Raw genomic sequence first — 72,089 nt, 5'->3', positions numbered from 1 at the left:
CGAACTAGGGGTGTCGAATTTTCTCTCTCTTGTGCTAGGGTGGATTTCGAAAATCTCAGTAGGGGATTAGCATGTAGATGTCGAAAATCTCAAGGGGGAGGGGTATTTATAATCTCTTGTATCTAATCCCTAGTTAGATAGAATTAGGTTACTGAATAGGAATTCAATTCGGAATAGAATTCCTAATTATTATCTCACTATATATCTAATATATTAAGGATAATAATAATAACCTTATTGGATAATAATAGGAGTATTATAATCTAATTAAAACTCCTAACTTATTTATCTCTTAATTAATTTAATTCATGATCCTAATCTAATTAGGATTAACAAAATCAAATTAATTATTCATGTATTTAACTACATGAATTTCGACCCCCCCTTGGTCCATGGGCCTTATTGGGCTCAATTGGGCTTCCATCAATTAATTAACATCTATCTCTCTTTTAGGTTCCAAGTCTTCTGTGTGACCCATTAGGTTCTTATTGCTTCTAGCCGTATGCAACGTTATTAAATTAATTTTCAAAGAATTATATTTAATCTTTGCATAACGGAATGATGTACAGAGTACGTGATTAGAAAGTCTGTAATCATTCCCCCAGAGCCATAAGAAGACATGTTGATTCTGTCGTTAACCTTTCCGTATTAGTTACAGTATAATTCGATCCTTTATCAACTACATCCTTGAACTGAATCTTATGACTATGGATGATGTCAAGTCACATATAGCGAGACGTTCGTTTTACTTGTACAGGCCGAGTCAACTCAAATAGATAGGTTAAGTGAAATCTGTATTTCAAGTCTTAAGCTATCACCTTGCAAGGATTTAGAGTCGAGTCTTCCACAAGCGATCCTTGGATGTATCTCCCACTCATCGGGAGTGATAAATGCTCAATCCAATATATAATGATCCCGCAATCACTTCCTGTGATACCCAACGTCTACTGTTCACACCCTAGAGTCATCTCTGTTAAGGATCGTGTTACACCAGAGTCAAAGCGTCACATTCCGTAATCCAGAATACCAATTAATATTCCTTTGAGTCTGAGGATTAGTTATACCTATTAATACCAATGAGATGAACAGGTGACAAGAACGAATCTACCCATCCTGTTATCTCAAATCGGATCCCCAATCCTAATGAACAACTTTTCATCGGATCTATGTAACTGTCCAGATATCTGTATATATGAAGCTTGTGAGATCAGCTTTCTGTCAGACAGAAGACATTGTTACATACAAGTCTCAACAGTGATATATCAATCCCAAACATATCACTTGACTTGGGGTGGTTTTAAGTTTATCAGTTTATTATAAAGTTTTGTCTCACTTCATGCTTGTATGAACACTTTATAATCACTTTAAACAAACTTACGGATTTCCTTTTATTAGACTTTATTTAGTGCTTAAAAGGGATTGCCTTTATATAGTTATAAAACATATATCTCATTAAAACAAATGATATAAAGAACAATTCATTTACATTAAGTTTGTATCCTAGAACAATTGTCTATAGGACACTAAACCCCAACACTTGATACACTGATACCCCCTTACCCAACAGATGATGCTCCCTACCAAGAATTTTATGCTTACCTGATGCATAAATCTGATGATGATCAAACGGGAGACATCATACTTGCATCCCTGACACCGGAAGTTAAAAGGCAACTACATTCAGATATGGATGCCTATTCCATGGCCAAGCACCTAAAAGAGTTATTTGTGATTGAAACTCGGTGCGAGCGCTTCGAAATAACAAAGGAGTTATATAAAAGTAAGATGCAGGTGGGCATATCTGTAATGGCACACTGTGCCAAGATGATCAGCCTTATCACCAAGTTTTCTAGTATTGGAGATGCGATGGACCATGAACTAAGTGAAAACTTACTTCTTCAGTCCCTCCCCGAGAGTTACTCACAGTTCATCATGAACTACCAAATGAGTGGCTTGCAAACCTCTCTTGTAGAGCTTGCACATATGCTCGAGTCAGTCGAGCCCATTATAAAAGAAAACGAGGAGATACTGGCCCTTGCTATTGAGGGATCAAAGAAGAGGAAAGGGAATTATCCCAATCCTAAATATCCCAAAAAAGGTAAGAAAGCCGTGCCCTACAAAGCTAAGGGAAAGGAAGTGAAGAAGCCCAAAGGAGAGTGCCACTTCTGTGGTAAAGACGGGCATTGGAAGAGGAACTGCAAGGAGTACCTAGCCTCCCTGAAGAAGGGAAATGGCGGTGCTTCAACATCTGGTATGTTTTATATTGAAATAAATACAGTTTCACAGTCTGAATTTTGGGTACTTGATACCGGATGTGGATCTCATATTTGTACAAATATGCAAGAGCTAAAACAGACTAAGGAACTAAAGAAAGGAAGCATAAACTTGCGAGTGGGAAATGGAGCAAGAGTTGCCGCCCTCGCAATTGGAGATTATGTTTTAAATTTGCCCTCTGGGCTTGTAATAGAATTAAGGAACTGTTTGTACGTTCCGCAAATGTCTCGTAACATTATTTCTATTAGCCGTCTTGTTGACGACGGTTTTCATATTTCAATAAAAGACAAGAGTTGCAATTTTTATAAAGATTCGATCTTTTATTTTCAGGAATATCACAAAATGGGATTTATGTGTTAGATGACAAAGTTCCTGTTTTTGCAATTGATACCAAAAGACATAAGCTAGATAATTCAACTTACTTGTGGCATTGTCGTTTAGGCCATATAAACAAGAGAATCAAGCTAAAGCTACATTCAGATGGGCTCATAGATCCAATCGATCCCGAATCATTGGAAACATGCGAATCATGTTTAAAAGGTAAAATGACAAAGACACCCTTTAGCAATAAAGGTGAGCGTGTATCAGACACTCTAGGACTCATTCATTCGGATGTATGCGGTCCTATGTCAGTCCAAGCAAGAGGAGGATTCAGATTCTTCATAAGCTTCATAGATGACCATACCCGATATGGTTACATCTACTTGATGAAGCACAAATCAGAAGCTTTTGAGAAATTCAAATGCTTCAAGAATGAAGTAGAAAATCAATTAGGAAAGAAAATAAAGACGCTTCGATCTGATCGAGGTGGCGAATATCTTTCAGATGATTTTCTGAATTATCTAACTGAATGTGGGATATGCTCACAATGGACACCTCCCTATACACCACAACACAATGGTGTATCCGAGAGGAGAAACCGTACCCTACTAGATATGGTACGATCCATGATGAGCATGGCCTTACTTCCAAAGACGTTATGGGGCTATGCCTTAGAAACTGCCCTCTTCACCCTAAACCGAGTACCAACTAAATCCGCTAGTTCCACACCATATGAATTGTTCGTTGGTAGGAAACCCGTGTTCTCATTCATTAGAGTATGGGGTTGTTCAGCATTTGTCAAACGCTTTGCGTCCGACAAACTAGATTCGAAATCTGATAAATGTTTCTTCATTGGATACCCTAAGGAAACTATGGGATATTACTTCTATCATCAAGATGATCAGAAAGTAATAGTATCCAAGCACGCAACCTTCTTAGAGAAAGAGTTTCTCGAAGAAACACAAAAGGGAAGCATGATTGAACTTGACGAAGTTCAAGAAGAAGAAACACCGACTGAAACAATAGAGGTGGTTGAGGTACCCGAAGAAGTCCCATTAGATGAGACTCCAGTGCCACCTATTCGTAGATCATAAAGAGTTCGTGAACTCCCAGTTAGATATGGTTTTCTAGTGGGAGATGATAATGAGGTTCCTGTGTTAGACGACGAACCCGAAAACTATGAAGAGGCTCTTACTAGTCCAGATTCTAAAGCATGGCTTGAGGCCATGGATTCTGAAATGGATTCCATGTATACTAACCAAGTGTGGACTTTTGTTGATCCACCCGAAGGGATAATACCCATTGGGTGCAGATGGATCTTCAAAAAGAAGACAAACATGGATGGAAAGGTTAGCACCTACAAGGCTAGGTTAGTAGCGAAAGATATCGTTAGAAGCAAGGAATTGATTATGACAAAACTTTCTCTCCTGTGGCTATGTCCAAATCAATCAGAATCATGCTTGCAATTGCCGCTCATTTTGATTATGAGATTTGGAAAATGGATGTGACAACAGCTTTCCTAAATGGAAACCTACTTGAGGATGTATATATGATGCAGCCTGAAGGTTTCATATCGAAGGATGCAAATAAAGTTTGCAAACTTCAGAGATCCATTTATGGACTCAAGCAAGCATCAAGAAGCTGGAATAAGCGTTTTGACGAAACCATAAAACAATTTGGTTTCGAACAAAATTGTGAAGAAGCTTGCATTTACAAGAAAGTAAGTGGGAGCTCTATAGCATTTCTCATACTATATGTGGACGATATATTATTAATGGGAAATGACATTGCTCTACTACAGTAGGTAAAAGTATGGTTATCTGGTAACTTCTCAATGAAAGACCTTGGTGAAGCAGCTTATATACTTAGTATAAAGATCTACAGAGATAGATCGAGAAGACTGCTTGGTCTTTCACAGGCTACATACATTGAAAAGGTGCTAAATCGGTTTAGCATGCTTGAATCGAAATGAGGTAACTTACCCATGCTACATGGAGTAAAGTTAAACAATCATCAATGTCCTAAAACCGATGATGACAAAAGACGCATGGCTGTAGTCCCGTACGCCAGCACAATCGGTTCGATTATGTATGCTATGCTATGCACTAGACCTGACGTAGCATTCGCGTTATCTGTAACGATTCGTTACCAAGGGAATCCGGGAGACGAGCATTGGATTGCCGTTAAGAACATTCTTAAGTACTTGAGAAGAACTAAAGATATGTTCCTAGTGTACGGAGAAGGTGATCTGAAAATAGAAGGATTTTCAGACGCAAGTCATCTCACAGATGAGAATGATTTTAAATCCCAATCAGGATACCTGTTTATCTTGAATGGGGGCGCGGTCAGTTGGAAGAGTTCCAAGCAAGGAAGCATAGCTTTCTCTACGACCGAGTCAGAGTATATCGCAGCTGCGGAAGCAGTTTGGATTAGAAAGTTAATTACGGAACTTGGTGTGGTGCCTGACATTGTAAATCCCATTACACTGTATTGTGATAACAATGGAGCCATTGCGCAAGCAAAGGATCCACGGTCTCATAATGCGTCCAAGCATTACCTTAAGCGATACCACATCATAAGAGAGATTGTGGCTAGAGGAGATGTGAGAATAGAAAGAGTACCTACAGAGGACAATGTTGCAGATCCGTTGAAAAAGCCTTTAACCCAGAGAGTACATGATCGTCATTTAACTTCTACTCGGATAAGTTTTAGAAACAATTGGCTTTAGTCCAAGTGGGAGTATGTTGGGGTTTAGTGTCCTATAGACAATTGTTCTAGGATACAAACTTAATGTAAATGAATTGTTCTTTATATCATTTGTTTAATGAGATATATGTTTTATAACTATATAAAGGCAATCCCTTTTAAGCACTAAATATAGTCTAATAAAAGGAAATCCGTAAGTTTATTTAAAGTGATTATAAAGTGTTCATACAAGCATGAAGTGAGACAAAACTTTATAGTAAACTGATAAACTTAAAACCACCCCAAGTCAAGTGATATGTTTGGGATTGATATATCACTGTTGAGACTTGTATGTAACAATGTCTTCTGTCCGACAGAAAGCTGATCTCACAAGCTTCATATATATAGATATCTGGACAGTTACATAGATCCGATGAAAAGTTGTTCATTAGGATTGGGGATCCGATTTGAGATAACATGATGGGTAGATTCGTCCTTGTCACCTGGTCATCTCATTGGTATTAATAGGTATAACTAATCCTCAGACTCAAAGGAATATTAATTGGTATTCTGGATTACGGAATGTGACGCTTTGACTCTGGTGTAACACGATCCTTAACAAAGATGACTCTGGGGTGTGAACAGTAGACGTTGGGTATCACAGGAAGTGATTGCGGGATCGTTATATATTGGATTGAGCATTTATCACTCCCGATGAATGGGAGATACATCCAAGGATCGCTTGTGGAAGACTCGACTCTAAATCCTTGCAAGGTGATAGCTTAAGACTTGAAATACAGATTTCACTTAACCTATCTATTTGAGTTGACTCGGCCTGTACAAGTAAAACGAACGTCTCGCTATATGTGACTTGACATCATCCATAGTCATAAGATTCAGTTCAAGGATGTAGTTGATAAAGGATCGAATTATACTGTAACTAATATGGAAAGGTTAACGACAGAATCAACCTGTCTTCTTATAGCTCTGGTGGAATGATTACGGACTTGCTAATCACATACTCTGTACATCATTCCGTTATGCAAAGATTAAATATAATTCTTTGAAAATTATTTAATAACGTTGCATACGGCTAGAAGCAATAAGAACCTAATGGGCCACACATAAAACTTGGAACCTAAAAGAGAGATAGATGTTAATTAATTGATGGAAGCCCAATTGAGCCCAATAAGACCCATGGACCATGGGGGGTCGAAATTCATGTAATAGAATACATGAATAATTATTTTGATTCTGTTAATTCTAATTGGATTAGGATTATGAATTAAATTAATTAAGAGATAAATAAGTTAGGAGTTTTAATTAGATTAAAATACTCCTATTATTATCCAATAAGGTTATTATTATTATCCTTAATATATTAGATATATAATGAGATAATAATTAGGAATTCTATTCCGAATTGAATTCCTATTCAGTAACCTAATTCTATCTAACTAGGGATTAGATACAAGAGATTATAAATACCCCTCCCCCTTGAGATTTTCGACATCTACATGCTAATCCCCTTTTGAGATTTTCGAAATACTCAGTGCAACCGGGAGAGAGAAAATTTCGACACCCCTAGTTCGAAGACGAGATTTTCTACGACTTCCTTCCGATCAATTGATTTCATCTATTTCTTTTATCCTTGATCTTGTGTTGATTAGTTAGAGGCAATCTACTTTGGTTGCTATTCAACGGTTGATTCTAAATTATTCTTCTCGTGTTTTATTTCGTGTTTGGGAACTCGGAGAAGAGTTGTGGGCACTTCATTAACAACGGTAGATTGATCATCAAAAGGTAATTCTTCTTATCCTTCTTTATATGAAATAACGATTAACGGATCCTAGGGTTAAATGGAAATAGGTTAAAAATTTTATATTTCCGCTGCTATACCTTAGCCTAATTTCCAACAGTCTTTACTAATTACATTTTCGTCCTCCGATTCCAAGTCCCATATGCGACCCATTAGGTTCTTGATTGCCACTAGCCGTATATATCCTTTGAAATTATTCATCACGATTAATTCCAACATGTATATAACGGAATACCGTCACGAGCTGTTACTAGCAGAACCTATGATATTCCCCCAGAGCAATTAAGAAGTTAGGTTGATAACTGACGTTAACCTTTCTGTATTAGGTACAGTATAATACGATCCTTCATCAACTATATCCTGTCGGTCAATTCCTTATAACCATGGAATGTGTCAAGGTTACATATAACGAAGAGTCCGGTTTTACTTGTACAGGTTGAATTTACTCTGAAAAGATAAGTTAAGTGAAATGTTCATTTCCACTCTTAACTGTATCACCTTGCAAGGATTTCAGTCAATTCACCACAAGCGGCCATTTGGATATATCTCCCACTTATCGGGAGTGACGAATGCTCAATCTGACATTAACCATTCTGTAATCACTTTGCGTGATACCCAACCCTGCTCTCACACACCCTAGGCTCTCACCTATTGGATCGTGCTCGCACAGAATCAAAGTACCAGACTCCATAATCCAGAATTACTAATTAACGAATGTTTGAGTCTGAGGATTAGTTATACCTACTAACACCAATGAGATGAACAATTGACACATTAGATAAATCAATCCATTCTGTTATCTCAAGTCGGGTCCCAATCCTAATGAACTCCTTCACCGGATCCATGTAACTGTCTAGATATCCGAATATCTAAAGCTTGTGAGATTAGCTTTCTGTCTCGACAGAAAACACTGTTACATGCAAGTCTCAACAGTAATATGCCAACCCTTATAACATATTACTTGACTTGGGTTTACTTTAAGTTTATTGGTCCATTATAAAGTACAGTCTCACTTCATGCTTGTATGAACACTTTATAACTACTTAAATGAACTTAGGGTTACTTTCTTTATGAAAGATTATTGCCGTTATATATAGTTACATTTTAATGCTATATATCTGATTAAAAAAATGATCAAATAAACAATTTATTCATTAATATTAATATCCCAAAACAATTGTCTTTAGGACACTAAACTCCAACAGGTACTCTTGCATACTCAGTTGCTATTATAAACGGTTTGTGCTCTACCTTTAAAGAGCTTAGTAGAGGATTCCAAAAGCTCGGAAGGATTTCCGGGGACTGGACGTAGACGGAGAGGCCGAACCAGGATAAGTCTGCTGAGTAACTTCTAACCCTTTATCTCTCTATACATATATTGCTTGCTAAATACTACTCAATAAAACAATAACTTGTATACGCTGAGTTGAGTAATCTGAGAGCTGAGTTGGAAATAGACACAAGTGTTGCGTCCTAACTCACGGTAGAAAAAGCTCTAGTCAGCAGTTGACTAAAGCCGTCTCAAATCCTACTCAGCCGTGCTGACCTAAAAGACTGAGTTGAAGCCTTAAACAATAATTAAGTCAGCATTAACATAAAACTTTATAATAGTTCCTAACCCCCCTTATTGGAACTAACACTGTCACGTTACACGGGACCAACACTTTCGTCAGTAGAGTATGCCTTTAGAACTATTGACTTTTGCTTCTTATCCTCTGACTTCTCCTTTGCTTCAAAGTTTTTCATGGAGATTTTGTGAGTTAACAGATCCAATGAGCTCATCATACTTATAGGTCGTCAAGTTCCGAGCCTCTCCAATAGCCGTTTTCTTGGCTTGCCAACTCTTCAGAAGGCTTCTGAGGATGTGTTGACTTGATCTTCTTCTGAGAAAGTTTTTCCCAACCTCTTAAGCTTGTTAATGATATTGGTGAATCTTGCATTCATGTTAGAGATGCCTTCACCGTCCTTTATTTCAAACATACAATCTCATATTCTAGTTGACTTTTGATTTTTTTTACGTTGTTGGTACCTTCATAGGTCACTTCCATCTTGTTCCATATTTCTTGGGCAGTCTCGCAACATGAGATCTTATTATATTCTGCAACATCTAGAGCGTAATGAAGCATGTTTATGACGGAAGCATTTATTTATAGCTTTTTGAGATCTTCGTCTTCCATTTATCCTCAATATTTAAGACTTTATGCCCACTTGCTGTTTCAATAGGTTCATTGGGGCCTTTGATTAACCAGGCACTCATGCTCTAAGTTTGGATAAAAAAATTCATTTTGTTCTTCCAAAATGTATAATTAGATCCAAACAACAGTGAGGGTCTAGTAATAGACAAACCTTCCAGGAGGATTTGGGTGGTCTTATTACCAGGGAGGAAACATGTGCTATTTGCAACCATTAAGGGATCTTTAGCTCAAGATAGTTTTATTTTAAAGATAAAGCTTAGGCTCTAATACCATTTGTTGGTCCCTTGTGAGGTTAGATTAGTTCTAGGGGGTGAATGGAACTATTGATTAATTCTAACCTTTAATTACTTTTTCTTTTATCATTCAATGGCAAGAATAAAGGCAAGCTTCGAAATTAGAGGCAAGTTCAGTCTACTGAGCTTGATTCTGCTTCTGACATATGCGCTCAAAGGACAACTCGTTTTGTAGAGCTTATGAATATTCTCAAGATAGATGATAGTTTAACATGCGCGTATAATCAGAGCTTTATGTGTGAGATAAATAAATCAGAGCAAGCAATATAATCAAAAGTAGTAAAGGTAGAGTTAAAAAATAAGTTACTCAATAGATGTATACTGGTTTGGCCTCTCGCCTACGTCCAGTCCGCATAATTTCTTCTTCCGAGCTTTAATCCACTAAAGTACTCTTTAACGGGTAGAGCACAAAGCTTTTACAATAGTCAGAGCTTCTGTAAAGTACATTCCTTTACAATCACACTCAACTATCTATCTCTCTAGTTATTCGCTTATAACCGAAGCAATAACGGAGCTTCTGATTTACAATAGAAATCATTTGAACTATTCTCTCTCTATTGAAATTACACAAATATGAAAAATGAATGTGTATAGGTATTTTGCTCTAGTTTTTCACTTGAAGATTTTATCTCTTTTTACGTAAAGATCGGTTGTGAAAATGAACTCTTGAGTTGGCTTTTATAATGGAGCATTTGGAGAACACCGTCTAAAATTCACAAGAGAAGTTGGAGGAAAAATCCTCTGCTAAATGCTTCTGAACACCGCGCCAATTTATCCATAAGGAGAAATTTTCCGTTGACAAAATCACGCTTCTGTCAATCATTGAACCGCGTGTCAGTGATCGTCTTCTAACTTCTAGCATTGTAGTTTTCATTCTAAATCTTTCCTTAACTGGTTGATAGAGAGAGATGTTTGTATGATATGGTCTTCTGTCGTTTTGCTTTTTTGGAACGATTTGAGGTGACTAGTTGTCAACACGCTTTTGGTTCCGGTTTTGGGTTCTGGGCCAAACTTTAAACTTTGGACCTTTAATTCTTTTAAGGCCTTTTAAGTTGTCTTCAATTTATTCTTAAGTTAAAATAAACACTTAACAAACACATTAGCATAAAATCAACTTAATTCAACTCTGAAATTAAATATTTTGAGGATATAAGATCTTGTGTATTTCGTGTGGTTTGTGTGTTAAAGCTCATTCAATTTTGTATTCTTACGAACCAGAGGAGATCGACCTTGTCCAGTGAAGACGAAGGTCGAACGTCTGTAGGCTAAGGTAGATCGATCTTTAGTTCGAGAAAAGATAATATTTGCCTGTTTTCTATTCTATCAAGTTTTGGTCCGTTTTAATCACACTCTGACATTTTTTACGATTTGTAACTATATATATATTCGAGAGTAGATCTATACACTTTGTGCATTTCAGGGTTAACAAGAAGATAAAATCAACTTTAGAAAGAGCAAGATTTTCCTATAAAAATATCCAGAAAGTGTTTTCCCAAAAATAAAAGGAATTTATTGATTCCAATGAATTAACAAATGATTTGATGAAATGAGGAGATTTAATTGGGTGTTGACCTATCCACTGTTTATTTTGGTGTATTTATCAAAATAAATGAAAGATAAAGATAATAAGCAACTAAATCCGATATTTTAATTATCATTTGATAAATCAAGGTAAAGATAAATTGATTATTAGGGATCAATTTTTTTGTAATAGATTTTGATAACACCTGCCATGAAATATGGAGGACTAAACCGAAGATATTCCCTCGCAAAGAGGGTTTAAAGGGAAAAAGGCCCGCCTCTAAGATGTATATGGCGTACAGATAGGAATACGGTGTCGTCTCATGGATTCCTTCTTATGATCCGCCACACAGCACATAACGAGAAATACAGTGTCGTCTCATAGAGTTCCACTCATGATCCGCCATGCAGCTCATAGTTGGAAATACGGTGTCGTGCCACGGGTTTTTACAAAGATCCACCTTGCAAGAGGAGGAAGGGATCCGCCTCATATGGTGATCTGCCTTTGGAAGAAACGAATGACTATACGGCGTAACTCACTAGCATTCAACTAGCATTAAAGATATCTCAAAACCTGCCAAAGCTTGGAGGTTAGAGGAGAGAGTTAGACCACATTAAAGGAGTATTACTCTTCATTAAAAGAGCATTAAGAGAAGGTTATTACAGTTATCATTCAAACCTGTATAAATACCCTTGTAACATGACAACAGAGGTACACTTACACACTCTTCTTAGCTTTACTTTGTCATTACAGTTTATTCTCTTAAGAAGTTTACTGACTTAGGCATCGGAGTGCTCCCGGCCGATCCCAATGACGCCTCATATGGACGCTTTACGGTGTTGCTAAATCTACACAATATCAGATTTTAATTGAGCGTTTCATGTATTTTATATTCAAAACGCATTGATTAACATTTATTATGAAATTTCGAAGATATTTCTAATAATCGGTAAATCGTTAAGCATTAATAATCACGTGATTAAAGATTAGTTTTCCATAGCAAATATTAATTGGTTATTTTGAATAATTTCTATTCAAAATAAGTTAATCCATATTTATTGTGGCATTTCGAAGATATTGCTAATAATCAATCGGTTATTGAATCAGAATTAATTATGTTTCATGGCATCCCCATAGCACTCCCCACTTCGTATATTCCATATCTGTCTTTCATAAGTCAATACTTGAGTTTTGTACATGTCGAGTCCGGTGTCCCAAAAGCACCAAAGACAGGCCTCAAAATCTGCAACTCTAACTGTTATTATTTTACAGGTTTAATATATATACATATATATATATATATTATTTGAAATCAATCAAGCATTAAAGTTTAACTAATTTAACATTAGAGATGAGTAAGTGAATGTCCCGAACCTATCTCTGAAGGGTGTATTAGTCAAGCGCTCTATCTACTATACCGTGTTTTTTGGTCTAGTAGATCAGGTGGCGACTCTGTACAATTTAGCTATAATGAGTTCCATGTCATGTTTTATCAAGCATCATTAATCATGTGTGTCTCGCTTGTGATACAATGCATTTCTTTTCGAGCGACTCAGGTGAGACTCTCTCCCGAAAGTATCATGCACTCACACCTCTAAGGCAAGGTTCATATGTCTTATATGATTCTAAATCAAATGACCCGAGTACTCCAAGTCTATGGATTTGTGGGATACATTTCTCATTCATATACTCCAAGTCTATGGACGATATTCTGATGCAAACATTTTTTATATATGACAACATTGAATTAAATGGAAGTGATAAGGCTACCAGTCATATCAAGCTCATTAGCAATAACGTTAGATTTGTGTAGAAATTTCACAATTGTTATGTATTTTTTCTCTAAGTTGTCAAGTTCAAGGATCAACTACATTTTCTTGTTTTTTAAAATTGTACCAAACGTTTGTTCAAGACCTGGCCAAATATGCCTCGTGGTTGGTTCATTGTAGGCAATAAGAAACACTTTAGGGGAAAGAGAAAGGTAAAGCCAAGATTTGACTGACTCATCACATTTCTCCCATGAATCAACTAAATATTTTTCATATGATCGAGCTTGTTGGTCATTAAAAAAATACATAGAATCCGTCGAATGAGGATATGGCTTAACCGAAGTTCCATTCACACGATTAAAACCATCTATGGATTTGAGCAAGAATGTAATATTGGTACGCCATGACAAGTATTTTGTCGGAGTGCGCTTGTTTGCAATTGTGAAATTAGAAGACATCGATAAAGGTGGCACATACCCTATACCCTATAGTCAATTAATTAGTGCTCAATTTTGGAAGGTATAAGGGTACATGATATGATATGAAGGTTTAGGAAAATGAGAATAAACAATATTAGTATGGTTAAATTTGATACAATCATTGTAATGCAAAAATTAGCTCTAATTCCATGTTGTTAACTAAATGTAATACAAAAATTAGTCTTGATAGTGAGACAAGAGGAAGATAAAATATATACTTTTTATTATGTGTTTTACAAAGATTACAAAGAACGTATCTAATACAAGGAGACATTTAAATTAATACACATAATTGCAAAAATATAAACAACAAAAGAATGCTAATTAATTGATTTATATAAGAAGAAAAACTAATTAACATTAATGCTAATCGACTAAGTTTGATAGTTAGCATCAATATTAATGTCAACAAGACTATAATAACTAACATTGAAAATTAAAATTTTTCTAAAGTGAAATTTTAATAAATCTAGTTACATATTAAATTGGTCATATAATCAAATTGGTCATATAATCAGCTCAATACCACCTTTTAGATTATCGTAAGTGTAGTTTATGAAGTTAAAATTTGTTATACATAAATATTTGTCATTTATCACTCAAATTTGCAAAGTTCAAATTAGATTATTGAAGTGAAGTCTCATATTAGACCGTCTCTAGTGGACATTACTTTGGTATTGCTTAGTAAATTTAGTTGTAACCAACCATTATGAGATTGTTACTAATTCTAGTTTGTTACTATATTTTGTAACAACTCTTTCTCTCTCCTTATGCATCTTAAAATGGGTTCACATGAGGTGTTGAAATAAAACAGGTAGGAGCGGTACCTTGAAAGCAAGTGGGAAGCTTGGGACAAGGTAGAAATGATGTGAAACAAAGTTTTAGTAAAATGTTGATTCAATCATTTTTTATTAATTAATATTTTTTTACTTCACAAAATTTTAAAATAACAACCAATTATAAGAAGATGTTATTGTAGTTTTTTCCTAATTTTACGTGTAGTTTGTTACAAACTTTACAAGTCAAATCAAAATTGTTGGCCGTTTTGTAATAGTGATTATTTGTAATTTCAAACAAATGTTTTCTTTTCCTAAAATAGAAAAATAAATCTTAATAAAATTATTTTAATCAGTAATTTGATTTTTAAAATTTCATTGATGTTAGAGCATCTTCAACAGCCTCTTACTTTTAAAATTCGAGTGAGAGTTAAAAATCATCTCCAACAGCCTCTTAGTGGCTCCTTAAATCACTAATAGTCTCTCCATCCTCTCTATTAATAGAGAGTTTCTTTTCACCTCTTAGTGTCTCCTATCTTCATTTTTATTAATAATTTATTATTGAGATGTCTATCTCCTTACACTATTGGTAAATATAACAACAAATAATAATCTTAATAATAAAATAATAAATAAGGAGTGAATATATGGAATATTATTGGAGATGATATATCTTAGTCACTCTTAAATCACTAAGAGTCAATTATTTATATTATTTTTAAAGAGTACATTAAAAGTTTTTTAGAGATGCGCTTAATAACTCAGCGGAGGAAATTCTTTAACAGGAAAATTGAGACATCCATCATCATAAAATAGGAATTTTAATGTCAAATCGAAGTAAAACTAAAATGAAAAAAATCCGAATTGATTAGTGTCTAAATATAGCTAAAAAGAAGAAAAGACAGAGCAATTTATGATGCTGAATATCTGCTATTAAAGGCATCCAGATCCTACTTGATTCCTGTTAATGTAAAAAGTACTAGACAACAAAAGCTACATCAAAAAGGGTATTATCGTCATCATGACACAAAATAAAATGCAGGGCAGGGGTAAATTAGTACTTTCATCATCAACATAACCTGTTTGTACAGTTGATCAAATCAAATACCTTAAGTGGAGCATGTGGGTGTCTTCTTGATTGCTTATGCAGAACCAAATGACCTTCCCTTGCCCCAATATTGACTAACTTACAACTTTAAATACAAGGGTATAAGCGTCTTTTGACATTACAAATGATGGGCAAATTTGTAAATTGTAACTCAAAGTCAACTTGGGAAGATTAGCGGACTAAACTAAGGCTAATGACATACTTAAGGACAAAACATGTTTATATTAAACAAATCCTAAATCAAAAGCTTAATACAATGGAGACAAGGTAGAGGAGGTGTAGGGATTGGAGGGTACTACTTTTGTGTCCACAATTATAAACAATTATTATAAAAAAGTAAAAAGATCACGAGGTCCTTACTTTTTTCGATTTTAAGAAATTTAACCCCTAATCTTTTGTTTTAATTATATCACATCTCTTATCATTTATTTTCAATCATATTGAGTGTCTACCTATCAAATCATAAATATTTAATTCAGTTAAAAGAACGTTACTGCATATTAAAATAAGATCATTAGATATTAAAATAAGATCATTAGAATTTGACCCTGTTTAGTAAAAGAGCTTTTGAGGTAAAATTAGAGATTTGGGCTATTTTAGAGGTTTTAACTAGTCAAACTTCTAGTAGTGGTGTTTGGTGAAGAGAGATTTGAAAGAGTTTATTGGATCCAAAAAGATAATTTTGGAAAAACTAGTATTATGAGTTTTTAAAATTAGCTTAGAGCATCTCCAACAGCCTCTTAAGTTAAAATTTGAAGAGGAAGAATGAAAAATCAGCTCCAACAGTCTTTTAGTGACTCCTCAAATCACTAAGAGCATATCTCCACCTCTTAGTGCTTTTTAATTCATTTTTTTATTAATAATTTATTATTGAGGAGTCTCTCTCCTCACACTATTGGTAAATATAATAACAATTAATAATTTTAATGATAAAATAATAAATAAGGAGTGAATATAAGGAGCGTTGTTGGAGATAAAATGTCTTAGTCACTCTTAAATCACTAAGAGTCAATTATTTATTTTATTTTTAGAGAGTGCATTAAGAGTCTCTTGGAGATGCTCTTATTTTCTATCTTTTGAAGGACATTTTTATCCATAATTACTACCATTTAAATCCAAATAAAGATTTTGCTATATCCTTATTTATCATTTATACAAACTAATTAGCTGGATTTAACTAAACAAATTTACATAATTAGCTAACCAATCAAACCAATTTTAATTAATACTTTATTAATTGAGTTTTATATTCAAAACTAATTTTTTTCTTACTTAAAACCTAATGTAACAAAAAAATATAATGTATTGAAATGAAATATTAGAAACTTAACCCACCAAAATGAAAATTTGGAGGATACTTTTTGCCTAAAAAAATTATTAGTTATGCAAAAGACGAAAAAGCCCTTAACTTTCCCTTTGGTTTATCTCAAGAGTCAAGTCCCATACTTGTATGACACACACAAAGCAACATATATTTATTAAGGGACACACATTTTAATTTTGTATAATATGAAATATAACAAAAAAAGAAAATGAAAATGGAAAAAGAAAAAGACCAGAAAGAGAGAGAGAAGACTGTGTGTAAGAGAGGAACAGAAAAGAGAGCCCAAAGCTAAGTCGTGTCGGCTTCGACCAAACATTGACGATACACAGCACACTTCCTATATATATACATCGAAACAAAGGTCACTGTTTGTCTCTATGCTTTCGATCCAATCGGTTTCATATCCTTTCAAGCCCTAATTTTGCTGCTGCTCTTCTCCTTGGATTGGATCCTACCGATTTCCAGACCTCAAGAACTGGTTAGTTGATTTACTTCTTCTTCTTCTGTTGATTTTGGGAAATTTTGATGTTTGTTTTTGGATTGTAAATGGAGAAAGTAGTTGTTGTGGTTTCATCAGATCCCTTACTTGGTTTCTACTTCTATTTCATTTCTTTCTTCTTGCTTTATTTTCTTGCCGTCCAAACAGAAAATTTTCCCCTTTTATGTTTTTTGAACTTCCCAATTAGTTATAAATGCATATGGTGGTAATTGGCATATGGATTTTCTGAATCTTGCTGTTTTAGTTTGTGATCATGGATGAGTTTATTTTCTTAATCTAGATGAGTTCTATTTATGTTGTGTGAATTTGTTTGATGCATACCTGTTTTGGTAAAGAAGAGAAAAAAGGGAAAGGATTGATTATATGCTGGAAAAAGAGTTAAGGGGCAATTTGAACCTCGTGAATAGTAAGTACATGCTTTATTTAGGAGTTAAAGGTTGGGAAAAAGAAAAGCTGACTTTTCCTTTTCCCATTATTTGGGGCAAAAAAGTGGAGACTGCTTAGCTTTGCCTCATTATTGAAATTGTGAGTCTATGGGAGTTCTAGTTAGCTAAAGCTTTTACATGACAGTAAATGCATATACCATTAATATACATAATTCATTAATGAATTTCCTTTGGTTTGGTGAAATTATTGATTGCAACTCTTAACTACTTGGAACTTTGTTTTTCTGTAGATCGGCTTTTCTTCTCTTTGAGGACGCTGTGTGGTTATGGCGTTCACGAACAATAATATGCCTGTTGCTGTTGCACACCCTCATACAGGTTTGAACTTACTGCAATTTTGTTTCTCATGTTTTCTGTTAAACTTGGGTTGATGTAGAAACCTGAAAGTCAGCTGAAATGTTTTCTAACACAGTGAGATTTTTTTTTTCTTTCGCTCGGTTTGTTCAAATATTTTAACATACAAGCTAAAGAACATGGGTATCTGTATGCAATTATCAGGTTGTAGTGTTCACTGATGCATTTCCTTTTGGAATTTGTGGAAAATATCCTTCCAGCTTCCTTGAGTGGAACAAATTTAGCTCCACAGCTTATTAGCAAATTAGAATGCTGAAATTAGTACATAGTACAAATGATAATGTTAAATGCGGGACTGATAAATGTTTCCCATGAAATTGACAATACTTTTGTTTGAATATTGGATGATCATATAAGAATATGGATTACATAAAGTGTGTGTGGTTCTTGAACACCATGATCGGGCGAGTTTTTCTGCTGGTTTTTGCTTTGCCTACTTCTTTTAGCTACGCCCTTTTATATTTTGGTATTGTTGTCAAATTTTCTACTTTTATTTCACTTTGGTCTTAATTCCCATATTGTTCTCTGAATAATACTGTGTTAAATTGGCAAGTTAGTTATAAGATTAGTTGTTGTGATGCTTTGCTATTTTTTGATACTGTGTTATAACTTTCTTTTCTGTTGTGTTAATAAAATACATCAGGGGGATGTAATGATGCTTTGTACAATGAGCTATGGCATGCCTGTGCTGGACCTCTTGTCAATCTTCCTCGTGAAGGGGAGCGAGTTTATTATTTTCCACAAGGTCACATGGAGCAGGTATTTGTATTTGGATTTAGAAAGTGCAAGAGCTAATTACTTGCTGCTTTTCTAGTAGTATGTCCTTCATAAGGCTTCATTGCTAGTATTTTCTATCAATCTTTTTGTGTGCTACCCTTTTCTATTGTCTTACAGATCTTTGTTATGTCCTTTATATAGCTTGAGGCTTCAATGCATCAAGGGTTAGAGCAGCACATGCCCTCATTCAATCTTCCATCTAAAATTCTTTGTAAAGTGGTTAATGTTCAGCGCCGGGTGAGTTTTCTTCACAAGTAACTTTTTCTTTTTTCAAACGGATTTTTTTTTCTTCCAAAGAAACCTAATAGTGTTTACTTGATAACAAGGCCTTATCTTTGCACTGTTCTCTTGATATAAGTCAATTTACCACTTCCATTTGGTTGCAGGCTGAACCTGAAACCGATGAAGTCTATGCACAAATTACACTGCTTCCTGATCCTGATGTAAGCTTGTCATATTTCTTTGGTTAGACAAAGATTTCAAATGCATTTAATTCTACTACCTTTTGTTACATTGATCTGATCATTAATTCTCTTCAAATCAGCAAAGCGAGGTTACTAGTCCTGATGCTCCACTCCCAGAACCTGAAAGATGCACAGTTCATTCATTTTGTAAGACACTTACTGCTTCTGACACAAGCACTCATGGTGGTTTCTCTGTTCTCCGAAGACATGCCGATGAATGTCTTCCTCCATTGGTTAGGACCTATAAAATAGATAATTCCTGTCATATAACAACAGTGCAATTTTTCTTAATGTTCACATATGCTTATCTTTTTTATATAGGATATGTCCCAACAACCGCCTTGGCAGGAATTGGTTGCCAGTGATCTGCATGGAAACGAATGGCATTTCCGTCACATTTTTCGAGGTCAGCATATGTTGATTTTTTTCCTTCCCCTCTTGTATGATTCTGATTTCTGTATTGCTGGATATGACGATTTGTTAACTGCTATTGCTGAAGAGTTTGAGGAATTGGAATTCTATTGAATCATTGAATGTGATTATATATTATATCAAATGATGGTGAAAACTGTATGTACCGCATTTTTCTTGTTAAGAGGTTTATAAGACATCATGATACAGTCTTTTATCACTTATTATGATAATGAATTATTATTATTTGGCTTAACTTTCATACGTGAAAGAAGCTTGCAAAGTAATATTGTCAGAAAACAATATGGGCACTTATCAAAACTTTAACTACAGGTCAGCCTAGGCGCCACTTACTCACCACTGGGTGGAGTGTTTTTGTCAGCTCAAAGAAGTTAGTGGCAGGCGATGCATTCATCTTCTTAAGGCAAGTTGATCATACACTATTAGTATCTTTCTTTTGCAGTGTCTCTTGCCGAACATCAATGTCTGAACGTTGATTATGTCCTTTGCAGGGGAGAAAATGGAGAACTTCGTGTCGGAGTGAGGAGGCTCATGCGTCAGCAAATGAATATGCCATCTTCTGTTATATCTAGCCAAAGCATGCATCTTGGAGTTCTTGCCACTGCTTCTCATGCCATTGCTACTGGAACTCTTTTCTCTGTCTTTTACAAGCCAAGGTATTATGTCCTGCAACTTATTTCATCTTCATGATGTTATTTGATTATTGTAGTTGTGTTTTACTCATTGTGTTCCTCAATTACTGCTTCCTTTATTCTGTTGTGAAATATGACAAATAAGCTTTTGTTCAGAACAAGTCGGTCTGAGTTCATTGTTAGCGTCAACAAGTATCTTGAAGCTCAGAACCACAAGCTCTCTGTTGGGATGAGGTTTAAGATGAGGTTCGAGGGCGAGGAGGTCCCTGAAAGAAGGTTTCTTCTTCTGCTATATAGAATTTTTTTGATAGGAAGTTGGCAACTATCATTTTTTCTTATACTTTTTTACATATTTGCAGGTTCAGTGGCACCATTGTTGGTGTTGGAGATAATGTATCATCTGGATGGGCTAATTCTGATTGGAGATCCTTAAAGGTTGACATCTTCTTTGATAATTGCAGTCATATAAGCATTATGGTTTCTGAATGACTGCTAACATGTTCAATTTTCTTTTTCTTATATTTGGAATTTTGATACTACGATGCAATTTCATCTAGTTTTTTGTTTGATTAAACATGGCAATCCTTCCTCTTTTCATGCAAAAGAAGTAATTCATAAATTCCTCTTTTGCCAGGTTCAATGGGATGAGCCGTCTTCAATAGTGCGTCCAGATAGAGTGTCAGCATGGGAATTGGAACCGCTTGTTGCAACTGCTCCGTCGAATTCACTACCAGTGCAAAGGAACAAACGGGCAAGGCCATCTGTTTTACCTCAAACACCTGACCTCTCGGCACTTGGTATGCCAATTTGCCCTGTACAGTAGTTGTGCCATTTGTTTTTGTTCATTTATGATGATGGTTTTCTGCTATATCTGTGGATTAGGGATATGGAAGCCCCAAGCAGAGTCTCCTGCTTTCTCATATGGGGACTCTCACCGTGGACGGGATATTTATCCACCGCACAATTTCTCTCCAGCTACAAAAGCTAGTTGTCTTGGATTTAGTGGCAATAATCCTCCACTTTCTGGCGTCGTTTCCCCCAACTCATTGTGTTGGCCTAACCGAGTGGAAAGTGTTACCGATTCTTTTGTCCCAATCATTAACAAAGATGCTGCGGAGAGGAGACAGGGAACTGGAACTGGAAATGGCTGCAGGCTTTTTGGAATTCAGCTTGTTGACAACTCTAATGCAGAAGAAACTTCACCCTTGGTTACTGGAGTGGTGGTGGATGATCATCGTCCAGTTGCGTATCTGGATGATGAATCTGGCCAGGGTTCGGATCCATCTAATGTTAATCGGTCTGAAATACCTTCAGTAAGTTGTGATCTCGACAAATCATGCTTGAGATCTCCTCAGGAGTTGCAAAGCAGGCAAATCCGAAGTTGCACAAAGGTAATTCTCCTTTGATTGGAATAATGTTTTTCAAATACTCTGCTTTCTCAATGCAAATGCAGCTAAGTGTTCTAGACATTTTTTACAAGCTAATATACTTCAAGATTAATGTTAACCATGCATTAGTTTGATTGCTTTGGAATCAATGACAGCTCTTATACATGTTGGTTTTCTTCCAACACTTGAGATTGCTTGATGGCCTATGAACTCTTTTTCCAGGTTCACATGCAAGGAATTGCTGTTGGTAGAGCAGTTGATTTGACTCGGTTCGACTGTTACGAGGACTTGCTTAGGAAGCTTGAGGAGATGTTTGATATCGAGAATGAGCTCAGTGGATCTTCAAAGAAATGGCAAGTAGTCTACACTGACGACGAAGATGATATGATGATGGTCGGGGATGATCCATGGCAGTAAGTCCTAACAATGTACCTCATTCATTGTTCTTCGAATATATAATCGCACTGCTTTGCCAATACCATTGTCTTGTGATTGCAGCGAGTTCTGCAACATGGTGAGGAAGATTTTCATATATACATCAGAGGAAGTGAAGAGGTTATCACCGAAGATTAAATTTCCTGTTGACGGACACATCATAGCAGCGAAAACGGATGTTGATGCCGATACTGATGCAGCAAATAACACAGAGGACAGATCGTCTGTTGTTGGACCCGGGTGCTAATAATCATGCCTCTAATGAGTAGGTGATAAAAGGGATTTATGAAACGATTGGCGTGCCGAGGAGGAGGAAGGTAGTGGTGAGGTGGGTTTGACATATGGAGAGAATGGGACACTATCATCTTAAAAAGAAGAGGTTTTGGTGTTATTTATTTTGAAGTATTTAGGGGAAGGGAATGGAGGATTCAAAGTTAGTCCATAAGAGGGTCCTAATCAGCAAATGAAGAATGGAATGGAATGGAAGAAGAAATGCAATCTTTCTTATCTTTGCTTTGTTTCTTTTGTTGAATGTTTTCACAATGGAAAATGTCGCCTTGTAAATAAGTATATAAATAGTTATATAAAAGCCTTCTTTTCACTTGATTTCAATTGCAAACCATTTTTAAGGGGATCAATAAGGCTCAATTCATGGGCCAACCACCTAGCATTTGCAAAGCTTTAGACTCAAAGAAACTCTTTATGTATTACTTCGGAAAGACTATCCTGCTTTATTGATCTATTGACTTTTTTTCAAGCTTTTTTTAATTTCTTTATAGTGATCTGTTGGTATTTCAATTTAAAACATGCTTATGCTTTGTTATTATCACATGAATTTAGAGAGTGTTAATAGGTCAATTTAAGTAAGTTTATGTTCATGGGGGTAAATAAAATAAAATATTTCAAAGTATAAAGAACATTTAATAAGGGCTAGGGATGTATTCTACATGAGTTTTCAGTTCATGACATGTAGGAGTATTAACGAGTCGAATTGAGACTGCATCTAAGTAGGCTCGATTCGGTTTGAGAATCGGTAAGTTCGGACTCAGCTCGAGCTCGAAGCTTGTGTTGAACTTAAAATTTTAGGATTGCCTCGAGCTCTTAGTTTGTTGAACATAAAATTTTAGGCTCGACTTAAGTTTGGGAGGATAAAAAATAGGATTGGCTCGAGAAAAGCTTGCAAACAGTTTGATTCAAATGTTTAAACATTTTGTTATTTAATTGTAAAACATCAAATTTAAACTTCATAAAGTAAATTTAGCATATATTACAACAATTAAATGATATAATTATAAAATTAAAAATTAATAAAATATATATAGTAATTAAAAATAGTTGAATTTGTTCGCGAGCTTTCAAGATGAACCTAAAAAAGTTCTAACTCAAGTTAGTTAATGCTAGAGCCGATCCCAAATTCGAACTTAACCGTATCGAGTCGAGTTCTGACCAAACTTTGATCGAATCGAGTTTGAATAGTTTGCGAACTATCCTAACGCGTTAACATCCCTAATGATAGTGTTAGGCATACCGGGTTCTTAAAATTTGAGTGGCTTGCTTGATCAGAAAACATTGTCGTTTTCTCACATTAGTCTTCGCATTTTCATTGATCTTTTAAGCTTTGCACTGTATAATGGTGTTCGTGTGCATGTAATGGTGTTCATGTGGTTAGTGACTGGCCAAATAAATTTAGTCAAAGTTAGATCTAAAGTTATTAGAATTTTAGGACGAAGATTAAAATCATATTAAGGTTTAGATTCAATATACATAGATCTAATGGTATTCGACCATGCGAACACCACTATTTTAGCATATACAATACGTTAACGCTGGCGCACAGATAACGTGGTGTGTTGGACCAATGATTTGATGTTACGTAACATGTATTAATAATTATTTTTTAGTTAATTATTTATATAAAAATCTAAAGTCTAAAAATTAAAATTTAGACCCTAAATTAAAAATCTTAGAACATCTCCAATAGCCTTTTAATTTAGCTCTTAAGTTAAAATTTAAGGAGGGAGAGTTAAAAATAAGCTCCAACAGCTCAAATCAATAAGAGCATCTCCATCCTGTCTATTAATAGAGCCAATCTCCACTCCTAATGTCTCCTTATTTTATTTTTTATTAATAATTTATTATTGATAAGTCTATTTTCTCTCACTATTGGTAAATAATTAACAATAATTAATAATTTTAATAATAAAATAATAAATAAAGGATGAATATGAGAAGTATTGTTGGAGATGATATGCATTAGTTACTTTTAAATCATAATTATTTATATGGAAATTTGTTTACACCCTAAAATATTCATCCACAATGGTTGGTAACAACCATTGTGACTTAGGTGGGATAAGTAACAAAGTGGAGTAACATGTCATTAGAAAGGATTTATTTTTCAAAATTTTCTAGGTCAAAAAAATATATTAATTGACAATAGATATCAAAATTGTAATTTTCCAGGATCAAAATCATAATTTTACAGAACCAACTTGTAAATTACCATTTTCTGTAAAGTAAAAAGGTGAAGGCTGGATGACGCCTAACACGCCATATCTGGCGCGTGTACTCCACACACCAAATCAGGCGCTTCAGCGCCATCGGTGCCTTCATTTTTGTTCTTTTTGGATTTTAGAGAGTTGGATATTGGGTGTTACTTAAATCTGTAACAAACTTATTTTTGTAATAAACAGCTAATGGTTTGTAACAACCATACCTAGGATTGTAACAACTAAAAGCTCCCCATTAGAATTGGTCTAACTACCACTCCCTCCGTTTCATACTACATGTTTTTTTAGAGAGTTGTATAGAAATTAAGGATATTGGAAAAAAGATGTTGTTGCTCCTTATTTATTGATTCCAATATTTATTTATTTTATAATAAGTCCATTATTCTAATTAATTTCCATAAATCCGCGTTTTATAGTAGACAAAAAGATGACTTAACGTGTACTGATCATATAAAATGACATGTAATATGAAACAAAAAAAAATCTTTAGAAAGACATGTAATATGAAACGGAGGTAGTATCAATTTTCTCTTTATTTGAGAAATTTAACTATACGCCAGCTGCACGTATAGTACAATTTATGGAATAGACACATTTGATATTTTTTATTTTATTTTTTCAAACGGCTTTTAATACCACAAAACCCTACATTCTTTAGGATTAGACTTCATATTCTTATGTCGTCGTCAGTCTAGACTTGATTTCATATAAAGAAAAATCATTCTCAATACAGCTAACGATAGATAAACATTAAAATCAGACATAAATTCGAAACAAAAAAGAAAAAAAAACTAAAGATCATTAAAAAAAACGTGGAAAACTAGTACAAATATAAATCCACATAAACAAAAAAAGGGAGTTAATGAGAAAAAACTAGATTATTAAAAAAAATTGCAAAAAAATAATAATAATAAAAGGTCATTTTAGGCAATTTATTCATAATTGTAGAAGCAACTATTGGCAAGAGTACAATGGAGAATGGGCTGATCTTGAGCCTAGAATTTATATATTTGTAGGATTTAAGACATAAAAATAAAAATAGCAGAAATCTCTCAAAAGTAGTACAGTAAAAGAATAGCAAAAAGAAAAATAAATTATTTATAAAGACAACATAATTTTATTTTTTATTTTTTAAAGAATACAAGCATGAGAGAATAATATTGGCTTCCTTTGAGATGCACCTTGTCTCTATCCCACTTCTTCTCCTCTTTCACAAACAAATCCACCACCTTCAAATCTTTTCTATGCTCGTTGGTTGGTAGAGTAACTCTAAAACAACTATCACAAGGGGGTCACTCCGGACCCATTACCTATTCGTGACTGTAAATCAATAACAAGAACATCTCTTGAGCTCCACACACTTTGCAAAACATAATTGGTATTAGTACCAAGTTCAGGGGAAAGGAAATTCGTCTAAGAAAAATATTTAGCTTTAAACATACTACTAACAAAAGTGTGAGGATGATATAAAAAATTACAACCTTTCTTACTCAAGAGCGAGAGATTAAAATTATGGAGATCTCTATAACTTAGACCTCTTTAGTCTTTCCTATAGTAGAGACTCTGCCAACTAGATAAGTGAATACTGCAATTTCCGTTACCTTTCAAACCCCATCAAAAAGAGTTCATCATCTTCCGTAGCTCATCACATAAGAATTTAGGTAACAAGAAGACACTCATACAGAAAGTAGGAAGTTCCTACGCCACACTTTGATCATAATATCCATGCCAACAATAGAAAGAAAACGGAGCTCCCAACTACTAAATATTTTGCACAAACTATCTTTTAAGAACCCAAAGATTGATTTTTTTTACCTCCCTATAAGAGAAGGTAAGACAAGATAGCGACTTGTATCCAGTTGAGAAGACAAATTTAACATATAATTGATAGCCCCTAACGCTTGAGTCAATATTGGTACTGAAGAAAATACTAGATTTGGTGAAAGTTTATCGCTTGACCTGGGGCCTCCTCAAATCAGAAAGAATGTCGGAATAACTTGACTCTCCTCCAGTGTAGTACTGAAGAATAAGAAGATATTGCCAACAACAAATGAGAGACAGAAGGAGCATCACGACTAATATAACACTTGTTCAATAAACCATTTGATTTAAGATCAAGGGCTAAGCCGAGAGAGGACTTTAATATATAGAATAAATAAATATGAAGATGAAGGATACCCACGTCGGAGACCTCTAATAGGAAGAATTGGGCCACAATATCCCTATTAACAGAAACATTACAGGACACAGTAGTAACGCAAAGCATAATCTGCGATATCCATTAAAAAGAAAATCCATCCCGAGTAAAACAATTTTCATAAACCCAATTATGTAACACCATGGTCCAATACCATGTAGATATTGTCCGCTCTGGCCTAAATCCAACACCTTGGGCCTCACGGCTTTAAAACGCGTCTGCAAATATTGGATTCACATTTTACTAATAAGCCTCAATCACTCCCTCTCCATTTTCGATGTAGGATTCAGTTCATTCCTGCCCCTATCGCCATCCCTTAGGGCCGCTCCTTGCTCGGGCCTTCTACCCGGCGCCACCCTCTCCGGACTGGGTCGCTACAGGCCCACCAGCTTCCGCCCGGTTCGTCCCCGAACCAGACATCGTACGTGGAGAGTCGGCTCTGATACCAATTGTAACATCCTGTCCCAATACCATGTAGATATTGTCCGCTCTGGCCCAATTCCAACACATTGGGCCTCACGGCTTTAAAACGCGTCTGCATGTATTGGATTCACATCTTACTAATAAACCCCCTCTCCATTTCCGATGTGGGATTCAGTTCATTCCTGCCCCCATCGCCATCCTTTAGGGCCGCTCCTTGCTCAGGCCTTCTTACCCCAGCGCTACCCACTCCGGACCGGGTCGTTACAAATTAACTCTATTCGTAAGCTTTATTGATATTAATTTTCAAAGTCACGTTACCCTAATCCTCTCTCTCTCTTTTTTTTTGTTTCATGTAATGATGGGATTCAAAAGCTACTATCACATTATCAATGATAGATCTCCTTGGGACAAAATTTTAGGAGATAAGGCTAGACAAAATTAAATTTAGTCAATTAGCTAGTAATTTGTACATAACATTACATAGAGAGAGATAGAATTCAAATCTTTCATATCCACGGGATCATTTAGGAATGAAGATGGCAGTATCATTATTATTCTCTAGAAATTCGTACCTTTGCAAACAATCAGAGCAAGCAGTAAAAATATCCATACAAATAAAATACCAAAAAATACTGATAGAAACTCATTATAAATTAATATGAATTGAGCGTTATAATATGAATTGAGCTTTTAACTAACGGTTTAAACTTTCAATAACAAATACATAAAAATGATAGTGAGCCTAATGTATACTTAAAATATTATACCCCATCCATTTTACAGTAGATGTCTTTTTAGAGATTTTTTTTTGTTACATGATACATGTCATTTTGATTCAATCAACGTGCATTACTTGATTTTTACCAAATATACATCTATTCAAATTGTCTTTTTATTTTAGAAATAGATAAAAATCAATTAATTGATACAATTAATATAAGGTAACCAAATCTTTTAGTTAAAATTAATTGTATTTTTTAATTCTTATGTCTTATTTAAGATATGCATTGTGGAACAGAGAGAATATTATTTTTTTTATCCTTTGCTCATGAATCATTGTTGCTCTTTTAATAGTTATTTCCTATTTTGCTTCTATTTATGGAAAATAACTTTATATTTTTTTTTTGTCTAGCTAGTAAAATAATTCATATAAGAATTTAACAAATTTAATAGGTTATATAAGTCCATGGACCCCAATTTTTCTATGAAATATCTCTATTTATATATAAAATAAAATAAAATAATTTAATTTATTTAATGAATCCCATAAATATAGTTGTTTTAGAGAATAAAGTTAAATCTAAAATAAAATATTAACGTGAACTCAAAAACGAATTTGTACTGTACCAAAAAAAAAAAAGATTGTATATGCATCCCATATCTAGAAATATCTAATACCTATTTTTCAACAAATAATTTTCCAATTTTTATTAAACAGTCCATTAATATTATGATATGGACAAAAAGTAGCAATAAAGCTTCAGGTTTTGAAATCTTGTGATTTTAAGAAAATACTTTTGTGCCAAAATATTTGTCAAGAGAACATTTAATGATGTAGATTACAATAAAATAAACAAAATGATTAGTAATTTCAAAATAACATTATAGTTAAGATATTTTAATAACTTTCTCAATCTATGCACCAAAACTTTGAATGACATAATTTTAAAAATGGAGGGAATATAATTGTGGCTAAAATAAGAACTGTATTGAGTATAGTAACAACTTCTCCTTAGAAATTCACAATCTAAGCAAACCAATATGTTCGTGTTAAAGCGAAAAGAAGTTAATCGATACATTTAGCTCCACACAAATATTTAATGGAATTTTCCAGCAATTAGTGAGTGTTGAAGCTCCCTCCCCATTGATGCTACCACAACTGTAACGACCCGGTCCGGAGTGGGTGGCGCCGGGGTAAGAAGGCCTGAGCAAGGAGCGGCCCTAAGGGATGGCGATGGGGGCAGGAATGAACTGAATCCCACATCGGAAATGGAGAGGGAGTGATTGAGGCTTATTAGTAAGATGTGAATCTAATACATGTAGACGCGTTTTAAAGCCGTGAGGCCCAATGTGTTGGAATTGGGCCAGAGCGGACAATATCTACATGGTATTGGATCAGGGTGTTACAATTGGTATCAGAGCCGACTCTCCACGTACGATGTGTGGTTCGGGGACGAACCAGGCGGAAGCTGGTGGGCCTGTAACGACCCGGTCCGGAGTGGGTGGCGCCGGGGTAAGAAGGCCTGAGCAACGACCCGGTCCGAAGTGGGTGGCGCCGGGGTAAGAAGGCCTGAGCAAGGAGCGGCCCTAAGGGATGGCGATGGGGGCAGGAATGAACTAAATCCCACATCGGAAATGGAGAGGGAGTGATTGAGGCTTATTAGTAAGATGTGAATCCAATATATGTAGACGCGTTTTAAAGCCGTGAGGCCCAATGTGTTGGAATTGGGCCAGAGCGGACAATATCTACATGGTATTGGATCAGGTTGTTACAACAACCGATCATATTCTTGAAGTATGAAAAAGAGGATGCATATATCACAGTCTAGACAAGGCGATTGATTAATATCTTCTTCACCATGCTGCAGAATTTACTGAAATCATATAGCAAAATGAAGCTTTTACTTTATCTTTATAAAAAATGAAGATCAGCATTTTAAGGCTTCTAAACTTCGCTGTTTTACGATCTGTTATTTTCACACGTTAAGCCTTTGATCATTTGTAAACCTATATATTGAAACCTTTGAAAGTCTTTGTAGGCTATAAATAATCAAGGGCTTGCAATGTGTCAAAAATATATGCTAAAACCAGCCAAGTTCAGATGCTTTAATCGACAATGACAAGGATCGAATTGCCTTACCCCCATGGATAATCCTCGACCGTTTTCGTTTCACCAGCAGCATCAGTGTAGACAACCAACCATTGCTTAGTGGATCCACTGAGTTCACCTTCAATCTCAAACATCATTTCAAGCTTCCTCAATAGATCTTCATGGCATGTAAAACTTGTCATATCAACAGATCTCCCAACAATAACACCTTGCATTCGAATCTAGAACAAATACTACACACATCATCAGGAAAATTGGATATATCAACAATATCAGTTTTATTTCTACATATTAGTGCTTGCTGATCCGTGTTTGGGTGCTTTCGAGTTTTGTGATTCTTATCACGATTTTGAAAAAGTGGACTTCTGTAACCAACCACTACTAAGTTCAACATTAGCATAATAATGTTGCTAGCCAGTCAAGCAGAAAGGCTGAAGAAACTTAACCTTTGTGTATGTTCTAATTTGATTGCTTTGCAAATCCTCTTCAAGCTCACAACAATTCGAGGGAATTGCAGACCGACTATTATTGGATCCATCAGAAATATTGTCAGAACCAGCGGCAGCATCTGAAGACTGAGTTGAGCATTCACCAACCATAGAATGAATAGACTCGGCATCACTTGCCAATTGGTCTAAGGAAACACTAGTTGGTGAACTCTCTTCACTAAAGCTACAAGAATTAGTGTTTGAAGTTGTAGGAGAACTGGATGGTGAGTTCAGGTGGTGACTGTAGGGGAACTTGGGAGCCTCGACTGGAAATATCCATGTGCCTAGTGCACGAAGATACGAAATTATGTCAACAGAACACATAAATGAGGAAATACTAGCGAGAATGATGGCATACCATGATCAGTTAAAGCAATAACTGGTTCCAATTCCCATGGTGATACTCTTTCTGGGGGCATAACTGAAAGTCCATCCCATCCATCCCAAGAAACCTGGAGGAAATGAGGAAAAAGAAGAGTTGAAAATCAAGTGCTTACGTGAGAAATAGAATGACACAATGTTCTAGGAAACCAAATACAGTATGAAGTAAAATTACAATTTGTAACAATCAAAATGTCTAAAAGAATGTCATCTGGAAGTTGTAACTAAAACAAGTACCAGAACATGTGAAGGTACTGATCAAAGAAAGTTGTCAACCTTTAAGCATCGCCATTTAGAATTAGACCACATCTGTGATATATCTCCACCACCAACAATTGTGCAGAGTGAACTAATAGATCAATAAAACAACTATCAAGCAAAAAAAATTGCAGCTTGTCAAAAATTCTAATCTTAAGAGAAGATCATTAAACCTCTTTTCATAAATTTGATCAGCCTCAAATCTCATTGAGAACCTCATACCATCTGAAAAGTTGTGGTGCTGAGCTTCCATGTACTTGTTAACTTTTACAATAAAGTCAGATTGGCTTTTTCTGAAAATGAAAGACTAAGCAAAACTATCAACAAGCACATTCATAATAAAGAATGAACGTACTGATAAAAAAAAAATCTGGAACAGAACAAAAGGGAAAATGATTTAATATTTCCATTATCGTGCATCAAAATGCTATTCAAACAAACCAATATTGATAGCACTTATAGTAATCATCGAACAAATTGCAATAAGATAAAGGCACATGATGACTCAGGCTGAGAAAGTGAAGAACACCCTCAATAAGATGATAAAAAGCTCTTTAAAAGGAAGTAATATCTCGAGAAAGCAATTGTAGAAGAAATAATAGAACATGAAGTATAAAAGATAAATCAACAACTAATAGAAGATCCAGTTACGGTTGGCACTAAAAGATGCAATACTGATCTTCTGTAGTTCATTTCTTGCCCTTTACTATATTCAAAGGGACTTCTGCTTGGTTGGTAACCTTAATCAGCTAATTGTATAGGCACTTGATTTATGTTATGTCATGCTAAAAGAATGGTAAATGACCCTAATTAAAAGTGCTGCTACTTATTAATCATTAATTCCAGTAACTATCTAAGCCCTAGAAAAAGACCTAGCATAACAGGAAATCTCTAAGTAAATTACCGTTGGCTTTTATGTGCTTATTCTATTAATAAATGCCAAACAGAGATTATACTTTTTGAATCATGCATGTCACTGTGACTAAAACATATAATGAAAGACAAACAAAATAAACACAAGATTAGCATTTTGATTAGTTTCCAAAATTTAGCAAAGTACACAAAACCTTGGGCTGTAGAGAACAGAGAACAAAGTTCCAGTAGAAAGGGCATGCGAAGCAGTAGCAAAAACCCCCATGCAAATGCTTGAAACTGGCATTATAGAAGACATCTTATTCTCTGTTGGTAGTTGTTTATGTGTCTTTACTCCAACACGAAGCCTTCCATTTTCTTCCCTATGATTAAAGAGTATTTGATAATAAATTTCACAATATCATTTAGCTAAGATAGTAATAATCACAAAGAATAAAAGGGAACAGGGTTTAGATAAACTGCCTTAAGAAGATGAGTGAATCACCAGCCAGTAACCTTTTTGAGCTTGCAAATTCACTCCACCCAGCCGAGAGTAAGTGACACATAGGGTCACCTGTGGATCATGTTTTGCTTTAGATCTTATAATTAAAGAAGATAAATTCTGAATGCTTCTTTGTAGTTGACAAGAGACATGAACGAAATACTTTTGAACAAAGAAGACCAGATGAGTCAGAATTCAGAAATGCCAAATTGAGCATAATTTAAAAGTTGGTCACTGCGTTTAGCCTGTCATAAAGTCGCCAACTTCCGTTATTCTTGATCTTTCTTTCTCTAGTTAGCATCCAATATTGCAAAATATCCATGCAGCAAGGGGCAAGATATTTAATAGCACAACCTTTTATCAAATATGAACATTATAATCTAGTATCAAGAATTGAAGTGAAACATAAATAAGCATAGAATCATATATAATTAAAATTATTTTCTAAAAAAATAATTATTAGTAAATTTAAATAACCAGTTGACAACTTTCCATTTTTAACATTGATTCTTCAGCATGACAGCATCATATCAAAAAATAGAAACTCTTTACCCGAAACAATGTGACGAAAATGCCACTCTTTGCCACTTATATCAGTTGCAACCAAGTCTTGCCAAGGTTCCAGCTGGGACATGTCCTGCACAATTAATAGAGGCATAGAATCTTGAAGGAAACAAGTAATGAAGAAACAGAGAGCAGTAAATGAAGGCAATAATACAATTAAAATTCATGTGCTAACCAATGGAGGAAAAAAAGTCTCGGCATGCACTGAGTCAATGCACAAACATTCAAGAGTCCTCAAGTCTGAAGTAGTGAGTGTTTTAAAAAAAGAATGAATTGTGTGTGCTTCATCCTCTGGACATTCAGGGTCGGAGCTGGTAACCTCTCTTTGCTGATACATAGAGGACAAAAGTCAATAAGAATTGATTTGGGGGTGGGATGGGAAAAAGAAGATTCTTCAAAAGCTCTATTTGCAGAATGAACCACATCATACATCTTGTTCAGGAAGCAGTGTTATTCGTGCAAAAAGTTCACCTGTTTTTGGTTCAACCTACAGAAGTAGAGAATGTTGTAGATGAACTACTATATTAGAAACTGCAGACTAGTCATCCAATCTCTTCTTTTGAGACAATAAATTATAGGAAGTAAGAAAAAGAAAGACAATAATCAATTAATAATGATGCAACTCACAGTAGAATGCACATGAATCACGCGACACAGAATTCGAGATGGAAGATTAAAATTGGGAATTCTTAGATCATCTAATGGAACTCCAAGCTGTATAAAAGAGAAAAAGGGAAGTCTTTGTGAGACAGAACATGATAAACAATATTACGCATTCTACTACTAGCACCTGTTCGATTTGGCCTTGTGGAAAATAGTACACTTGTCCCCCTGCTGTAGGGAGGGTATCAAGAAGTCCAGCACAAGAATGCCACAATTTTTCATATATATATCCATCATAACACATTTTCTTGTAGAATGCGTCATAGCGTATCCTCCCTAACAAAAAAGAGGAAAAGAACTAGATATGCTGCTGATTATGAGAGAAAAGTAACACACATTACAGAACCTTAAAACCTGAATATCTAGGAGTCCTAGACTAGGAGCAATAACTTGAAAATTTCATCAAGGTAAACGGTTTAGATGAGGAAATATAATGAAGCATAGTAGATCATACTTGATTTATATACACTAGAGATCAGTAGCTATTCTATGCATTCATGAAATTCACTCCACAGCTAATAGGAAATATAGCAATTATGAAGCAGTTCTTCACATATTCGCAAAGACTTTGTATGAATTTACAATGTCCACATAAATAGATTGCAGAGGTTAATTACACACAGATAGAGTCCTTCAAATATCGGAAATGGAACAGAATTGCCATAACAATTTTAACTCATAAAGAGAAACCCATCACCATTTAATTTTTGACGAACATGGGAGTAATTAACCCTAGATTGCAGTTATAGCATACGAATGTAATAAAACTCATTCATGTACATAAAAGAAATGAAAAAGGAAAAACTCAAACCTTCATCGTTGTTTCCTGCAGTGAAATTCTTGTTAGCTGCAGATTCCATGATTCGCACAAAGTTATCAGGGAGTGAGTGACAAAATCTAAATTGTGCAAACTCTAGATTGGAAAAAGAAAAAAGCCAGAAAAGCAAAGTCAAGTCTCAACTGACGCCTTAGTATATACATTTCCCGGGCTAAAAGGTTGTTATGCTCAAGTAGGCAGTGTATTTTGATCTAATAAAGTAACTAAAATAACTGTTTTAATAAAGTGATTCTGATGGGAGTCTCCTGATTAAATTCTCAGGATCAATAATACATCACGACAAATTGAGTTTTTTCTTATCTCTTTGGTAAGTTTTTTTTTTTTTTTTTTTTTGTCCTGAATCTTCGTTTTTATCTTACCTTCCCATCATCATAAGTATTATGGCTTGGAAGCGTCATGGGATGGGCAATTTACATTCAGTTCGGGTTGTCTTGAATCTTATCCGGATCAACAAATCAAGTATCATTTTTCTCTCGGATACTCTTTTAACTCGCTGTCGTTTAGATGCAACTAAAAGGAAGTTGGGCTATGCTGGTAGCTTGTGTGTCGGCTATGTTGGTAGAAGTGGGGGTCTGGCCCTTATTTGGCTTGAAGAGGGGATGGTGGATATTAGGGATTCCAGCTACAATTTTATTGATGTAGAGATACACCTTTGTGTGAATCAAACATTGAGATTTACAGGCTACTCTGGAAGATCAAAGCGGTGGCAGGATGCTCAATCAAAGGGGATGAATGTTTGTGCCAAGGTTATTCCAGGTGGGGTAGGGTCTGCTCGGGGTGCGAGTCATTGGTTACAGCCTCCTCCAGCTCGCTTTAAACTGAATGTGGATGCCTCTATTATCTCGGGGTTAGGTCTACTGGGTTTAGAGGCGGTGCTACAGGACTGCAACGACAAGTTTTGTGGAGCTTTTTCCAAACTTGTGCGGGGTGATTTCTTGCCTCGTGTAGGAGAAGTTATGGGCATTCGGGAAGCTCTAAGTTGGCTCAACAGAAAGGGTATGGACGGTTGTCTTATTGAAACCGATGTAGAGGTGGTGGTTTTAGATCTTAATCAACCTGCCTTCAAGTCTTATTACAACCTTGTTCTTGATGATTGTAATATGTTGATTCATTCATTTAATGATGTTAGTATCATTTTTGCTAGTCGTTCTGCGAATAGTGTTGCCCATTGCAATGACATCCTATTCTATGTCAGGACTGATGGAGTGACATACTGGTCCTCCAGATTTCATTGTTCAAGCCTTGTATTCCGATTCTATTCAATATATGACCTTTTCTTTAAAAAAAAATACAATAGCGAATTTAGAATGAGTGTTTTTTTTGGATGAGTTGTCACCCTAAGAGCAAAGACAATAAATGAGTTAATGAGTTTTAATTATCTCTTTCGGCAAGGGCTAACTTGTTTGAAACCGAAAGCCAAAAGACTTCAAGGTATCTTGAAGGGCTACGGTACAACATTCAAGACAGAATTGGGACACAGATGGTGATCCGGGTTCAAGACGCTCGGAACCTTGCCTTGAAAGTCGAGTCTCAATTGAACATAAGGGCACATGATGGGTATAGGAGAGCGGGAAGTAAGGATGTGTATGGTGGAAGAAGAGCTTCCAAGGGAGTCGATAAGGGGACGGGTGTTGCTAGGTCGAGTGACCCCAAGGTTCCTAGTGCGGGTAATGAACCTAGTGGGGATGTAAGGCCTTTTAGGGCGACACAATCCCCTAGGGGAAATAACCCCTACGCCAAGCCGGCTCCGTTCAAGTGCTTTAGGTGTAATGAGTCGGGTCATCGTTCCAATGAGTGCTCCAAGAGAAGAAGTGCCAACATGGTAGAGCGGTATGATGACGAAGATGACTATGAAGATAAGGGGGATGTTTGTTGTGACCCGATTGATGACGAGGAGGATGGAAAGTATGATGGGGGCCGAGCTATACATGTCATGAGGAGACTCTTAGTCTCAATTAAAGTGGAAGAGGATCAAAAGCACCAACTATTTCGGACTCGATGTCTTGTGCTAGGGATGAAGTGCAACGTCATCATTGATAGTGGTAGCCAAGAGAACATAATCAGTGACACCGCGGCCAAGAGGTTTGGGTTGGACATTGAGGCACATCCTAGTCCGTACAGTGTGGGATGGATAAAAAATGTAGGGGAGATGAAAGTCACCCAAAGATATAGGGTACCTCTTGAGATTGGGAAGTACCGGGATGAAGTTTATTGTGACGTTGTGGAGATGGACACTTGCCACCTACTCTTGGGCTACCCTTAGCAATTTGATAGAGATGCAACTCATGTCGGGCGGAGGAACACTTATCGGTTTTTGAAGGATGGGGTTCGGAATGTACTCACACCCCTTGTGGGGGAAATGAAGGCGAAGGGAAAGCGTACTTTGATTGTTTGTCCTACTCATAAGTCGTTTATCAACGAGTGTAAAGAAAGTCAAATAGTCTATGTAGTGATGGTAAAGGGTAGCATGCTGTTGGATGGGGTAGGAAGTGAAGAAGGAGAAGTTCTGGAGGATGTGGGAAGACTACTTAATGAATTCCGAGATGTCTTTTTGGAAGAGCTACCCCATGGATTATTGCCCCTACGAGACATTTCAACACCACATTGATCTTGTACCGAGAGCTAGCTTGCATAGTCTTCCTCATTACCGAATGAGCTCGAAAGAGAGTGAGGTTATGAAGGGGAAGGTGGAGGAGTTAGTGAAGATGGGTTATGTGAGAGAGTGCATGAGCCCGTGTGCGGTTTTGGCCTTGTTGACACCTAAGAAGGATGGGTCATGGAGGATGTGTGTGGATAGCCAAGCCATTAATAAGATCACTATCCGGTATAAGTTTCCCATTCCCCGACTTGACGATATATTGGACCAATTGAGTGGTGATAAGTGTCTATTTCAACGATAAAATACCCACTTGTTATGCTATTTGTTAGCCAGTTTGATTGTTATCACGGGTTTTATTGCTTGTTTTGTGTATTATGCCTCTACAGGGACTTATTATGAAGAAAGGAGCTGAATTGGGGCTATTTGGAGCTAATTTAGCTAAAGATAAAATCTGGAGCTGTTTTAAAGACCTGAAGTCGAAGCTGGGAGTTAGTCTTGCCCAAGACTAAGAAGCAGGCGGACAGAAATCTTTCCAAATATATCAAGTGCGAATCTGTTTCATTCCATCATGTTTTCAGATGTCTATTAAGGAGTTTTGAGCCTACAAATCAGGAAGGAAGAAGTCAATTAGTATTAGGAAGTTAGGATATTTATTTTTTATAATTAGTTAGGATTTATCCTAATTAGGGTTGGAGAACTCCTATAAATAGGAGAGGATCTATCTCTAATGGCAATTCCAATTTTTGATAATCAGACTTCAATTTTTATTTAGTTTTTTATTTAGTTTTAGGTTTAGCTTTTATTTTTATTTCGTTCTCTCTTTCCCAAGAGAGAAAGCGTTATTCTTCCATGGCTATTCATAGCTAAATTTCCAATTTCGGTTAAGGGTTAATTCAAGGGCAGGTTTTCTCAAGTATTGTGAGATCGTTTTACTTCTAAAATTCTTCTCTATTGATGTCATTTATTTATTCGCTGTGTTTAAGGATTTCATCCCAATTGTTAATTTACATTTGAGTAATAACGGCCGATTGTTCTTTGACTAAATTAACATACAACTATTTGATTAAGCTAGGGTATCGAAGAGTCATTGTTTAGTTGAATCAAAAAAGGTAGTGATTGATAACATAAAATCGAATCTTGGAATGTATTCGGAGATAAAATCAGACTGACAATCTGAAGTTCCTTTCTCCACGTGACATTAATACATCAAGATTCAATTTTATCACATCAAGTGAATAAATAATTAAGTTTCTGAATCGATTGGCTTAGATTAGGTTCTTCTATTTCATAATGCTATTAACAGGTTGAATCTTAGCCGCTGAGGAAAGGTTATTTGTTAATTAGGGATTGGTTATAGTCTTACTTAACCAATTCAATAATACGGAAGAATAATCCAAACTAATCTGATATTTGATTTAGAAGAATAATCTTTTCCGTCAATGATCAAGACTAACTGAAATCCTTGCCTGAGAATCCCTTGACTGAAATCTTATTTACTATTTACATTCAATCCCAATTCTATTTCGCTGTTTTTGTTAATTTAGTTAATCAATCTACTCAAAACCCCCCATTTTATTTTACTTATCTTTTTGGTTATTAATTTAGTTAAATCAGTATTAATCCTTTGGGTTCGACCTTTACTTACCCTTGTGCAAGCCTGTTACTAAGGGTTGTGAAGTATTAATTATTTTTGGTGGATTCGACACCCGTCAAATTTTGGCGCCGTTGCCGGGGATTAGTTTAACTTGCTTTAATTTTATTAATAATCAGGTTTGTATTTTTTTTTGTTATTGTTCTTTTGAGTGATTTTTCATAATTATGGATCATGTGCTTCAACTCATCAATGAGTACCACTGGAATTCTGATCCATATTATTCTCCATGTCCCAATTTCTTTTGGAACCAATCAAGTTCAGATAATTATCAATCATATTCTATTAATTCATCAACTTCTAGTATGTCCATTGATGAAATTGTTTTGAATTTAGCCACTCCAATTTTAGTTCATGACTATGCGTTAGAGGAAGATGAAATAATAGAAAACGATAAGGTGATTGATGATAAAATTTACATAGATGTCGATGAGTTAGATTATTCAAAGGTTTTTTATGTTTTGGATGCAAGTAATAATTCGGTCATATATTCAGAGAAAAATTTCCCGATTGACTCATCTAAAGCTAATGAAAATTTGGATATTCAAGAGGGTATAATTTTATATCCAATTGAATATCATTGTGTTTTTCAGGATAGCTTGATTGATTCCACTGTGCAGGTGTTAGACAAGGTGCCGAACGGCCTCGCCCGGGCGGACCGGGGGGTGGACACCTCATGGCGACGTAAGCGGTGATTGGCGCCGAAAGCAACCAATCGTGGAATCAAGCTGCTCGGCAGGACCGGAGCTCGGAGTATGGAAGAGTCGCCACCCACGAATGGGAAAATGAACACCGATCCCTTGCGGGAGATCGGTGAGGGTTCGGGAAACTTAGGTACGAGCAGGGAAGGCTAGCTCCTTTCCGGAGAAAGGCTACTAGGCACCCCGACATCGCCTGGTTATGAACCACCGGCCTCCTACTCAGCGTGTTAGGCGATAACGGACTAATCACATATTTCTTTAAGTTTAAAATTCGTTTGAAACCTTTTCTTTCTCGCTTTGAAAACCGTTTTGAGCATATCAATAAAAGCCACTTTAATAAAGAATCACCCATTTACATGAATTAAAAATACATAGGAGAGAGAAGGGGGAGAAGAAAGAATTGATTTGTTTACAACGTGATTTATGCTTTATATTATACACTAACTCTAAGCTAATCTCATTCCCCAAAACGAGTTTATTTACATGGTTCGTACCTTAATCGCCGTTGGAACGATTTAGGTACGTTTTAAAACCCCGTTAATTTACATGACATCGACTCGAATCACCGTTGGAACGACTCGAGTGTTTGAAAATGTGGAATAAAAACTTTAACTCCAAAAACGTGATTAGGCATACAAGTCCATTTATTTTGTACAAACCATTTAGTTAGAAAAACGATTCAAAACTCTATTATTTACAATAAAAACGATTTTAATTACAAGGTTCGCCTAATCCGTCGTTGAAACGGATTAAGGTTTCAACACGTGATATTTTGGAAATGGTTTAAAAAACGTCAAGAAAACGTTATTTACACTTTAGGAATATCTAGAAAAACTTTAATTTAAACAAACAAATTAAATTCTTTTTTTTGTCTTTTATTTTCCCCCTTTTCACTCAATTATCCTCCACTTGAACATAATTACACTCAATTTTCCCCTTTTTTGATTTTAATTGCCTTCATCTTCCTTTTTGTGTTGGTTCTTTTCTCCATTTCTTTTCCAGATGAAGACTTGCTTGGAGAATCATCTGCCCATTCACTAGTGCTGTCGTGTAATGCGATTCTACCGAAAGAATAAGTTTGGTTCGTGGATGATTCCACCGTCCAAAGTCCCTTCATAAGAACCAGATCTTCACTATCTCTGACCACCGTACTAAAATTAGGGAAGTTTCCTCATCCTTTTCATTTAAATTTTCGTTATTCTTCACCATATTACATTTTGCACCTCATTGAGGATAATACGAAAATTAAGTGTGAGGTATTTGGGGGTCTCTAATCCAATTAGTAGTGATGATTTGCTCTATTTTTTCTACGATTTTCATGCTGGTATATTTGGGATTGAATTTCTGAATGTACTGCTGAAATTTTTTGAGTTTATTGATGCAAATTTTCTGGTTTTGGGTGCTGATTTGCTGCTATAAATTGCTGATTTACTGCTATAAATTGATGAATTTGCTGCTGAAATTTGGATGGATTATGTGCAATTTGCTGTTGCAAAATTAGGCATAATTTTATGGGATATGTGTTGAAAATAGTGTGAGGTGTCCACCTCTTGCTTCGTCCCTAAAAATACCAATGCTAGCTCTCTATTCTGCACTTGATTGAAACTAGGTTGCTAACTTAGTACTGAAATCCTTAAGTCTTGTATTGAGTAAGGTCATTGATTTCAAAGGGTCAGGATTGCATAATTGCCTTAAAGATGCATATGAACTACTTGATTAATCTCCCTTTACATGAAAATATGTTTTGAATGAAGCAACACCACTTTTATCCCTATTTTTGGAAAGACTTTGAGCCTAAATGCAAGAACAAAATACATTACACTTTGTTCTATTTTTCTGAGTGTTGTCCAATTTTAGTTTGAAATTCTAGAACTTGCCATGTTATGCATTTCGAGATCACATCTGATGAATTTGAGCATTAAAAATGATAAGGGCAGTAGGTTTCTTTTCTTAGCCATTTCAAATAAATTCGAACCTTTAGTCTTGCTCAAGACTAACAAAAATAACAGTATCCAGCCCTTAGTTTAGCCACATTTGAGCCTTTTCCCCATTCTTGACACAGCCCTTGTTTGAGTCCTTTGGTCAGGGACAATTTAGCCATCAGAGTCTGTATATTCTTTTACTTTATTCAATGATTAATTGCTGCTTTGAGCAATTTCCATGTTCGAAAACCACAAGTTCATCAAAGTATAAGGATTCAATTGAATAGTCCTTTAGTTATAGTATATGTGGGTGTGCTTCAAAAAGTGTCTAAATAGACATTAGTCGGCAAAATAACAGCTTTTTTTGTTCTAGTTCAAAGGTTTTCTATATTAAAAAAAATCAGAAAAAAAGCCTCAGAAAAAAAGAAGAAAAAAAAAGTCAGAGGCATAAAAAAAAGAAGGAAAAAAAGAAGAAAAACAAAAAGAAAAAGAAACAAAGAAAAATTTCTTGTTAGTTTTTTCATTTCAGTCTGTTTATAGTTGTTTAAGTTCATTTTGGACATTCATTCTGAAGTTTGAGAATTGTCAGTCGTTTCTAAATAATTGAGCTTTGATTTCCATTTGGCCATTTTCAGAGTAGAATGTACATTTTTACTACTCTCGGTTTCCCTTTCTTCCTCCTTTCCTTTCCAAACCTTACCCCTAACCTATGTTACACCCTGTTTTAAGTCCCTTTGATTTAGTGTCTTGAATTCATACTAAGTGGTGGAGATTTGATATATTGACAAGCTTATGGTAATTTCATTCTAGATTGTGACTTGAGTGATTTCTTAAAACTAATTATAGCTTAAACACTTGAGTGCAATGAGTGACCTTTGTGAGGGTGCTGCTGATTTTAATTCATCTCTCATGTACAGGGTCAAAAGCTTATTTGGTGAGATTTTTCAAGTAGTTACATTGTGTATTTAAACATGAATAAATTCTTAACTTGGAGAGTTAATGGCTGATAATCTTTGCATTATGAGGGGGGTCGGGAAAGGTTAGTAAACACGAAATCATTAGAGCTAAGAACTGTTGACATGATCTGGTATGCTTGAGGACAAGCATTGGGTAAGTGTGAGGTGTTTGATAAGTGTCTATTTCAGCGATAAAATACCCACTTGTTATGCTATTTGTTAGCCAGTTTGATTGTTATCACGGGTTTTATTGCTTGTTTTGTGTATTATGCCTCTACAGGGACTTATTATGAAGAAAGGAGCTGAATTGGGGCTATTTGGAGCTAATTTAGCTAAAGATAAAATCTGGAGCTGTTTTAAAGACCTGAAGTCGAAGCTGGGAGTTAGTCTTGCCCAAGACTAAGAAGCAGGCGGACAGAAATCTTTCCAAATATATCAAGTGCGAATCTGTTTCATTCCATCACGTTTTCAGATGTCCATTAAGGAGTTTTGAGCCTACAAATCAGGAAGGAAGAAGTCAATTAGTATTAGGAAGTTAGGATATTTATTTTTTATAATTAGTTAGGATTTATCCTAATTAGGGTTGGAGAACTCCTATAAATAGGAGATGATCTATCTCTAATGGAAATTCCATTTTTTGATAATCAGAATTCAATTTTTATTTAGTTTTTTATTCAGTTTTAGGTTTAGCTTTTATTTTTATTTTGTTCTCTCTTTTCCAAGAGAGAAAGCGTTATTCTTCCATGGCTATTCATAGCTAAATTTCCAATTTCGGTTAAGGGTTAATTCAAGGGCAGGTTTTCTCAAGTATTGTGAGATCGTTTTACTTCTAAAATTCTTCTCTATTGATGTCATTTATGTTTAAGGATTTCATCCCAATTGTTAATTTACATTTGAGTAATAACGACCGATTGTTCTTTGACTAAATTAACATACAACTATTTGATTAAGTTAGGGTATCGAAGAGTCATTGTTTAGTTGAATCAAAAAAGGTAGTGATTGATAACATAAAATCGAATCTTGGAATGTATTCGGAGATAAAATCAGACTGACAATCTGAAATTCCTTTATCCACGTGACATTAATACATCAAGATTCAATTTTATCACATCAAGTGAATAAATAATTAAGTTTCTGAATCGATATCGGTGAGAATCGGTTGGCTTAGAATAGGTTCTTCTATTTCATAATGCTATTAACAGGTTGAATTTTAGCCGCTGAGGAAAGGTTATTTGTTAATTAGGGATTGGTTATAGTCTTACTTAACCAATTCAATAATACGGAATAATAATCCAAACTAATCTGATATTTGATTTAGAAGAATAATCTTTTCCGTCAATGATCAAGACTAACTGAAATCCTTGCCTGAGAATCCCTTGACTGAAATCTTCTTTACTATTTACATTCAATCCCAATTCTATTTCGATGTTTTTGTTAATTTAGTTAATCAATCTACTCAAAACCCCCATTTTCTTTTACTTATCTTTTTGGTTATTAATTTAGTTAAATCAGTACTAATCCTTTGGGTTCGACCTTTACTTACCCTTGTGCAAGCCTGTTACTAAGGGTTGTGAAGTATTAATTATTTTTGGTGGATTCAACACCCGTCAAGTGGTTCCAAGGTGTTTTCAAAGATTGATTTGAGGAGCGAGTACCATCAAATTTCAGATTAAGGCGGGGGATGAGTGGAAGACAGCGTTTAAGACGCGAGACGGGTTGTATGAGTGGTTAGTAATGCCGTTTGGGATGACCAATGCACCGAGCACTGAGGTTTATGAACCAAGTCCTTCAGCCGGTGATTGGAAAGTTCGTGGTGTTCTACTTTGATGACAAACTCATCCATAGTAAGACGTTAGAAGAACATATAGAGCACTTGAGAGCCGTGTTGACATTTACTTCGGAAGAAACAACTATTTGCTAACACGAAGAAGTGTGATTTTGTGATGGAGAGTCTTGTGTTCCTCGGGTATGTTATGAGCGGGGATGGAATCCGGGTTGATGAAGAGAAAGTGATGGCCATCCGTGAGTGGCCGACTCCGAAGACCGTGGGGGATATTAGAAGCTTCCATGGGTTAGCCACATTCTATAGGCGATTCATCCAGAATTTCAGCGCTATTGTAGCTCCCATGACCGAGTGTTTGAAGAAAGGGAGAGGATTCAAGTGGGAAGACGAACAAGAAGGCAGTTTTGCCTTGATCAATGAGAAGCTAAGTACGACTCTGGTGTTAGCATTTCCAGATTTTGACAAGCTTTTCGAAGTGGAGTGTGATGCAAGTGGAGTAGGAGTTGGGGGGTGTTGATGCAAGAAATGAGGCCAATTACTTATTTCAGTGAGAAATTATGTGAGTCACGGCAAACATGGGCTACCTACGACAAAGAGTTCTATGCGGTAGTGTAGGCTCTAAAGACATGGGATCATTACCTCATATGGAAGGAGTTTATGTTATACACCGATCACCAAGCCCTCAAGTACTTGGGAAGTCAAAAACAACTCCGGAGCGCCATTCATGCTAGGTGGTCCGCCTTTGTGGATAAGTTCCCCTATAGACTTCTCCATAAAGCGGGTCAACAAAACAAGGTGGCGGATGCCTTGAGTTGAAGAGTGGCACTCCTCAAAACATTGGCCTTGGAGTTAGTGGATTTTGAGCACATCAAAGGGAGTACCGTGACGATCTGGACTTTGGAAGTGTATGAGAGAAGTGTAGAAGTGAAGCCGAGGGTGGTGAGTATTAGTTGACTGATGAGTTTCTCATGCGGGGTAGCCAATTATGCCTTCCGGGCACTTCAATACGAGAGAGAGTGATCCAAGAGTTACATGGAGGAGTGTTGGGATGTCATTACGTTTGAGGCGATGAGTTCCCGCTACTATTGGCCTAAGTTGAGGAGAGATGTGGCTTATATTGTGGAGAGATGTGAAAGTTGTCAAAGTTCCAAGGGACACGCCACTAATGCCGGTTTGCGTATGCACCTACCGATTCCAGAAACTATTTGGAAATATCTTTCCATGGACTTCGTGTCGGGACTACCGAGGACTCAGCATGGTATGGACTCCATATTCGTGGTGGTGGACCAATTCTCAAAAATGGCACATTTTATACCGTGTCGTAAGACTAATGATGTCACCACGATCGCCAAGCTATTCTTTCGGGAAGTAGTGAGGTTGCATGGGGGTCCCGAAGAGTATAGTGTTGGATAGGGACACAAAGTTTATTAGTCATTTTTGGCGAGCTCTTTGGGCCATTCTTGGCGACACATTGAAGTTTAGCACCATGACTCACCCCAAATGGATGGGCAAACTAAAGCGGTCAATCGGACCTTGGGCAATCTGTCACACCCGACCCAAATCGGCATCGGATATGAACATAAAACAGGATAACGAGCTTCTAACAAGTCTAAAAGGCGAAATCAGTTTTCTACGAATAAAGTTTTATTTGGACTATCTAACCTTTTATTTATTTATTTGGCTTGTACTCGATAATTCTATCAAGCTTCCTACATATCCCGAACATCTTGTACTCTTTATATCGGGAATCAAAGCCACGTAGTTCTACCAAGTTTAGGTAATTCTCTTACATTTCGTAGTTCTCTTAATTAATTGATACGTTGATTGACACGCTAATCATTTAACTGTATATTTCACTTTCCTACTATATAATTATATATATATATATATATATATATATATATATATATATATATATATATATCATTTTATCAAAACGAATCAAATCAAATAACGTTTTATCAAAACTAGTTCATAAACAAATAACCGTTTTATCAAACCAACTCGTAATCAAATAAATCGCTTTAACAAACCAGCTCATAATCAAATAAACGTTTTATTTAAAATCTGTAACAAAATAAGCTTGCTATTAAATATATGTTTCAAATCTCACCTATTGCTAAAAACGTAATATCAAATTTGTGTGTGTCCATCATCGAATTCCACCCATGTAGCTTATCATAACATCAATCATATCAACAATCGAGATATCTCATTTATATCTCCTTCCTTGCCTAACGTTAGGACTACCAGCCGTGCACTCTAACCATACCGCCATTAGGTATGATCTTACAACTTACAACTCCTACCCTGAGCAATCCTAGATGGACAAAAACATTTTAATCTCTCATTCAAAATATCACAACATAAAAATCATATCGGATTTCAATCCAAATCTCTTAAAAACCATAACCGTAATAACTTTCTCAATCCAAAAATAATTAAAACCCATGTAATAAACCCCTCCATCATAAGTGAGTACAAATATATATATATATATATATATAAACTCTAACATAAAACGTTTTCTTTTGTAGTTCTTTTTGAAAAACTAAAACCCTTTCGTTTTTTTCCATTAAAACTAAAGACATCCTCCTTATTATACAAAGTATAATCTTTTATATGTACATAACTTAGGAATCCTAATTGACAAGTGTTATTTCCAATTCTTAACAACATGCCACGTTTTCAACAAGTGTCATTTATCTATTTTAAATTCTTAACATATGCCACTTTTGGTAATTATTATTATTATTATTGTTATTAATATATATGTAACTATATATATTTTTGTACAAAAACGTAATGATCCTTAAACGTATTTAATTATATATTATTATTTAAAATATCAAGTAAGGTACTTTAATTTATAATTCTTTTAATATATACTTTAAACTTTTGATCTACACCTAAACATATTAAATTAAAATCAATAGTATAATTAATACTTCAAAAATCTATATTGAATAATTTTGAGACACCGACGTGACACAATCTCTTGAGAAGCAAGTGTCGGGACAAGCCGAAGATATGAGATTATGTGATAGTGCATGCCGAGTTTGCTTACAATTCATCTGTGAGCTCCACTACCGGGAAGACCCTATTTGACGTATATACAAAGGCACCTAACTACCCACTCGATTTAGGAGATGTTCCAAAGGGGGAGAAGAAGAGTGTGGCAGCCCAACACTTGGCTAATGAATACAACCAAATGCATCAAGAAGTGAAGCATCGAATTAAGGAGAAAAATAGTAAGATCAAAGCCAAGGTTGATGAGCATCGGAAAGATGTTCAGTTTGAGGTTGGTGATGAGGTGATGGTGTATTTGGGGAAGGAGAGACTTATGCACGTCCTAAGTAGCAAGTTGAGGCCGATGAAGTATGAGCCATATAAAGTGGTCAAGAAGATTAACGTCAATCATACCTCATAGCCCTTCCTAATTAGCTTGGAAAGATTTCACCCTCTTTTAATGTGTAGGATCTAAGCTTGTGGAAGCCGGAGGGAACGTTGCCGACCATGTGAGGCGAGATGGAGCCCAACTCTTTCAAAGAAGGGGAGAATGATGAGGGCATCTCTAGCTTGAGGGATGAGGAACCAAATCACATGGAGCGTAGAGCTGGGCACGCGGGGCGTGGGTTCAACGTACGTGAAGGAAGGAGAGACTCAGCGAAAGAGAGCCAAGTCTAGGAGCCGATCCACGCGGAGCGTGGAGGAGAGGTCGACCAAGACGAGCCAAGTTCAGGAGATCACCCACGCTTAGGGAATACTTCCTCCCCAAGTTCTTCAGGACAAGTGCTGCTACCTTTTTATTATTGCTTTGCCATTATGTCTTAATCACCATGGTGATACATCTTATTTTTGTCCCTTAGTTACCCCTAGAGTTAACATTTTTAGTTGTAACCCTAGTATACCCTTTTGGGTCTTTTCTCCTAAATTAGAGGTAGGTATAAAAGCCTCTCTTTTTGTAGGGAAGAACAACTTTTGATGATTATAAAATTTTAGCCTCCACTGGAGTTTGGATTCCTATCCTTTGGGTCTACTCAACCTTCAAGTTTTGCTTGAGAAGATTGTAGTCTTTATCGGTTTACGATTAAAATCGTTCACTTCGACTTAATTTACATCATATAAAAGACATCTTTAGGTTATTTTTAACAAAATTTCAAAAATAAAAGTCGTTATGTTTTCTTGAGTTTTAGAGACATATAACAATGAGAAATTTCAAAACAGGAGTACATATTGTTTTAGTTATAAATTTTCATTATTATTATACCCAAAATAACTATAGCATGTATTTTTAAGGAGCACCAATATTCTAATTTTTTTTTTCCATATAAGAAGTTATCTATTATTAATTATTATTATTATTATCATTTCTTTATTTTAAATAATTTAAGGATGACTTGATTAAACGAAAATTTACATACTAGAAAGTTTATTTTTTAACATAATCTAATCCCATATGCTTCTTGAAAATATAAAGAATAAAAGAGTTGATGTTAGGATTTTTAGGGTATAATAAAAAAAACATTATCACTTTTTTGTAAGTACATAAATTCAAAAAAAAAAAAAACCTATACGAGACCGATCTAGCATTTCCAAGGACTTGAGTAGCAACTCCGTCTTTGACTAGTTGGTTTTCTTAAAAAATATGTACTATAATGAAAACAGGTGTGGAGAAAATAGAGTTCTACTCTTAGAAAGATTAATGACACATCCACCATGAATCTTTCTAGAGCGGATTGGTACAATCCTACATTGAGTTACATCAAAGCGTACTCGAATCCATCTCTGACTATACAAGTATTGTAGTGGTACATCCAACACCACTACAGAGATACTGGACGCATAGACCTTTAATTATATTCATTCCTATGAATAGAACAAGTCTCAGATAGGTTTATGATTATTAATCAATGGATACTCCATACCTATTTCATAGCATAAGATATAAACAATATCAATTAATGCCTTTATTCATATAACACATATACAATGTATTCAAACAATATACATAATTTTTAAGACATGGTCTATAACCAAAACCTAAGAATTGGAGCACGTCCAAGAGTCTCTCTTCTATTTCTCTCTATTAGAATCTCTCCCAAAAACAATCTGAACTCCCCGATGGTGGAGGTGGACCAATTGACAGAGAAGGTACTAGTGTGGGTTCCATTAGATGTTGTTGAAGAAACCAACTATTTCTTCATTCCAAAAATTCTCGAACAATTCTCCTAAGTCCCCACTCATGCCCTTGGTTGGATTTTGATTAAAATGTCAAAAATCCACTCAACATCTTATCTACGTCATTTTCTCTACAGAAAACTATTCATGCGATCTTAAACCTATGTTTCTACGATTTATAAATCAACATTACTCAATACCATTTTTTTTCATTTATGTTCTTCCCCCATAACCAAATACCTTCACTACTATTGCGCCCCTATTGAACTACAATGATGTAGTGAGTAACTCAAGTCGGCAGATCAAATGAGTCCTTGCCAGCAGCCATTAAGACATAAATCCCCAACCTTATCCAATAGTGAGCGGTTAGTTGTTACATTAACACCAAGACGATAAGCAAATATAGGATTAAACCATGTATCAAACTAGAAAGTAAGCATCAACGAGTCCTCAATCCACCATAAAGAGTGATCCATTAAGATGGAATTATTGTGCTTAATGGAATTCCAAATGGGAGAGATTAAAATCAGTTTGCTTTAATTTCATCGAAGAAAAGAGCTTAAGTTAGAGAAAAGTTTTCATCCTCCAAGACAGAGTGAGGGATTACTTGGCAATCGAATTAGGATCAGCTCAAACTGAACCATATGCGCAGAAAAGGGTAGAGAAGTCTCCAGCCTTGAGCTAGCAGACATGGCTTTTGTCCTGAATAGAAATAGAGAGTAAGAATGAAAGAGGTGAGAGGGAGAGAAAGAAACTAAGAGAGAGAAAATAGGAGAGAGACAGAAAAATTAAAAGAGAATGAGAAAATTTAGTCAAAACTTTAAGTATTAGGTTACGGACTAAACGTACTAGATTATCATTTTAGGGATAAGGTGATCTTCTTCCCCGTAATCGTGATTCACCAGATTCTTCTCCTTTAATTGCGATTTTGAATATGCTCTCTTTCATCTTCTTCCGTTCAGTCACGATTATGCTCTTCTTTTTCTTCCCTTCAATTGCGATTTTGATTTTGATTCTGCTCTCATCTCCTTCTCCTTCTTAGCTTCAATGGTGATTTTGCTCTTCTTAGCTTCAATGGTGATTTTGCTCTGCTTCTCCTTCTTTCTTCCCTTCAATCACGATCCTTCCTTTTCCTAAAGCTATCGTTTTTCGTTTTCCTAAAGCATTGCTTAATACCCATCCAGAAATTTTTTGTTTTCCTAAAGCATTGCTTAATACCCATCTGCTTAATACCCATCCAGAAAACAAAAAACGATAAGGATCGTGATTGAAGGGAAGAAAGAAGGAGAAGCAGAGCAAAATCACCATTGAAGCTAAGAAGGAGAAGGAGATGCGAGCAGAATCAAAATCGCAATTGAAGGGAAGAAGAAGAGCATAATCGTGACTGGACGGAAGAAGATGAAAGAGAGCATATTCAAAATCGCAATTAAGAAGGAGACGAATCCGGTGAATCGCGATTACAGGGAAGAAGATGGAAGGATGGGTGTAATTCCACGTGACAATCCCGAATATAAATTTGGCATACAATTTTTTAACAGCGTTAAGGTTTTCCATCCAACAGGCCTAAAATTGCACCTTTAGAAAAACTATAGACCTAAAATTTTGCTATTTCATACTTAAGGGGTAAATCTGATCCTCCTTAAAAACGTTAGGGGCAAATTTGCACCTTATCCCATCATATTTTATGATAACTTAAGGTAGATTTTTATGCATTTTTTATTTAATAAATTAAATATTTAATAATTATTATTTTCTTTATAAAATTTTATTTTTATGCATTTTTTATAAATTTTAGTTCAATTTAATTCGTTTCAGTTTTTTTTTATTTCAATGATTAAAGTAGTTTATCTAAATTGTTTATAAATACATGTGATTAATTTGTTAATCCAAAATATATAAATACAAAACGTTTTGTTAAAAAATTCAAAACTCAATTCTAGATGAGTACCAGGACGGATCCTCAAAACTATTTCCTGAGCAAGGGTTAAGTTTACTTCCTTACAACAGAAAGCAGCCGACAACATGACAATCCTTGTTTACCATTCCGTACTATTTATCTATATATATTATATACTCCAATAAATGGTAATCATGTCCACTAGCTTCAATCGATCAATTTTGTCTCAAAGAGTAAATTTATAACCACTAGATTTTATTACGTCCTGTACCAGGCACTAGATTTACAACCACTACCGGCTTTATAGTTGAGGAATTCAATTTTATGCTACTATAAATTTAGCAACCAAAACGGTAGCATTTCAGAACCTCCCTCCGCCAATTTAGATTTTTCTCAAAATCACATGGCCTTATCTGATTCCCCTGCCGCCGTAAGAGTAACGGAGCTCTGCAAAATCACACCTCCCGATTCACCCACCGACTCATCCCTTCCTCTCACCTTTTTCGATATTTACTGGCTCAAATTCCACCCTCTTGAACTCATCTTCTTCTATCAACTCACCACCGATTCCGATTCCTTCTCTTCCGATATCCTTCCTAAACTCAAGCAATCTCTCTCTCTTACTCTCCACCACTTCATCCCTTTCGCCGGAAATCTCATTTGGCCCTCACATTCTGATAAGCCTTTCCTCCTTTATTCTCCCGGGGACGGTGTTTCTCTCACTGTTGCTGAGTCTGATGCAGACTTTCACACTCTCGCCGGCGATTCAATTCGTGAAATTCCCGATTCACATAATTATGTACCGGAGTTAAATGTATCGGAGACAGAAGCTGCAACTATGTCGTTTCAGATAACTTTGTTTCCGAATCAAGGATATTGCATTGGAATATCTTCTCACCATGGAATCTTTGATGGAAAAAGTATAATTATGTTTATTAAAGCATGGGCTCATATTTGTAAAAATGATAACGGAAGCTCAGCTCTGCCGCCGGACCTAACTCCGGTTATTGATCGGACACTCATTCAAGACCATCAAGGATTAGAAAGCCTGTACTTGAACAGATGGACGAGCGTCGCTTCGCTTCCAGGTATTTCTTTTTTCTTTTCTGTTTTTTTTTAAATTTACGAAATTAGCTTTTCAACTTTCTAGTGTCACTCATGACCTCTAGTGAGTTCGGTTTTCTCGACCAGATTTAGAGGGCGGTTGGTTGCACCTTTTCATGCTCCTTTTTACATTTTTACTTTAAAAAGGAGAGTTTTAGGTGTTTAAAAAGGAGAGTTTTAGGTGTTTGGTTAGTGACCTCATGTTTACCTTTTACATCTGAAAAGCAGCATTAGGTGTTTTTTTTTTGAAGCAGAACTGTCTTTATTAATGAATATCAGCAGAAATAACATCGATTATTCAGCAGAAATAACATCGATCAGAAACGGAGGTGGTCTCGACCATTCTCCACGCACAGACTTTGAAATGACAGCTTTAGCAAGTGCATGAGCAGTCATGTTCGCTGAACGTTTTACAAAAGAAATAGAACAATCATCTAAATCTCTTAACAAAATAATACAATCCTCAATAAACTCAGAACGATATGTAAGATCCTGCACAGGCTGAATAATAGCATGAAGAGCAAGAAGACAATCGGATTGAACCTGTACCCCTAACAAAGCCTTATTCTTGAGCCAGCTAAGAGCCTCCCGTATGGACATAATCTCAGATGTGAGACCATCGAAACAGCCATCAAAAGCCCCATGAGCCGCAGCCAGACACGTCCCCTGATGCTCCCGTAATATAAAACCATAAGAACTATAACCCTCTGCTTTAAATACCCCAGCATCAACATTAAGAACAAAACGACCCTCATCAGGCGGTACCCATCTTGTGAGACAATCTTGCTGGTTTGGACTGCCAGTCGAACAACCTGGACTGGCAATCAACCAATCAGTCCAAGCGCATTTAGCCGAAGAAACAATCTGTGTAGGAGAAGGATACTTATTATTCCAAACACAATTATTTCTACTATTCCAAATACTCCAAATCAAGAACAAAGTCTCACAAATAATCTCCTTTGATGCAAGCCTCATTAAATCCAAAAGCCATGAACAAAAATCTACCACTGCCACCATTCTATTATCTCTATAAAATTCTGCCCATGCCATACAAGAAGGAGGACAAACAGTAAAAATATGAGATACTGTCTCAGTTGAGCAATTGCATACATGACAAATATCAGAAATTGGTAAATGGCGAGTAACCATGTTTCCTCAGGTAGGCAGACATGAATTCAAAATACGCCACAGAAAATTCTTAATCTTGGGAGGAACATTCAATGACCAAAGTGCCTTCCAAGAAAACTCACATTGGTTCAGATAGACAGGATGAAAATCACGCATAGCCAGATGATAACCCGACTTAACAGAATATATACCTCGTCTATTAAGGGGCCAAAACCAGGAATCTTCCATCAACAATCTACGCCGAGGGATAGACAGAATGAGATTGCAATCCCTCTCGTTAAAAATTGCATCAATAATCTGATAATTCCAAGCACCCTGATGATCCAATAAACTAGACACAGACGTATTTAGAAGAGAAATAGGACGAATGGAGGTCGGTTTCGGATTAGAACAATCAGGCAGCCAAGGATGAAGCCAAATATCAGTTGCTTCCCCATTACCCACCTTACGACTCAGACCCTTAATCAATAGATCCCGACCAGCCAAGATGCTTCGCCACACAAATGAAGGGTTATGACCAATAGTTGCTTGAAGAAAAGAGGAAGAAGGATAGTACCTGGCTTTGATGGCTTGTGCTGCCAAAGAATCTGAGTTAAGCAAAAGACGCCACCCTTGCTTTGCAAGTAGAGCCAAATTAAATTCTCTGATACTTCTAAATCCCATGCCACCAAAAACCTTAGGAATGCATAGTGCTTCCCACCGTTTCCAACAAATTCCAGTAGGTGCAATGCTATTTGATTTCCACCAGAACTTATTCAGCAATTTATTAATGTCCTCACAAAGCTGAAGAGGCAAGAGAAAAATGCTCATAATATAAGATGGGATAGATTGAAGTACAACTTTTATTAAAATCTCCTTACCAGCCCGTGAAAGAAAACGCTCCCTCCAGTCAGTCATTCTTGACCAAATTCGGTCCTTTAAGAAACCAAAAGTTTCAGTCTTTTTACGCCCAACCGCAATAGGAGCACCAAGATAGAGACCCATATCCGGAACTTCACAAACCCCAAGCATCTGACAAACTACATTTCTATCATTACTAGAAGAATTACTGCTGAAGAAAAGTGAAGATTTTTGGAAATTCACACATTGACCAGAATCAGATTCATACTTACTGAGGCACTCCTGTACAACAGTTGCTTCATTCAGATTAGCTCGGAAGAAAAGGTAGCTATCATCAGCGAACAATAAATGTGAGATTGGTGGCGCGGCTCTAGCAACTTTACAACCATGAATGCTTCCTCTGGCAGAACAATCCTTAAGAAGTAGTGACAAGCCCTCAGTGCAAATCAAGAACAAAAACGGTGATAAGGGATCGCCTTGCCGAAGTCCTCGAGAGGATAAAATGGGTCCCAATTCCATACCATCATGTAGAATTTTGTAGCTCACAGTACGAACACAAAGCATCAAAAGTTTGACAAAGTTGAGATGAAACCCAAGTCTAAGAAGCATGTTCTCTAAGAATACCCATTCAACCCTATCGTACGCCTTGCTCATATCCAATTTTAATGCAGCAAAACCATGTTTACCCTGTTTGAGGCATTTCAGTTTATGCATTACCTCATACGCCACAATTATATTATCAGAGATCAGCCGTCCAGATAGAAACGCACTCTGATTATCCGAAATGACAGAAGGAAGAATCTCTTTAATTCTGTTAGCAAGCATTTTTTAAACAATTTTTAATAAGACATTGCATAAAGCAATGGGACGAAGATCAGTAATTCGTTCAACAATTTCCTTCTTCGGGATAAGGACAACCAAAGTGTCATTCAACCTTGGTGGCAAAGTACCAGAATGTAGAAAATGGAGACAAGCAGCACTGACATCCTTACCAATTATATTCCAGAAGCGTTGCTAGAATGCAGGATTAAGCCCATCCGGTCCAGGACTTTTGTTTGGGTGCATAGAGAAACAAGCAGTTTTAACCTCATCTTCAGTAAATGGAAGTTGTAAATAGAGATTCTGTTCCTCAGATACTTTTGGAATTACAAGAGGAAGAACATCAGATGTAATATTACCTTGGCTATGAAAAATAGTTGTGAAGTAATCCACAATAATGTTTTCAAGACCAGCACCAGAAGTACACCAAAGGTCATTTTCATCCTTGAGTTGTGTAAACGTGTTTTTTCTCCGTCTAGCTGATGCATACTCATGAAAATATCTAGTGTTGGAATCTCCATCCTTGAGCCAGAATAGTTTCGCCCTTTGCTTCCAAAAGTCATCCTTCTGTTTTAATATTCTAACATAGTTGACCGATGCCGCACGATATTGTTCAAGACCAAAGGAATCACTACTACCCTTATATCGCTCAAGCATTTGGCGGGCAGATTGAAGAGCCACATTGTAATTTCGCACTAAAGAAGTACTCCACTCACCAAGTGCATTAGCACAAGCTTCAAGTTTCTGTGTTATGGAACCCGATTTTTCCTTTTGCCATGCCCCTTGAACAACAGAAGCACATTGTCCCTCCCTGAGCCAAGCACTTTCAAACCGAAATCGTTTCACAGGAGAACACTTACGCCATACTCGAAATTGCAGCAATAGTGCAGAGTGATCAGAACCGACAGTAGCAAGATTCCGAAGAGTAGAATTAGAAAACAGACTATTCCAATCAGCACTGATCAAAGCTCTATCCAACTTTACTTCAATCCAACGTAAACCACCTCTGCCAGCCTCCCAAGTGAAAGGATGTCCTTGCATATATAAATCAGTTAAATGAAAATCCTCCACAGCCTGCCTAAAACCTTCAATTAGCCAATTAGGTTGTTTGTTACCCCCTTTCTTTTTAGAAAACCGAATAATGTCGTTGAAATCTCCTATACAACACCAAGGTAAGCTAGATTGTGCACCTAATTGACGAAGTAAATCCCACGAATCACTGCGCCTTTGCCTCTCCGGAACCCCATAAAAACCAGTAAGCCTCCAAAGTGGTATATCCTGCAAATGAATATGAACATCAATGTAATTAAGAGATGCACTAACCACATTAACCATTGACTTCTCTTTCCATAGTAATGCAAGCCCGCCTCCATGTCCCACACCTTCCACAACAAATGAACCTTCGAACCCCGTTTTTTTACGAACATTTTCCAATTTTTCTTTTTTGATCATGATCTCTATAAGAAACACAATCATGGGCTTATGAACCTGAATGAGATCCAATAGAACATTAACTGTGCGTGAGTTGCCCAACCCACGACAGTTCCAACTTAAGAGACTCATTGGGTCGGGCGGGCCTGAATCCCAGGTCCCGCCATTAAACCACCTTTTGATCGAGTATCAATATCACAATCCATGTTCCTGCTTTCAAGCCTAAACAGCATTAGGTGTTTGGTTAGTGATCTCCTGTTTTGCCTTTTACACCCGAAAAGCAGCCTTTTACAAAAGCAGAGAATCTCTGCTTTTTGGAAAAGCAGCTTTTTGCAACAGCAAACAGCAAACCGTAACAACAACAACAAACAACAACACTAAAGCGTAACAAGAAACAGCAAACCGTAACAGCAAACAGTAGGTAAAACAAACGGGCCCTTAGCTGTGTCATTTTGTCTTGGTTCGTGAACAAAGTAGCTCATTTTTTAGTCAGGAGTGTTTATTCCATCATTAATTTATGGGATAAGGTATCAAAATAGGTCTAACGTTTTTGGAGAATTACCAATTTAGGCTCAATGTTCAAAATAACATCAATATAGGCTTAACGTTTACAAAATAATATTAATTTAGGCTTAACGTTTACAATATAGCATCAATTTATGTCTCACGTACAAAATAGCACCAATATGGAATTCATGAGCCATGGAATTTAGGAGTCATGGAATGGTTGATGAAAAACAAATATAAAGTTTTAATGGGCAAGAAAACTAATTAATTGTATTATAATAAATAAGAAAATAGAACTAAATAAAAAGATAACATATAAAGTTAATAGGGAAAGAATATAATATGGTTAATTTAATTGCGACGTTTAGCTTAAATTGTATATATTTTGTAAACGTTAAGGTTAAATTTGTATTATTTTGTAAACGTTAAGCCTATATTGGTGCTATTTTGTACGTGATGCCTAAATTGATGCTATATTGTAAACGTTAAGCGTAAATTGATATTATTTTGTAAACGTTATGCCTATATTAGTGTTATTTTGAAGGTTGAGCCTAAATTGGTACTTCTCCAAAAACCTTAGACCTATTTTGATACCTTATCCCTTAATTTATTTATTTCATTTATTATTCTACATTTCTTCTTGGAGTCTGTATTAATATGTGAAAATTCCATTGTTTAAGTAAAATTCCAGTTTTTCCTTAAAAAAAAACTTTCTAGTTGTTTTTTTTGGGAAAGGTATAATTACAGAAACTTTAAATGTTTTGTAAATTTTCCACCTTTAATATTAAGGTAAAAAATGTAATTTTATAAATTTATATGTAGAAGAAAATGCTTTTTTTTGTTGTGTACTATATATATATATATAGTCGAAAACCCATATGACACACGAGATATGAAATTTTTATATAATTTAGATAAATAAATAAATTGACATATTTACTTTTAAGTAATTTTATATCATGTTATGAATTTTTTTTTATATTATGTATATTTTGAAATTTTTATTGATAATTCAAATTAAATTAAATTAATTTTGAAAATAATTGATTAATTTTTTTTATAGAATTTTAATTAAAAGCGAATGATTTATTTATTTTTACAAAATTCAATGATTTGGATTTTTTTAGTAATTTTAATACATTTTTATTTTTTTATAACTGGAATTCTGTGAAACAATAATAATAAAACATGAGATTAATTAAGAAATACATTAGAATATAATGAAAACAATTTCCGTGGCCAGCAGTCCCACCCATAGAGGTGCAAACCATCTGCGAAAGTGAATAGCCACTGCTGTCGGTGGTGGATACACTTACGAACAAAAAAAAAGAATATAATGAAAAACTAAAATTTGAATTAAACTATAATTAAAATTAAATATTATATTTACTGTACAAAAGAATTATAATCTAGGTGAAACAAAAATTGAATTAAACTATAATTAAAATCAAATATTATATTTATGATACAAAAGAATTACAATCTATGTTAAAATGGAAGCAACATCAATATATTATTCTATAAACTATTACGATCAATACTTTTCTAATGTTGCACATGAAGAAACTTTATCAATTCAATATGTTACATATAAAAAATAAAATTCATAAGAATTAGTCATAAATTCATCTTGATGATAATCATTTTGTTTGATGGAATTTCATGATCACCATTCGAATTCACAATTGAATCAGTTTAAGGTGATGATTTCTCCTATTTTCATCTCGTAATATCTCATCAAGACATTCAATCAATTTGTTCTTCATTCTTGCACTGTATGTAATATCAGTCACGCTCACAGATATCACTTATTTGTCTTTATTAATATTTTCTAATAATTATGTATTCTTGAATTTCGTAAGTAAGAAAAACAAACAAAAGAACAGAAAATAAAAATGAAGGGACAAAAAAGATAATTAGGAGAGAACTATCTTCCTCTCGTTTTTTCTAAAATAAGAGAGAATGTTAAGATATAAGCATACAAAAAGGAGAGTGGAAATATTTTTTGCTCATTAATTAAAATTTTTATTTTTCTTAATGCAGTATTAAGTCCATAAATTAATTTTAGTTAAATAGAATTAAATCGCAATTGTAACCACTCAGTACAAAAAAAAGTTTTATAATTAATATGTGAAATTAATTCTATTAATTAGAATCATTATATACTCAACATTTAAGAATTTGAAGAGATTCAAATAATAATATTTTTAATTAATATTTTCCAACAACTTGTCCAATGATCATGTTTCATTTTCATATGTTAAAAACTCTTGAAATTAGACCTGGCAATTATCGTGTTCGAGTCGTGTTCGTGTCGTGTCATTTCGGGTTCGTGTCAAAAAGAGTAAACCCAAACCCAACCCAAAAACTTTTGTGTCAAAATCGTGTTAACCTGTTCGGGTTAGTGTCGATTTCGTGTCATGTTTTCGGGTTACATGTAATTTTGTTATGCATATATATTAATAATAACTCTTAAAAATATAAGAAGATATGTTACTGTTTTTAAACATTTTATATCATTTTTAGATTAGTATGTTAACAATAATTATCGAAAAGTTCGATAATATCATGTTAGAGGGTAATGTAATGTGTTTATAACAATTTAGGAAATTCAAATCAATATTTGCAATTAATAATTATTATTTTTTTATCTTTATTAATAAAGTGACATAAAAACACGAGAGAATATAACAATAATTTTCAATATCCGTGTCATTTCGTGTCGTTTTCGGGTTCACATATCAACACTAACCCAACCCAAAAATTAGTGTGTCAGTTTCGTGTCAACCCAAAAATGACCCATTACCTATTAAGCTCAACACTAACACTAAAAATCTGTGTCGTGTTCGTGTCGTGTAATCGGGTCGTGTGTCATTTTGCCACCTCTACTTGAAATACTAACAATTTTGTACAAACCACAATATAATAGTTAAAAACTATATAAGACAATGTTGCAAGCAATTAACTCAATATCCCATAATTAATGTACTTTTTTAGGATTTTGTGCATCAAAATTTATTTTTATTTAATTTCATTTTGAATTCGTATCTAGCATAATCCAAATTCTTCAAGAATAAACATATTATCAAGTGTATTAGACGCTTACAATCTCTTTGTCTAGATAACTGGGAAAAAATAACAATAATAATAATAAAATAACATAATTTATAATTAAAATACATTTCATTGTAAGTATAATACTTTAATACCTCTTTAATATTTATTCAATATGTCTCCAACTTCAATGAACAACTATTGTGCGAACTTTATATCTATTTGTATCAAAATGCATAAAAATAAAAAATACAATCCATATCAGTTAGATAAACTCAAACTAAAAAAAATGAGTGGATTTCAACAGGTTCCAAATTAGAAAAATTCATCTAACTTCAATTAAAGCTAAAAACTAAGTTCATATAAAGTCGAAAATCTAAATTTTAGTTAGTTAACAATCGAAACGATAACACCTAGCAACATATACTAAAAAATAATGCAAATATACAAAATCTTTATTTTAGTCATTTTGAAAGAAAAAAGACAAATAAAAAAGAGAACATGGATAAGGTAGCGAGAGGTATGGAACCTGGGTAACGACAGAAATGGAATTTCATTTTTGAAAGATGAAACTATATTATTGTTTAATAAAAATAAAACAACAACACAATTGAGAACAAATATAACTATAACATATGAAAAAAAAATATCAGCTCCTGGTTTCTGTTCGTTGCTTATTCGTGATAATGCAATATGACGTCCTTTATTTCGTTTTACTTAATTTCCGGTTTTCGCCGTTCCTTTATTTTTTCTTCGTTCTTTGAATATTTTCGGGTTCAGTTTTCTGTCCCCAGCTTTTAATAAAAAAATCATATGAAAAAAATCGAATAATTACCTTGAGAAATATAAGAATTTCTTGTAATTTTTGACACTTTTGTGTTTCCCGATTTTAGTTGTCCATGCATCTTCTATTTCTATCAGATTTCTTCAATTGGAGATATCAGTTTGGAAAACAAAAAGACAAATAAAAAAGAAAACATGTATAAGGTAGCGAGAGGTATAAAACCTGGGTAACTTGGGTAACGGCATAAATGGATCTGAAAGATGAAACTATAACAACTATGGTTTAATAAAAATGAAACAACAACACAATTGAGAACAAAATAACTACAACATATGGAAAAAAATCGAATAATTACCTTTAGAAATATAATACTATCTATCATGTCGAATGAATATAATGGTGGAAATACTATCTATCATGCTTTATATAGGAGTTTATTTGTGACTTTTGGATTTCCATTGCTTTGTGTTTTTTCATCTTCCTGTAACTCTTATTTTCTTTTATTATTTTAATTAATGGGCTAGTAATTATTTAATATATTATAAATATAAATCTGTTATTTTTAATTTATTAAATCTTTTTAATTTTGATTTTTTATTAAATCATTTTAGTTTCGATTTTTTACTATGTTGACAACTCATCAAAAATGCCTTTAAAATACTTCTCCTTATTTCTCGTTGCTTCCGCTATATATATATATATATATATATATATATATGATTATATAGAATTCGGTATAATTATATTCTAAATGATTATATAGAATTCGGTCATTCACCGTTAGATCTAGGTTTATTAGAATTCTAGGATGGAGATTCAAAACATTTCGAAGCTTGAAGTTAATAAGCCTAGATCTAATGGTCAATGACTAAATTCATTTGGTTATTAAGATCAATTAGGACCTTGAAAGTCAGCTAGGACCTTAAACTATTAAAATCACCAATTAGGTCCATAAACTAAGTAAAAATCATCAATTGAGTCCACATCCTAAGTAAAAACCATCAATTGAGTCCCCATCTAAAGTCATTCGGTTGAATTGTTTCATACTCTCTTCCCCAAATCTATTTTGAGCCAACATATAGATCATTACAGTCTATGTCGAATAGTCACAGTTTCTGATTTTAGAATATAATAATGATTCAATTGATGATTTTTGCTTAGTTAAGGGATTTAATTGATGATTTGATAGTTTAATCTCCTAATTGACTATGGAGTTTTAGTTTAGGGGTTAAAATGAGTGTTATATTCAATTTATAAAAACAAAAAATTTAAGTCCTTATTAATTAGATAAAAATTAAATTAAAATTTGAAATCTCAATACACATCAAAAACAAAATATCTATCATACTCCTGGAATTTTATATATATATTAGCCCTCATTCATAGGTAACTGTAAATTCCATTATACATTCTCATCGAGGTTTATGGTTTGCCGTAACCTTGGGAGTGAGTATACCTACCCGAACTAAACCTTTTTTGTTACCAAGAAAGTATTAAAAAAAGAAATATGTACAAGTAACATTAATTAGTTAATTGATATAGTGTAATTATAAGTTTTGCTACTTGAGTACAATCATATAATTTATTCATGTATGGATACAAACCCAAGAAGCTTGAAGCTGGATACCTTCCAAAGATCAGTGACAGACACAAATTTCGTGCGAGGAACATTCAAGTTATCTGGTGAACACATAAAGAAACTTAGACAAAAGGCACTTTCTCAACTAGAAGATACAAATCAAGCCAACTCGAAGCATTTCTCCACTTTTGTGCTTTCTTATGCATATGTATCAACCATAATCATCAAAGCTAAAGGATTAGAAAGTAACAAAAAAATGATTTTAATATTTATAGCTGATGTTAGATATCGTTTAGATCCTCATGTCTTTGCTAATTACTTCGGCAACTGTGTTTGCGCTAATATTGTTCAAACAGAAGCAAAATTTCTCATTAAGGAAGATGGATTAGGCTTTGTTGCAGAGGAATTAACAAGGTTGATAAAAGGGTTAGAGAAGAATAAAGGAGGTTTAGATGAGGCCAGAAAGACGTCTGAGGCATTTAGGAAAATGGATCCAACTACAACAGAAGTAATTGGTGTAGCTGGATCACCTCGATTTGGGGTTTATGATATTGATTTTGGATGGGAAAAGCCTATCAAAGTTGAGGTAACATCTATAGATAGGAGTACTTCTATTTCTATGGCGGAAATAAGAGATGGGAATGGTGGGGTTGAACTTGGTGTGGTTTTGAAAAAGGATGAAATGGTGATTTTTGATTCGTTATTTCTAAATGGTCTTAAACATCTCTGAATGCAACCAAATGTATTCAACTGATGATTGACTTTTGTATTATGTGATTTCATCAACTAAACCTTTTGAATTCCATGTTTCTAGTTTTCTAGTGTTGGAGAAAACAACTTCTTTCCGATATATAATATGCATATCATATTCTGTTATTTGATTTAGGCTTAGTACACCAGGGGCTCTATATTTGGCCAAATAATCTGATTGGCTCCCCGAAGTTTGGAGTACGTCATTAGCCTCTAAACTTCCTTAAGTGACTTTTTGGCTTCCTGAACTTGCTTAAAGTGATGTATTGGCCACTTGAACTTACTTAAAATGACTTATTGGTCTCTTGAACTTACTTGACCTATTGCTCGTAACATGCTTAAAATAAACTATTCATCTCCTAATCTCACTTACCGTGCTTCAACTTGTACAAATTTCCATTTTGCTCCACCACATAAGAATTAGGGGGTTAATCATGTCACTTTAAGCAACTTCAAGGGGCTAATAGTTTGTTTTCAAAATTTGGAGGGCGAATTTTCTTTTATGGCCAACTTAGAGGGTCTAGAAATGTATTAGACATTTGATTTACGTTGTGTAACAATATCCTAGTTAATCAGAGTTACCCTCATAATGTTTATAATGATACAATCCTCAAGGTATTGAGATCAGGATATTTGTTGAACTATTGGGCTTGAGCATTAATTCTTATACTTAAACTATTGGAATTCATTCTTAAGTGTGTTATCTTTGAATTAGGGGAAGTTATTTTTCTTCCAGTTTGATGATATTGGTTATGTCGAAAACAAGAGGTAGAATAAGGAATACACGAGAGTATAAAAAATTAGTAATCGAGATTTAATTTTATTGTTTCTTTTGTTTTCTTTTTATGGTGTTTTTATGTAAGAACTGAAGACAGTTTCTGGCGGAGTCAACTATGGTTGGATCTGTGTCCCCTAATAGGGGGAGTCCCACCATTCTAGTGAAAGAGATCGGATCATATAACCACTTTGTCGGATCTGATCGTATTGTGGTGCCTACTAGGTGTTTGCCCTTTTGCTTCTGAGTCATCATTAAGTCTTGATTTATGTTGGTGATTAGGGACCGAGGTAAAGATTCTCATTTTCAGGATGAAATTACATAATACACTAAAAAATATTCAATTTTGACGCAAGTTGCATAATATAATATTTCCCTACATTTTAGGGATAAATTATTAAAATAAGCCTTAGGTTGTTGGGATTACCAATTTAGGCTCTTCGTACAAAAATAGCACAATAGGCTTACCGTTTATCTAAGAGAACCAATTTAGACTTCGACTAGACGTGACACATCATTTATACTACCTCGTTAAATTAAATGAGTAATATAAAAATCGTGTCATATTGTAAACGTAGAGCCAGATTTGATACTCTTAAAAAATCTTAACCCTATTTTGATACCTTTATCCCTTAATTTTAACTTCAAATGAATATCTTTTACCACCTATTTACCAGTGCCAATCTTGTCATTCTTCTCTTCAAATTCTCTACTGCTCTTGACATCATTGATTCCTCTCAATCTTTAGTCAATGGCCAAACCATGGTTTCAAAGAATTGTTTTTTTATTTGTTATTGTCTCATGTTTTAGTTGTATTTACTTTTCTTTCTAATATGATGTGCAGTAGTGCCAAAAAAATCCATGCTTTGCATCTCATGACAAAAGGTAGAAGATCCACATCATAATTAAAATATATAAACACAATAATTAATAGCCTAATTTAATTATGAGACTTCCTTTCTGTTTTTCTTATTTAATTTGAACAAAGAGGCTACTTATACAAGTTTTGAACAGTCAAATAAGTATTGTACTTGGCTATTTAAGCATGATATCTTATATATTGCATTTTTTGCTAATAGAAACAACTTAAGGATTTGAAACATTTTGCATTTTTTGATGAGGGAAACAAAACAAAAAAGATAACTTGGTAATTACATATTAATAAAAAAAAGTCCATTTGAGGAAATTCTCAACTTTCACTAACATGGTTTGTTTGTGTTTAGATTCAATGGTATAGGGTCTGTGATTCTCCATATGTTTCTTTGCTTGTGTTAGGGTCTAGGATTTCTTTTTGATGGAACTCTAGGTGGCAGCATTGTCGGAGACTTCATCATCGACTAATGATGCAACATGATGATGACATCAAGCAAAACACTGAGTTATGTTTAAAAAAAAATAGTGCGAGACCCTGAGCTGTAATTCTCTGTTTCGGATGTTTTAATTGCTTCAAAGCTTATCTCTACTAATGCAAGGAAATCTCCCGATGTTCAAGGTGAGGTCTTGGTGAAGCAGCAACTTTTTGGTGCGATCTTCCTCTAATTCTTTATTTTCTTTTAAACCTGTTGGTTCTCTTAGTTATTTTGAAAGTTTTATTTGGGTTGTTTCAACTCAATTGGCGATGATTGCTTTCTTCATCATTTAAACACTGAGAAAATCTTAAGTGAATGTCTGCATCTCAATAGAATTTTTTGAGTTTGATGAGTGACGTATAAGCTAGCAAATATGGATCCTTCTCTTCCTGCCTTGTTTTTTTTCTTAGTGCATCTTATGATGAAATTTTGAAGCTTGAGTTGAGCATAGTATTGTAATAAGTTTTTTTTATGGAGTAATGAAGCCCTTTTAAATTATAGTAACCATTTGAATACATCTCTTATTAGAAAATTGCTCTTCAACTTAATTACTCTTCGGGAGAGTGTGAGGTAGGACTTTAAATTATATATTGTTAATGATGAACCAACTACTTGAAAATCTAAGTGATTGCAAAAAGCAAAAATTCTATGAAGCCAGTTTGCATTTTGTATCTTTATTTTTGTGATTAGTGGTCTTATGTTTTCATGTTTTAATTTTATAAGAAAGGAATGAAGAGTTGTCATCTAGAGGGAGAACTTAGAACGAATTAATGAAGTAATCAAAGAAGCATCATCTCATGATGGTGGATGGCTAGTTGGTAGGATAAGCCACGTTAAGAAACCAAAAGTCGTTAGGATTTCAGCTGCTACAAGTAAGAATCACATGTCTAAAGATGCAACAGAGCAATTCAAAATGGAAATCAAAGACGAAGTGAAGAATGAGCTTAGAGGAGAACTATCAACTCATCTTTAATTTCTTATACAAAAGTTGAGTCTTATAAACTCATCGCTCAATCTAAATTTGGATGGTGTTGCTACTGATATCAACTCAGTCCATCCAGATGCACATGAAAACTTATTTATTTATTTATGTTTGAGATGGTACTTATCGATTTTATATGTTAAATTTTAGGTACTTTTCGATTTTGTTATTTTTGGATGTTTATTTAAACAAGCATGGTTGTTGGGATTATAAATATCATTGTTGCGTTAGATTATAAACAGCGTTGCCTTTACATTACAAACACTGTTGCCTTATACTTGAACCATCGTTGCCTTGTACTCTACAATGTTGCATTATAAACTAAAATTGTTGCATTTAAGTTACTAGTCGTTGCATTTGCATGACAAAAAATGTTGCTAAAGGTTTAGTCGTTGCCAAACAATAAAATACTGTTGCTTTTGGATTTGAAATAGTGTTGCCTATGGGACTAAAATGTTGCATTAGTTTAAAATATTGTTGCCTTTCTTAATTAAGGCGACAATTAATAATGTAAAATCGTTGCTTTTGGATGCAACTTCCGTTGCCATTCCATTGAATCCTTCTACTGTTGCACTACGTTAAAAACAAAAGCAACAATATCTTTGTCGTTGTATTTGAGAATATTTTCGTTGCCTTTGAGAGAAAAAGCAACCGTGAATTAACCAATGAAAATATATTGACCAAAATTGTATGGCCAGATTGCAACAGTTTTGGGTGTCTAACGTAACGAATCAGTATCGTTACAATAGGCATTCTATGGTGTAGTGTTATTTTGAGGCATCATCATGAATTGGTCCTACAGAGCGTGTCAAAATTGTTAACTACTTAACTACATTTTTAGACTATGTTAATACCAACTCTGATTTTGGTTTTATGAGCGTGATAGGAAAAATAAATTTTCAAATGATATATGCTTTTAATGATTTTCTAACTGTTAAGACAAACGATTGAGCGAAAGCTGGAAACAAAATAAAAAAGCTGGAAATTACAGTATAAACTTGATAATTCTATGTAAGAATTGTAATTAAGAACATATTTAGCACTTGAAGAACTGAGTTAAGAACTTGTAAAACTTTGAAACTATGGAAAGAACTTTAGAATCTTGTGAAAGTAATAAGAATCTTGAACATAACTTTGAGTAGGAGACTGAAATTTGAGAGAATTGAGAAGAATCTTGAAGAATAAAGGAAAATAAAGGCATGGGAGAAAGGAGACGAGAGAAACAAGGAAGGAAAGGGGTTGTAAAAGAGTTTTTTTTCGTGCATGTGTTGGTTTTTCCATGTTATGCTCACTACACATAAATGGTCAATAGCAACAAATACATGTGTTGCCTTAAATATGTTGCAAATATATAATTAATTTGATCAATTGCAACATTGTTCTAAATGTTGCAATTAATATGCAAAACAAACTTAACTGTAGTTATTTTAGAACACTATTTATGAAGTGTTGCAACATTAAACACATTTATATATAATATATTTGTTTTAATTCTAATAGATGGACAAAAATATCCTAACATCCCCCAACCTTCTTCTCCTTTTCATTTTTTTTCAAATTCTAACAACAAAATTCAATAATTCAACCCAAGATCTAAGCATATTCATATATTATTCAAGTTCATGCAAGTATTCTTTCTTTATTTTACATACACGTTGTTCAAGTATGCAATTGGTTAGTTGAATGTTTTCTCGTTGAACCCATCATTTCTAATTTCCTCCATTTTTATCGCATCTGCAACAAAATTGTTCATGTCCCATATGCGACACAGAATGATATTCACACCTGCGAAATAACGTACTCGTCCCTCATCTAAATTGGATGTATTGACATAATCCTTATTGATGACTTGCTCAATATTAAACATTTTTCTGTAAACAGCGGGAGGGAGTGCGAGATTAATTCTTTCTCTAGAAATATCCACTTCATGCTCAGACAGCCAAACTATAGCGTCGATAATTTGACCTGCAAGGGTGTCTTTAAACCCCTTCTTTTCCTGTTTTATTGATTCCCAGCATTCCCCTCATAATAATCTCGTCTTGCTTTCTCTTAAAAGCAGCGACCGCAGATTTAGAATACGGGATGAAAGGATTGATATTCTGTTCTAAATGCACGAAAGGATTCACAACTTCCGCCCAAGAATAATTCTTAAAGCCCATCCATCTCCTATCTTGGGGAGTATCATTGTGTATAGTAGGGGGAAGCTTCACATCGGGGACTTCAGATACTTCAGTAGGATTAAATACCTGCAAAATTGCCGTCTTTTCCCCATGATAGTGTTTAGTCTCAACATGGGGACTCAACAAAGATTGCTCTTGTTGTAATCCTAACGCCATAGTGTCCTTAAATTCTATAATATTCGCTTTTTTCTGTTGCTCTAGATTAGCCATAGGTTATACCTTTCTCTTGGGTAGTGGTTATTGTTACTCTGCTGCACTCAACGCTTTTCTAAGGGCGTTTTCACGCATCAGTTTGGAGGCACTCGCATCCCCCTGTGTGAGTTTTTTAAAGAAATCCTTATCCTTCAGCATTTCTGCTTGTGAATCCATATTGTGTGAGGAAGAATCCTGCCCTTCTCCCTTGGCAAACGTGTCCCCCACGGAAGGAGATTTACTCATTTGAGCGTAGCGATCAAAGAAGTGAAACGTTTTTCGAAAACCCCAAGTGTCCACTAAGGAATTCACATCATCATCCGAGATATTGGATTCCTTGATATAACGAGAAATTTACTGATTTTTCGATGCGTAATCCGCCCCGAATTCCTTTTGCAATTGGGATCTATCTTCCTGCAAAAATTGTTTAAGGCTCTCTACTTGGCGTTTGTATTTTTGATCGCTCAAACCCACGAGTTTGTCCATCACCTGCTGTGCCTTGTCTGGGTCAAGCCCCACTTCCTTAAAGGTGAGGCGGTGATACTCCGCTTCTTCTGAGGAAATGAAATCAGGGAATTTAAGATTATATTCCGACTTAGTTTGGAGAGAATCCTGTTCCTGCGTTTCCGACTGGGCAACCCTTTGGATGGGTTCTGCCGCTTGCGCCTCAGCATGAAAAGAATGAGAAGCCACAGGGGTCTTCGTTTCTGTCGTGGGTGGTGAAGAATTCTCAGTCATTTAGTCTTTTCCTTGTGTATGGTCGTATTCAAATTTGACGAATGAGGATACCATATCCCCAATGGTGAGAGAGAGGGAGCGAACGATATACAGTGCGATATGTCTCTTCCCCGCTTGGAAGGTGATGTGTTCAGAGCTACGGGTGTCAGGGGGCGATAAAAGCTCACCCTCACACATTAAGTCATCCAAGACCCACTTTCCTTCAGGAGTACTATAAACGTGTTTAAACATCGCGAGTCTTCGCTCATCTCTGTGTAAGGTTGCCTCTAACGCCTCTTCATCCACGGTGTACTCGCGTTGAAAAGCCGCCTGCTTTACTTTACTTTTTCGATCAAAAACTTGAAATCAATCATTCAACCCCCGCTTCAGCTTTTACCGCACGACCTCTCCTGCAGCTTTAGCTTTAGCCCCTTCTGCTACGCCAATTTCTTGAAATTGGTCTTCTTTTTGGGCGGTACTCTCGTCTATCCTATCTGCCATTCTATCAGAGCGAATTTTAGTAACCTCCTCTTGGGTGCGAATACACTCAGCAGGAACTCCCCCCTTCGTCAGGACGAAACGCGAAACAGCATCAAAATTAACGGTATCCAACACGGAAGGATCTCCAATCCGAGACGCCAGTTCGAAAAGATGGCTCGTATTTTGATACACACTGGAAACAACTTCGGCTTGCTGATATTTGAACAAAGGCGACATATACTCAACCTTCAGAGTATCAAAATCAGGATGCTCGTCTTGATCCTTTGGGAGGGGGAGTCTGCCTTGAGAATCCAAAATATCCAACTCACGTTTGACCATTGAACCTAGAAACTCAGACTGCAACCTCCCGATAATAGGGGCAACAAAAGCTCCTTTCTCACGGGTCTTTTCCATTGACTCCGCCGCAGACCGACTTGCTCTGTCCGCTAGAATTTGAAACAAATCCAAAAGAAAAACACTATTGATCTTTTCCTCTATCCTTTTGATTTCTTCGTAGAAAGGAATCGGATTTCCTAACCCCATAAGATGAAACAGAGGTTTTCCGTCTTTGCTCACCGCCCCAATATTGAGATGACGAGGTTTTAATTGAAAATCACGTTGTCTCGCTTCAGAGGGAGCAAGGATCGGAGGATGGAGAGCCAATTGGGCGTATTGCACCAACTCGTTTGATATTTCGTTCAAACGTCGAATAGCAGGCAACGCGTCCATTGCAGGGGATTTCCCATATATATCGTTTGATCTTGTTCGATATCTCCCCACGACATAAGGCAGGGTGCGAAGAAGCCCTTCTTCAAAAATGATGTTCTCATCCGTACATACAAACTGAGAATGAAAATGCTTCACTGTCTCCCCATGTTGGGAATCCTTAAACATTTCTTGAGACGTTCTCGGAAAAACAGCATGAAGGAATTTAAACTTAGCCTCCCTGTCCCTCTCTAACGCATTTTTCATATTCTGCGATAATGTGTTCTCACCCCATTTGCGAACGATTTGATCCGCCGTAAACTCAAATTCTCGAAAGACCGTATTCACCTCGTTTTGGTGGTTCACATCATAGTACACAGTCTTAAGAGGAACAGAGATATAGCGAATACCCTCTTTTACCCCTCTCCACTCTTCATCCGTTTCAATATACAAACACCCCGTGCCAAACTCGACCGCACTCATGTAAAACGACTGTATGCATCTAGCAAATCCAGATCCAGAACGCTCCCGATAACAAAAAAGCGTATCCGTCACCTCATCAAGCCACTTTTTTATCTTCTTTGACTCCGCTGAGCCTCGCTCAAATTCCTCTTTCATGAAGAAATCAGGTTCAGCCAAACCGTGCCATCTTTGGTCAGCAGGAGTGATGAGACTAGAAAGCAAAGAAGAGAGTTTGATGCATGCGATTGAAGCGGTCGTATCCCACATCGTGGTCTCTGAGTTTTTCTCATACGGATACAGAAACTGTGTTAGATTCTTGATGAGTCCATCAATCATACTGCGGCTGTTCTTCATAGCTGTGAAGCGGTTTTTCAGCTCTTGGATCTTGACGCGTTCGTCTTCTCTCATCGTCTATACGCCCCTGAGTTGACTAAAGACATGTTAATGCGTTCCGGAGGATTGTAGTAAAAGCTAAACTCCCGCATCTATCTTTCGCGCCCCTCCCTATAATGTTGGACTATACTTGTAGTCGTTAGAACAACAACTGTGTAACAGCGCCTTTCTCTTATACGTGTAGAGAAGGTGGGCATCTCTTTTTGACTTATTGTTGGCAGGCTTGCTCGAATAGGAGGACAGACCGAGAGACGGAATTCAATCGCTAAAAGCTCAAGGAGAATGGATTTCCTTGGCGTAATCACCGTTTCCATCTTAGTCTTAGTAGGGACTCCTTTCCTTAGGCAGGGCTAGCGATGCGTGAACATACAACGGGAACAGTACGAGAAGATTCCAAGCTTTAAGGGCTGCCTTGACAGCTTTTAGCTTCTGAGTGATAGAGCTCACAGACGCCAAACCAAAGGCTCTTTCAAAAGCATCAGTAGACGCAGAAAGAGATCCTATCCCCTAGGTGGTAGAGCAGCCTTTAGAGTAGAGCTAACTGCAGCAGTTACGCCTCCAACTGATGAAATCGCACCGTCGTCTTCCCGGGAACCTGCATGGGATTCGTGAACAGGAAAAGAAAGGAGCTCTTGCTCCTGGCCCGAAAAAAGCATTTGAACAAGACCAC

At 35.4% G+C, this 72,089-nt stretch overlaps 3 protein-coding genes across 5 annotated transcripts; 2 read left to right on the top strand and 1 right to left on the bottom strand.

The window, feature by feature from the left end:
• Nucleotides 1-16,751: 16,751 nt before the first annotated feature.
• Nucleotides 16,752-22,598, top strand: LOC136226076 (auxin response factor 1-like). The gene is made up of 15 exons (XM_066014370.1): nucleotides 16,752-17,043; nucleotides 17,741-17,828; nucleotides 18,508-18,623; nucleotides 18,783-18,878; nucleotides 19,028-19,084; nucleotides 19,186-19,338; nucleotides 19,427-19,511; nucleotides 19,850-19,940; nucleotides 20,029-20,193; nucleotides 20,326-20,445; nucleotides 20,529-20,604; nucleotides 20,804-20,966; nucleotides 21,052-21,560; nucleotides 21,780-21,970; nucleotides 22,056-22,598. The coding sequence occupies exons 2-15, from the start codon at nucleotides 17,777-17,779 to the stop codon at nucleotides 22,237-22,239; spliced, it is 2,058 nt and encodes a 685-aa protein (XP_065870442.1). The 5' UTR covers nucleotides 16,752-17,043; nucleotides 17,741-17,776; the 3' UTR covers nucleotides 22,240-22,598.
• Nucleotides 22,599-25,524: 2,926 nt separating this feature from the next.
• On the bottom strand, nucleotides 25,525-34,664 carry LOC136227334 (auxin response factor 7-like). 3 transcript variants are annotated; one of them, XM_066015975.1, is made up of 14 exons: nucleotides 34,472-34,664; nucleotides 33,788-33,936; nucleotides 33,625-33,711; nucleotides 33,428-33,484; nucleotides 33,173-33,325; nucleotides 32,986-33,070; nucleotides 32,415-32,505; nucleotides 32,147-32,314; nucleotides 31,253-31,372; nucleotides 31,098-31,170; nucleotides 30,799-30,892; nucleotides 30,399-30,724; nucleotides 29,983-30,173; nucleotides 25,525-26,521 (listed from the first exon to the last, which is right to left on the bottom strand). In XM_066015975.1, exons 1-14 carry the CDS (start codon nucleotides 34,518-34,520, stop codon nucleotides 26,473-26,475), a joined length of 1,692 nt encoding a protein of 563 aa, XP_065872047.1. In that variant the 5' UTR covers nucleotides 34,521-34,664; the 3' UTR covers nucleotides 25,525-26,472. The 3 variants fall into 3 exon arrangements, with proteins under 3 accessions (XP_065872047.1, XP_065872046.1, XP_065872048.1); XM_066015974.1 differs by lacking the exon at nucleotides 25,525-26,521 and adding an exon at nucleotides 27,401-29,716; XM_066015976.1 differs by lacking the exons at nucleotides 25,525-26,521; nucleotides 33,625-33,711; nucleotides 33,788-33,936 and adding an exon at nucleotides 27,401-29,716 and having other exon boundaries at nucleotides 34,472-34,648.
• A 16,656-nt stretch (nucleotides 34,665-51,320) lies between these two features.
• LOC136226278 (malonyl-CoA:anthocyanidin 5-O-glucoside-6''-O-malonyltransferase-like) lies at nucleotides 51,321-65,228 on the top strand. Its single transcript, XM_066014663.1, has 2 exons — nucleotides 51,321-52,276; nucleotides 62,791-65,228. Exons 1-2 carry the CDS (start codon nucleotides 51,592-51,594, stop codon nucleotides 63,162-63,164), a joined length of 1,059 nt encoding a protein of 352 aa, XP_065870735.1. The 5' UTR covers nucleotides 51,321-51,591; the 3' UTR covers nucleotides 63,165-65,228.
• The last annotated feature ends 6,861 nt before the right edge of the window (nucleotides 65,229-72,089 follow it).

The sequence above is a fragment of the Euphorbia lathyris genome, chromosome 4 (genome assembly GCF_963576675.1).
Source record: "Euphorbia lathyris chromosome 4, ddEupLath1.1, whole genome shotgun sequence".
Taxonomy (NCBI): domain Eukaryota; kingdom Viridiplantae; phylum Streptophyta; class Magnoliopsida; order Malpighiales; family Euphorbiaceae; genus Euphorbia; species Euphorbia lathyris.
This window is presented reverse-complemented; position numbering and strand designations above follow the sequence as displayed.

Bases quoted from the DNA above. Each gene is read 5' to 3' on its own strand.
- LOC136226076 (XM_066014370.1), top strand. From the start codon at position 17,777: ATGGCGTTCACGAACAATAATATGCCTGTTGCTGTTGCACACCCTCAT. The intron at 17,829-18,507 runs GTTTGAACTTAC...AAAATACATCAG, and splicing joins TGTTGCACACCCTCATACAG to GGGGATGTAATGATGCTTTG. The intron at 20,194-20,325 runs GTATTATGTCCT...GCTTTTGTTCAG, and splicing joins TCTGTCTTTTACAAGCCAAG to AACAAGTCGGTCTGAGTTCA.
- LOC136227334 (XM_066015975.1), bottom strand. From the start codon at position 34,520: ATGGAATCTGCAGCTAACAAGAATTTCACTGCAGGAAACAACGATGAA. The intron at 30,893-31,097 runs GTTGACAACTTT...CATTTCCTCCAG, and splicing joins CTAAATGGCGATGCTTAAAG to GTTTCTTGGGATGGATGGGA. The intron at 26,522-29,982 runs GTAAGGCAATTC...CTTATTCTTCAG, and splicing joins GTCGAGGATTATCCATGGGG to TACTACACTGGAGGAGAGTC.
- LOC136226278 (XM_066014663.1), top strand. From the start codon at position 51,592: ATGGCCTTATCTGATTCCCCTGCCGCCGTAAGAGTAACGGAGCTCTGC. The intron at 52,277-62,790 runs GTATTTCTTTTT...TTGTTCAAACAG, and splicing joins GAGCGTCGCTTCGCTTCCAG to AAGCAAAATTTCTCATTAAG.